Source organism: Cornus florida, unplaced genomic scaffold, assembly GCF_030987335.1.
Source record: "Cornus florida cultivar Cherokee Brave unplaced genomic scaffold, ASM3098733v1 CherokeeBrave_3.0.0_Hap2_Chr08, whole genome shotgun sequence".
NCBI classification, from domain to species: Eukaryota; Viridiplantae; Streptophyta; class Magnoliopsida; order Cornales; family Cornaceae; genus Cornus; species Cornus florida.
This window is the reverse complement of record NW_026775578.1, coordinates 32,807,898-32,879,986: the sequence shown is the minus strand read 5'-3', so window position 1 is coordinate 32,879,986 and position 72,089 is coordinate 32,807,898. Positions and strand designations below refer to the sequence as shown.

The window sequence follows — 72,089 nt, the reverse complement described above, 5'->3', positions numbered from 1 at the left end:
ATAATAGATCTAAGGTCCAGATCAGCGAGTGCACCATCTTCTCATGGTCTGCAATACACCAAATAATCCCATAGTTGACCAGACCACTTTTATGGTCCAGATACACATGCACACCAAAGTTTTATGCGCCGCGATGCACCATATCAATTCACATAAGTTTAATTAATCAAATGGCCCTAATTGGCGTATACACCCTATTATCCTACACCGCGCCGCACTGGATCAATTCTTTATTGTGCCGCCGCTCCACATGCGCCAGTTACCTAGTATATATATATATATATATATATATATATATATATATAATTATTTTCCTAACAAATAATAGGAAAATAAATCCTAATAAATTCCTAAAAATATCAGAAAAATTCCAGAAAATTACAGAACAATTCTAGAAAATAAAGAAACCATAATTAACTCTCTTGGGTCACAAATCCACCTATAGATTGATTTTAAAATATACATAACACCTATATATATCAATTAAAATCCAATAATCTAAAAATCAAATATAATAGTTTATACTTTTTAATTATTCCGATCTAACCATAATTTTTAAACAAATAAATTTAATTAAAGCCTTGATACTCAAGGTGAAATCCTCATGAGTTCTAAGAGGAAAGTTAGAGAAAACTCGCCTGAAGGTTTCGAAACGAAACCGACGCTTTAAGCTTTAATTATCTCTTCCAATTCCGACGTCCTCCTTTTCAGATCCGACCTCCTCCTTGTCAGCCCTTCTTCTTCCTCTCTCTCTATCTGTTTTATTTTTCTAACGTGTAAAACCTTTAACCCTAAAGCCTTATGTGTATTTTTATACACCTTAAATTCCAAATCATATTCCAACTAGTATTATGAATTAAAATAATAACCTTTAAATAATTTATATCTATAAACATATATTATATTACATATATATATATATATATATAAATACATATTCCTTCCATAATTAACCCATTAGTTAATTAAATCATATATACATATATATATATCAATAAATATATATATCTATACATATATCTTTCCATAACAATTATGAATTAATTATATTTATATATAATTATATATATATATATATTTATAATTAATACAAAAGTGATCATTTAAATAATTAAATAACCACCGGCCTTCATTAAGTAATCCAATAAGGTTTCATACAAACCCAAGACCACATCTTTTGATCCAACTTTCCTTAAACCCAATACAATTAATTTAAATAAATAAGATAATTAATTAAATACTAAAATTAAAATAACTAATTACATGAAGCACATAAACAAACAAGAATTTACAACTAAGTCACACAATACCAATAAAATCAACACACCAATAATTCAATCAATAATCAACCACACAAACAATCAATCATCATACATAATCACGAAATATAACTTAATTAAAATAAGATAATTAATCTAGCACTCAATAAAATAAAATAAATCATTGAAAAATAAAATAAAATAATTAATCCTAATTAATAAATCCTTTAAAAATATCGGGGTATTACAAGGTTCCATATCATTATCAGAGCCAGGTCATTATCAGAGCCAAGGTTTCATGTTCAGAGCTGAGACGATCCTGAAGGCTTGACGAAATTGATCCTAAAACGTTCAACATTTTGAGAAAAACATGTTTCTCCTTGATGATGATGAAGGGGGAAAAATGTATTTTCTTAGTAAGAAGATGATGTTCTCTAATTACAAGAGAATGAGAATCGTCATGACTTCATATCTCAAAGCATGTGATTTGTGGGATGTGGTTGGGTTAGAGCCAAAGATGGCATGTCCAATAGGATTCGTGTGAAGAAAGAAGAGAAGGAATTGGTAGTGTTGCAGAAAGCAATACATCAAGAAATTTGGGAGTATTTTAGAGAGTCCAAAACTCCAAGTTGTATTTGGAAGATGCTCGAGACCATCGTTTCGAATCATAGAGGTGAATCACTACCCATGGAGTATTGGGTACAATGCTTTGAGGATAATGAGTTTACGAAAGATGATTATGAAAGTCTTGATGACAAAGTTGTGGAGAATAAAGAGGTGCATCATGCAAATGAAGTTGAAGATTTTGGAGATTCAAAAGTTGATGGAGAATTTGAAATGGTGAATGAGGAAGAGGTAAGAAAAGGTGTTAAAGAAGAGATTGAAAAAGTGGAGGAGAATGAAGTGAAAATAGAAGATTTAGAAGAAGAATGTGCTAAAGAAGAGGCAAAAGTTCAACTTGGTAAGTTAACACTTTCAGGTATGGTTACAAATTCCACCTTGAAAGAAGTTATATTTGACTTATTTGATGAAATTATTATTTCTTCATATTCATCAAATAATGCTTATTTTGTAAAGAATGATGAACTTCTCTTAAAGAAAATTGTTCTAATTAATTATGAGATTGAAGCTAAAGGTGAGAAGAATTTTTCGAATTATTTTTTACAAGATAGTTTGGAGAATTTGGTAACTGACATAGGTTGGGTGAATATGGAGTTATTTTTTGATTTCAAAGAAGAAGCACATAAGAAGTTCAAGAAGTTTCAAGAATTCAAGAAGAGAGAAAATGAATGCTGCGCCCATGTGAAGAAGATAAATGTTGATCATAAGAGGGCATTATTCAAGCATTTGGAGAAGTTTTACAAGCCCTACACATTAATTGAAATGGCCAAGAAAAATGAAGCCATTGAAGGAGGTGGAACTGAAGATCAACCATCGAACCTTTGATCAAGCTCCAAGATTAATAAGAAGGGTTTTCAAGTTACAAAATCAAGTTTAAAGGGGGGTGTTGAAAAATAAACTTGATTTTAGTATTTAATTAATCATTTTAAGTATTTGTCTTACATAATGTACGTGGGCATTTAAAATGTTAGTGGGTAGTAAATTGTCTTAATGAGAATTAGTATATGAGAGTTAGTGTGATGATGAATGTTATGTAAAACCAAGGGTCATGGGAGTTAAGTCTAAATGGTTATGTTAGTGGGAATTAAACCTCCTAAATACCATGTTAGTGGGAGTAGTGGGAGTTAAGCCTAAAGTTATGTTAGTGTGAGTAATTGGGTACTTAAATGTAATTGTTACACCTATGTTCATGTGGCCTATATATTCATGTACTCTAGTCAAATAATAATAGAAGTGGAATAGAATAATTTTCTAAGTATTCCTCTATATCATTCTCTTCCAAAATATTATTGAGTGTTGTGTGTATTTAGGCCACTATTTCCAACAAAGTGGTATCAGAGCAAAGTCAGAAAGAGATATCAGAACAAAAGCCAACAAAGTGGTATCAGAGAAAAAGCCAACACACTGAAGCTGATAGGTGGTCTGTGGGATGCATATTTGATGTGTAAGCAGGCACCTCTCTTTGATACTTCACACAGATCGAAACTGATTGTTCGCATCTTAATACCTTGTGATGGTGCACTACTAACTACATCTTGGTTCTAATGAAGCTTATTGGGCATACCTAATGAACAAACCTGGCCTAAAGTGACTTCATTGTGTCAATTTTTACGTATTAATTGTTAAGAATAAGCCAAAGGTAGTACATGTTGTGGGTGTGGTTTTATTTTTCCTGCTTTAGAATCTTATAAATATATTTCCTTTTTCTTCCGCATGCAGAATCTGGCAAAAGTAGTTTCGGATATTCTGCATGATATATGTTCTGTGGGATGCATATATACCTGGCCTCAAGTGACTTATTTCTGTAAGTTTCTCGTATAATTAAGTGGAAATTAGAAGGCCACAGCTATGTCCTGAGGAACCAAGAATTCACTTGGCTGCAAATTATTGATTAGTATAGCAACTCAGATGAAGCTTACTACTCTTTCTTTTAACCAACATCCCATAGCCACATGGGATTGGTAGCTTTTAAGACAGATACCGGATTTTCTAATTTTGACAATTAGGTAAATACAGTTCCTTAAATATAATGAAGATGATTTTAAAGCATCTTTTGTTTAAAAAAATCGAAAAAGTTGCCCTTTACGAGTTTAGCTACAAAATTTAAACTCTTAAACTCATACCATGGCTTTTGATATGCATAAATGTTTCGCATCAAACCAAGAGAAAGAATTAATACAACTTATGATGCACTGGAGCACCCTTACTTTGCTGACATTGGGGGACCTTGATTCCTCTATAGACCTGCATTAAGCAATCTGTAGTTTAGAGTTCGACAAGAATTGTGTACTTTCATTAAGGTGGTCTGAACACCTGTAGATATATAGTGCTTGGAAAATACCTTGGTTTGCTACTTCTTGTAAATGGATCATTACTAACTTGTATGTGAATAATACGTCTATGGTGCATATTTCGTTTGTTCCCTGTTCAAATGAAGTATGAATTTTCAGGTTGTTTGTTGGTCTTGGCGGAACTTAGTGAGAGAAGAAATTCAAGATTAAGTCTTCTTAGTGTGAAAAACAAAGAGATGAGACCATTACGTTCCATTTTTACTTCATACCTAGTAGCGGAGTTGCAACATGCTGGAAATGAGCTTAATAAAACTTTTGCCACTCAATGAGCCAGAAAGTAATGCAGTCTGAAAGTTATCCGGTGTGGGCAAAGCGTATTTCTAATGCATCCTAAGAGCAGAAGGTGGAGGTGGCAGACTAACGTCGGATAAGAAAATAGATCGGATTAGAATAAAGTAATGGTGGTGATTTCGGAAGGAATGCACATCCTTGAAAACATTATGGAAGGAAAAAGACCACTTCCTCAATTCTTTAAGCTCTTACATTACCTGCTTTAGTTATTTGGCCAATACATTGTTGAGGGCATCATTTTTACACAAAGGTCAGGTTTTGTGCCTAGCTCATCTCTCCCAGCATTGTCAATTAATGGAATGGTCTATTAAAACAATTTAGACTATGAATTTTAAAATGTACATAAATGGAGAAAGAAAGGCTTTTGTTGACCATTACTTTATTACTCTTAGAAACAAGTGAGAGAGACAAAGAAATTGTACATGTATTTATGTGTATGATAATGAATACAAGATCGGTTTATATAGTAGGGGTTATGTGTGGTGAACAAGTAAACCTTATATGGTAACTCTATGCATGGTAACAAGGGTAGGTGAAGATGGCTAACCCTAACCCTAGTATACAATATATTCTAACAGCCCCTCAAAATCAATGTGGATTAAATGAAATCACCTTAAGTTTGGAAACGAGATCTTGAAAGCGGTATGGCGGAAGCGATTTGGTGAAAACATCTATTATCTGATCATGTGAATTGATGGACTGTAACTGTAAGGTCTTCTAAAGAAGATGATGATGAACAAAATGGCAATCGATCTCAATGTGTTTAGTTCGCTCGTGAAAGACATCATTGTGTGCAATTTGGATTGCACTCCTATTATCATATTAGATAGGAGTGGCAGTAGATGAAGAAATTCTTATGTCCTGAATGAGCTAACGCAACCACAGAAGCTCATAAGCAGTATCAGCAAGCGCCATGTACTTAACATCTGTGCTAAATCAAGCAACCATAGTTTGTTTCTTGCTACACCAAGAGATAAGTGAATCACCAAGAAAGAAACAATAGCCTATGGTGGAACGACGATCTGTAGGGTCTCCTGTCCGGTCGGCATCTGAATAGGCACGAAGAACAAGTGACGATTAAGATAAAAAATGAAGCCCGTGAAACATAGTGCCTTTGAGATAACGAAGGATGCGAAGAACTATAGCAAAATGAGTAGATCAAGGGGCAACCATGCATTGATTAACTATATGGAAGGCATGATAAAATGTCTAGATGGGTGACAGTGAGATAAACCAGACTACTTACCAATTGTCAATACAAAGTACCATCTCGAAGAGATTCTCTATCATGTACATGAAGTCTTGTGTTACGCTCAAGTGGTGTATCAACAATCTTGCTGTTAGTTAAACCAAATTTTGAAAGAAGATCATATATATATTTTGCCTGAGTGAGGTAGCAACCATCTGTAGATGTAGTGATCTCAAGACCAAGAAAATAACTGAGGGGTCTAAGATCCTTCATCTCGAACTGATAATTGAGAAACTGTTTGAGCTCCTGATTTCCTTTCAAATCATCTCCAATTATGATCATATCATCAACATAAATTAAAAGTAGAATGATACCCTGATCGGTGCGTCAGATAAATAAAGCTAAGTCATAAGAGCTAGCAGAGTATTCAAGATGAGAGATAGTCTGATTGAATTTGGAAAACTAAGCTCGAGGTGTTTGAGACCATACAAAGCACGTCTAAGTTGACACACCTTATTAAGAGGATGAGGATAACCTAGAGGAGGCTCCTCACCCTAATCAGACATAATATTGTTCGCTTTTGGCTCCCCCAAACTAAAGACTTACTAAGGGGTCACCCATCCTGATACTACTCCAGGTTGAGCACGCTTAAATTCAGAGTTTTGGTAGGTTCACGGCCATCACGGCTTTAAAACATTTTGTGCCATAGAAGGGTGTTGAATCTGCATGTGGGATTGTGCACCTGTAGCTCGCCCAGTGTGGTAGCCTACTGGTGCCACCTGCACACGCTCACACATACTAGCCCACAAGGTTACCACAATAACCCCTTTTGGGGCCCAACATCCTTATTGGCCACACTTCTGGCTGGGTTAAGCTCTGATACCAAACTTGTAACAACCTCACTCTAACCAGACACAATATGGTCCGCTTTTGGCTCCCCTGGACCAGAGACTTCCTAGGGGATTACCCATCCTGGCACTACGCCAGGATAAGCACGTTTAACTCCAGAGTTCTGGTAGGTTCATGTAATAACCCTAATTTTGGGGTATCATAGTTCAAGGCTATCACGGTTTTAAAACGCGTTCTGTCATAGAAGGGTGTTGAATCTATATATAGCACTTGCCCTTTACACACCCAGGTGATGTGGGATTATACACCTATAGCTCACCTAATGTGGTAGCTTACTGGTGCAACCTGCAAAAGCTCACACACACACCAACCCACAAGGTCGCCACATGCATTGTTAGGAACCTCGAATTGGGCAGATGAATGGGACTCAGCTGTTAGAGAGTGGACTATATCTGATGAACAGGACTCAGCTGGCAGAGGGTTGACTATATCTAATGATTCTGTAGAATAAAAAAGAGATATGCATAGGTGTCTAATGGAGGAATAGGAAAAACCTAATCATGAACACCACTAAACTATATGGGAAGAGCTCGTATCTTCCGTACAAGAGCCGTGCTCTAACCTTCAAAGGTCGACACCCCAAGTTTCCAAAATCAACAAGAAATGCATAACTTAAACACCTTAAGTAAAATGTATTTAAACACCTTCCATACACAACCATACATGGATTCACATAGGTCATACACTATAGTCTCCAACTACCATGGCATTCAAAATGTTGAATCTTCAATGTGCGATTCGTTACACACACAAGGCATATAAATATCGAATCTTCAATGTATGATTTGTTACACCAACAACAATATCACATATCAACTAAATCAAATTACTATAGTCGCTTAAATACTAAATCAACAACAATATAGTAATAAGCATGTAAGGTAATTAATAATAATCCACAAGAACCTCATATTACAACAACATGAATTCTAGAATTTATTAATCTACCAATTATAACATCTCTACACAAGATATATAATCTATACATGCTTTGAATCATTAAACCCTAAGTCATGCATATAGAATTTCCACTAATATACAATACAACAATTCAGTAGGCATGTAAACAATATATATTAAACTCCATAAACACTAAAACACTTAAAATACAAACATACAACAATCCCCTACCTCACTAGAGTAAACAAGCCCTATAAACCAAGGATAAACAAGTGAATGGAAATTCCAAGAACAAGGTAAGCAAGAGGAAGGTAAGGGGAAGCTTTTGTCTTCCAAGTGTCTAGCCAAAAGGTATGTGGAAGGTGTTTGAAATGGAGCTTACAAGCCTAGGGTTTCTAGGTCATCAATGGGGGCAAGGTGAACACTTAAAGAAGAAAGGAAAATATTCTCTAATTTCTCCACTAACTCACACACTTGATAGTCACATACATACACTCATACACTACCTCTCTCACACATAAATGCAAGACCAAATCTAGGCCCTCCACTTGTCACTATGTTAAGCCTCCTCACAAGATTAAATCTAGTCTTTAAATTTGTCAAAATCAAAGGCCAACAAGTGCTTCAATCAAGAGTTAACAAATAGATGAGTCTCCACCCTACACTTGTCAAGATCCTAGGCTTCCTCACAAGGTCACATCCTAAGCCTACACTTGTCATCATCTTAAGGCTTTCCTCTCAAGGCTTAATTTAAGTCCTACACTTGTCAACATCCTAAGCCAACAAGTGCACCAATCTTAGGCCACCAAGTGGGTGAATCCCCACCCTCCACTTATCATCATCCAAGGCTTCCAAGTGTCACCACTAAGATGCCTACAAATGGACCAATGAGAGTGTGACACTTGTCACACTTTTCTAAAAATTACAAAAAGGTCCCTTCCTAAAATATTTCACAAATTAAATTACAAATTGGTCCCTAAGGCAAATATCTAAGGAAAATTTAATTACAAAAAATACCCTAAGAAAAGAAAATATTATCGAAAAAACTATGCATCCATACCCCTACGGGAAAAGTAAACAAGTAGCATGCTTTTCTACAAAAGTAAAACTATGCATTTCATGAAAATCAAATGTAATGGATTCATGTGAAGTCAAAAATCAAATCCGAACTCGAAACCGAACTCAAAATCTCACCTTGGGTCTCAAAAACCCTAAGGTAATGCGAAAAAGAAAAATACCGAAAAAGAGAGAGAAGACGACACGGTCCTCACAAGGACAATATCAATCTCCAAAGGAAAGAGTGTTAGGAACTATTCCCGAGCACTTAAAACGACCCGAAGAGACAAAACCGAACTCAGAAAAGAAACATTAACGAAAAAAGAAAATTCGTAAAAATGGAAAAGAACCGGTCATTACAAAAATGCACCTTGATGGCGTGATAAAACCTGGTTGAGAATTGCCTCAAGGTCAGTTACAGAGAAAGCAGATGAGGCAGATGTATATTCACCAGAAGAGTTGTTGACTGGTGTTACAGTTGAAGGTGGTGGTGAAATATTTTCAGTGTTATCCATAGCTGTAGTAGAGAGTCGAGCACGAGTACGACAATAGTCAATGCTATGCCCCAGAATTCGACATATGGTATAGTAAAGAGATGAACGATCTTTTTTGGTGTTGGACTGCTAAGAGCTAGATCAATTGTTATTGTTGCACCCATTGGAGCCAAATTGATTATTATTGTTGTGTCTATTGGAATTAGACTAATTGTTATTGTTACGTCCATTGTGTCAGAAAAATGAGGTGGACCGATCTAGTGCTAACTGATGAGCAGAAGATGGTGTGGTTAAGACAGTGAGGTGGTTCTAGGAACGAAGAGTCTGAAAGCGTGTCTTTTCTCGAACAAGTTCATTAAGAGCCAAGTGAGGGAAGAGGTGAATGATGGAGAAGCTGACTGCATACGGGTTCAAAATCATCATGAAGGCTCATCAGAAATTGGTAAAGATAAATCTGATTACGATACTCTGGAAATTTACTTGCTTCAAAATAATGTTCCCATGATGGTTCTAAGAGAGCTAATTGATCTAACAGAAATTTCATTCAGGAGAAAAATTCATTAATGTGCTGACCTGATTCTTGTTTTAGGGTAGAAAGTTGAACCATTAATTAAAATTGTCGAGCTCCATCAGAACCAAAGTAGCAAGAGGCAAGCATATCCCAGACCTCATTGGTTCTGTCGTTGTACACACAAATTTTGTAAGTTTGCAAATAGAAACAAAATATGGAGCAAATAGTAATTTATTAATTTGGAAAATTTGAGTACAATCCTCTGTAATAATATTCTTTACAATAAGAATGGTCCTCTGATTCGATCTCCTTTTTGTTGTTAGTTGGATCCAAAGGCTGCACAAGCTTGTTCTTGAATCACCGTGGAATTTGATGAAGAACGGCACATCGTTGGATGTGCTTGTTGTTAATTACTGTGGAATTTGATAAAGAACGGTACGACTTTGGATGTGCTTGATGTTCTTCGCTTTTCGGTTTGGATTCTGAATTTGTATCTCTAACTTCTAAGTTTCTGGATTTTTGGACTTCTGAATTCTGAATTTGTGTCCTTTGTTTCTGGACTTCTGAATTCTGAATTTGTGTCTGAATTTCTGAACTTCTGAATTCTGAATTTGTGTCCTTTGTTGAATTTGATGAAGAACGACACGTCTTTGGATGTGCTTGTTGTTCTTTGTCTTCAGAGGAGAGAATTTGTTGAATTTGGTGAAGAACGACACGACTTTGGATGTACTTGGTGTTCTTCGCCTTCGGGTTTGCCCTTGGGATTTCTGGCCCTCTGGACTTCTGGACTTTGAATTTATCCCCCTTTCTTCTTCCTCTAGGCCTCTATTTATAGGTTTCTTGGATTAATAGGATGATGACATGTGTCATCTCCTTATAAGGATAAAACAAGAATTACTGGGCCGGGCCAGTTATATAATAATAATTATCTTTATATTTAACCATCTGGGCTGGACTAATTATATAATTTAAATGGACCAAACTTGGGCCAATTAAATAACTTAATTAAACATTAGGCCCATATTTAATGGGTCCATTTGTCAAAATTAAAGCCCACTAAATATTAGGGTCTACAGTCGTAACTCTTGAATTCCATCCCAATGGAAGGATTAGATGTGTTGCGTAACTATGTGATAATCTTGTGATTGTGACTATCCTAGTTTTCAACACGTGTTGCATAGGCATCTGATGACTCTTCTTTTGCTTGAGTATGTGTTATACAATCTCCAGTGACATAGGACTATAGCTTGCAACCTTTTTGAAAACTACGCATAGATTGACTCTAAAAGGAGTAATTATCACCATCAAGAATAACTGATATAGGGTGAGTAACCTCATTTTGTGCTATTTAAAAATTTTAAATGCAAAAATGGACTACAAATTCGTAATCAGTGCGAAAAACTAAGTTGGAATGGTGTTTTTAAAAGAAAATTTTTTTGACACTACTGATGTGGAGGCAGTGATGATGTGGTGGCAGTGATGATATGGCGTTAACGTGGCGGACAGTGAAAGTTCGATGTGGTAATATGCTGATGTGGAAGAATGGTCCCCGAATGCTTACGTGGCAACTAACTGTAGGATAACGTGGTAGATCCGATCTGATGTAGGTGCGTGTGAGCACGTGAGAAGGTCTTTTCAGCTCGTGGTAGTGCATGGAGGAGTGTGACGGGGCAGAAGTAGAATCAGAACTTTTGGCGGTGCATGGAGGCGTGTGCAGCGGCTTTTCAGGCTATTTTTGGTGGCATTAAAAAGGTCAAAGTCTAATCTTTTGGATGATATGATCAGAACTTCGAAAGGACTTATGAAGGGTCTGTTTCAGACACCAAAAAGAATTTATTTTCTTAATGGGCTTATTGAAAACACCACCAAGAAATTAAAAAACAAAAAATAAAGAAGAAAGAAGAATGGATGGCTCTGATACTGTAATGACCCTGTGGGCGGGTGTGCCGTGGGCGGGTGTGAGAGACACTGACAGGCTACCACACTGGCGAGCTACGGGTGCACAGTCCCATATCGCTTGGGTAGAGGAAAGGTGAAGTGCTTATATGTAAGTGTGTCATCTCCAATTGGTATGAGGCCTTTTGGGGTAAAGCCCAAGTGCAAAACCGTGCGGGCTCAGGCCCAAAGCGGACAATATCATACCATGTGGTGGAGTGGGTCGTTACAAATGGTATCAGAGCCTGACCCAGCCCGAAGTGTGCCGACGGGGACGTCGGGCCTCCAAGGGGGGTGGATTGTAATGACCTTGTGGGCGGGTGTGCCGTGGGCGGGTGCGAGAGACACTGACAGGCTACCACACTGGCGAGCTACGGGTGCACAGTCCCACATCGCCTGGGTAGAGGAAAGGTGAAGTGCTTATATGTAAGTGTGTCATCTCCAATTGGTATTAGGTCTTTTGGGGTAAAGCCCAAAAGCAACACTGTGTGGGCTCAAGCCCAAAGCGGACAATATCATACCATATGGTGGAGTAGGTCATTACAGATACCATGTTAGAAACAAGAGAGAGAGAAAGAAATTGTATATGTATTGATGTGTATGATAATGAATATATGACAGGTTTATATAGGAAAGGTTATATGTGGTGAACAAGTAAACCATATATGATGGTTTCAAGGGTAGGTGAAGACGGCTAACCCTAACCCTAGTATACAATATATTCTAACAATTACTTTATTACCAAAGCCCTTATGAGGATCGTTCAAAGACAACCTGGATTCTCTCCTTTACGGAGGGGATACTGTGCCCTGAAACTACGTCATTTTAGTACACAAGGCAGAACCCAACATAGAGTAATTTTTTTTTTTTTTTTTTCATGTTTTAAGGATTTGATGGTTATTTGTATATAAAGAACTCGAATAAAGGTTTTGAAATAAAATTGCATAAAGCCAATAGGTGTTTTTCGTTATTATTAGACTGTAACGACCTGTAATACCCCTAATTTTCAAAATGATAAAATTGGAATTTAAATTTTATTTTATGTGCATTTTATAAATTGATTTTGTGGCTATGTGCTTATGTGTCAAATTGTTTATTTGAGTAGTGTTTTATTTTAATTAATTATTTTATTTAATTATGTTTATTTGAATTAATTAATTATTTAATTGTATTTTGATTTTCTATAGTTACATTAACTGTATTTTTATTATATTCTTTCATGGACGTAATTGTTTTAATAAGCTAAATACGTTAATTGTAATTTAGGGTTGTTTAAATTCTTTTGTGATTCACGTTGGGCCGACTAGGGTTTAATTATGGTTTTTTGGTTCTCATTACAACTGGAATTAGGTTTTGGTTAAAGCCTATTTATATAGAACAGTATGTCTGCCTAGGGTTTGAGAACCCTATTCACGGTACAGTGAAGGCAGAGTGACATATTAGAGAAATAGAGAGAAACAGAGAGAGGTTGTGAGGAAGAAATAGAGAGTTTACAGTTGGGGTTTCGGCTGATGATTAAAGGACAGACTTAGGAGTGTTAGGATATGTGTGCCCTAACATAGCATATTCTAATTTTGGATTGTAAAAGTCATGGTTTCTTATCTGGATATTATTATTAAAGCATTATACAATTGGTGAATGAAATGTATTATTTTTCAATTCTTTATGGAATTGATGGTGTCTGCTTGATTACAAAATATATTTATATATGTATGTAATGGCAATTAATACTATGATATAAATTAGTAATCATAAATGGTTTAAAGTCGGTAATTATGGATGGACATTTAATTAGTTAAGACTTAAACCGAGTCCACGATAGATTGAGATATATTGCGAGAGCTGTCGTATGCAATTACTCTCTATCACAGTCATGGCTTTTGACTCTCAAGCATGAGAGAAGTATATACTCTTTTATTAATTAATAATTACTTTGATTTGTTCGGCGGATACCTCGGGATCCTTAGATCGACACTTTGGGTAGTTATGTAATTAATAATTAGAGGTTTATATTCTCAATATTTGCATCAGTGCTATTTGTATTTATTTTGTTTTGATTATGGTTGATCACAAATTAAATTCGAAGGCCTTCGTATGTTTTAGACAAATGTTTTCTATATATATTTATTTAATAAATTATTATTTTTTTTTGTCAAATAAATATTTTATTGTGATCGAGCCGGAAATAATCAAAGGTAACAAAATAATTATATTAATTATGTTGTCGGATTGATGGCTTTAATTATCCGATAAATAACTAAGCATAGAGGGGTCAAAGTGCAACATTGACTTAGAGATTATTTACTATTTAATTGGAGTGCAATTAATTTTTCTTAGTGGAGTAGAAATTAATTTATGAATTAATTGAATTGGGTCCATGGTTTAATGGACCGGACCAATTATTAATTTATAGGAGCCAAGAAAATAGTAAGCCCAAAAGGATTCTCACCAATAGCCCAAGTTGATATTGGAGTCATGTTAGGATTGAGAAAGTTGAATTAGAGATGGAGAACGATTTATTGTTTCCTTATTCTTATTTTATTTTGCCTATATATACATGAGTTCATGTATATTTTAGGTGAGACTTTGAGAACAAGAAAAATGAATACACTTTCTCTCTCTAGATTTTAGGGTTTTGTTTTCTCTTCTAAAGGAGGCTACCACCAGCCTAGATTCCAAGGTCATTCATCAAGGCATATTGGTGATTCCTAAAGGGAAGATAATAATCAAAAAGAAGGAGAAAGGATCTTGCTAAAGGGATCCACAATAAGTGAGAACATTCACTTTAGAGGAAAGTTCAAAAGGTTTACTCAGACCTTTGATGTAAGTATTCGATCAGTTTATTGAATTATACATCATCTTTTATTTATCTTTGCATAAAACTTGTCTCAATGTGATGAATCAAGATCCATGATTATAAATCCCTCAAAAAGTTTTAAAAACTTGTATGTTTCCCAACAGTGGTATCAGAGCACATGGTTTGATTCATTACTAGAGAACATGTGTTTATAAAAATCATATTCATGGATCCAAATTATATATACATATATAAAATTATTGATATATGTTGATGTATGATTTATTATGTTGATATATATTAATACATGATGATGTATGTATAATTGTGAATGGATGATGATGTATGTTTGGGCCATGGATGAAGCTTATAAGTATATAGAATGTAATTTTAATTTTGGATGAATGTAATTAAGGCTTTGTTTTAACCGTTTGAAAATTCAATGATGTAATTTAATTTTTTCCATTGTATTTCAAATTGTAAGTATTTATTAAAGCCATGTAATATTCATCAAAGGATGCTATGAAGCTTCAAAAGGGTCCGAAAGGGTTAAATTATGCTTCAGTAATTTTCTAAAAATTTTTCAAATTTTTCAGGAATTTTTTGAAGCTTAATTTAATTTTCTGGAATTTTTTCGGATTTTTTGGAATTTTTTCGGCGTTTTTCCGGTGGCCGGAGCTTCGCCGGCGGCGAGAAGGGGCGTCGGAGGTGGCCCGGATCAAGTGTGGCACATACAAGGTAAGCCTGGCGCGTGTTCCTCACGCGCCAGGAAGTGGCAAGGAGAGGACAAGCTGGTGCATGGATCTCACGCGCCAGCCAAGGGTGTGTCACCCTCCACGGGCGTGAAGGCGCGTCCCATGCGCCCCAGGCTCGTGGGAGCGCGTGAGGGCACATCCCACACGCCCCAAGTGCGTGCCAGCGCGTGGGAGCGTGTGCAGCCTGCCCTAGGCGCGTGCCAGTGCGTGTGGGGTCCTCCGGGCTCGTTCCTAGCGGCGTTTTGCTTCTCCTGACGCGTACAAGCTTCCTATGGGTGTTTATAGACAGTTGAAGGACGCCCGTATGGCAAGAATAGTTTTTAAATGTTAAAAGCTGAATCCATTGGCCATTTATATTGTTTCTGTCTATTATTTGATGCATGGAATAATTTAATACTTATTATAATTGTTCATGCATTGGATCCATGATTTTTAATTAAATGGCTTGATTTATATTAATTAAATTATGAAGATAAATTGGATTAGATTGCTAATTAATTTGATGGCATTTATTGGGAAACAGAAAAATTATTTTTTGTAAATTATTTTTTGCCTCAAATTAAAGATTAGTGAATCATTTAAAATCCATATATTTTCTAAATTTAATTGGATTAAAATCAAGGCGTTTTGCATGCATTAAATCATGAATTGAAAACCCTAGTTTTATATTATTAAAAATTAAGTGGGAGCGGGGATTTTTTTATACATTACCCCATGGCCTTCGTAATTATAACCATTATGATTAGATCTTTAAAAATAAGGCTCCACGCATGATTTAAAGAGTCTAGATTACAAGAATGGTTGTCTCACGAAAATATATTTATTAAATAACCATTATAGTTAGATCTTTAAAAATAAGGCCCTACGCATGATTTAAAGAGTCTAAGCTATTAATGGCAATATATTTAATATTTGTTTTTCCGTTAGAGTATTAATTATGTTATACACTCAATCTAAAATCAATAGTATTAGCTCCCCAACGGAGTGGTCTATACTAGGTGATTTAGAAAGGCTAAATCTAATCGGGAATTATTTCATATATAGATAAGGTATTGTCTAAAGAGATATGGAAATAATGAGTTGTTCTCGTCAATAAGCAATAATGAATTCCGTCAACCGGATAAGTTATTGGCATATTGATTGTCCAATTTTTCATGCAATGTGGTTAAGGGATCCACAATTAATTATTTATTTTATACTTGCATGATTATTATTATTCACTTTATTTATTGTATGAATGCTTTTATTTTCAGATTTATCAGATGAGTCCATTCAGTCCACTTGCAAACATACTAAAAGAAAATCGATTAACTGGACCTAATTATATCGATTGGAAAAGGCAACTAGATATTATACTCAAATATGAGGGGTTGAATTATATGCTTACTACTCCTAGACCTTCTCCACCTTTGCCTGAGGATCCTCCTGAGGAGCATGAAGTATTTAAGAAATGGAATAAAGCAGATGAGATGACTAGGTGCTACATTCTTGCTTCAATTTCGAATGTACTCCAAAGTCAACATCTTCAATATCTCACTTCTGCAGACATCATGCTTAACCTTAAGGAAATGTTTGGGCAAATTGGTAAGAGTGCACGCTAAAATGCTATGACAAATTTGATGACCATTAAGATGGTCCAAGGTACTTCAGTTCGGGAACATGCTTTAAAAATGATTGGTTTTTTAAATGAACTGGAGATCTTTGGATGCAACTTGGATGGTGAACTTCAGGTTGACATGATTATCGCTTCATTGCCAGACTCATTTAACTCTTTTAGGGTTAATTATTATATGAATAAGCTTGAGTACACACTCGCTGAACTATTAAATGAGTTGGTAACCTTTGAAGGGATAAACAAAAGTAAGGGTGCATCTATTAACTACACTCAGTCTGCTGGACCATCCACTTCTAGGCCCAAGAGGAGGGGTAAGAAAAAGAAGAAGGATGGTGCCAAAACTATGGTTGTGCCAAACAAAGTAATCCAAAAGGATAAGGAAAAGAAAAAAGTGCGGGTTGAAGGCGAAGGAAACTGCTTCCATTGCGGTCAACCGGGTCATTGGAAACCTAACTGCCCAATACTTCGCACACAAGGCAAAGGAAAAGGTATATTCATTGTTGAGGCATGTAATGTGGTTGAATCTATAGATTCCTGGTGCATAGATTCTGGAGCCACTAATCATGTTTGCAATTCATTGCAAGGATTCCAGGAGTCCAGAAGCCTCAATGAAGGAGAGATATAGTTGCATATGGGATCTAATGCCAAGGTGGAAGCTAAAGCAGTGGGAGTGGTTCATATGCAGTTTGATAGTAGGAGGAGTCTTATTTTAGAAGATTGTTTTTATGCGCCAAATGTTAGGCGCAATTTAATTTCAGTTTCTTCGTTGGTTTGCAAAAATTATATTTTTACTTTTGGAAAAAATGTTTTAATTAAATTAAATGGTTGTGTTATAACTTCTGGTGCATTGAAAGATAATCTATATGTTTTAACTCCTAGCTCATATCAAATGCAAAATTATGAATTGAATGCAACTTCATCTAGATTGAATGTTAAAAGAAAAGCAGTTTCTCCAAACTCATTGTATCATTGGCATCTACGATTGGGTCACATCAATCAAAATAGGATTTAAAGGTTGGTTAAAGAAGGTTTATTACCTTGTGAGGCAGAGGAGCCTATGCCAACTTGTGAATCCTGTATTGAAGGAAAGATGACTCGAAGGGCTTACTCAGCCAAAGGATATAGAGCCAAAGAACAATTAGAGTTGGTGCACACAGACGTGTGTGGTCCCATGAACACCCAAGCGAGAGGAGGGTTTGAGTACTTCATCACTTTCATTGATGATTATTCACGTTTTGGATATATTTACCTATTGCGACACAAGTCAGAAGCTTATGGAAAATTCCGTGAGTTTCAGGCGGAAGTGGAGCGTAGATTAGGTAAACTTATCAAAACACTTCGATCTGATCGAGGAGGTGAATACCTCTTGGGGGAGTTCAAGGATCATATGGTCAATGAGGGTATTGTGCACCAGTTATCCGCACCTGACTGCCCTCAACAGAATGGAGTGGCAGAAAGGAGAAACAGAACTTTACTTAACATGGTTAAATCTATGATGAGTTTTGCTACATTACCTCTATTATTTTGGGGATTAGCCTTAGAATCAGTGATGTATATTTTGAACTGTGTTCCATCCAAGTCTGTTTCAGGAACGCCATATGAGCTGTGGTTTGGACATAAACCTAGTTTAAATCACATGCATATATGGGGGTGTCCAGCACACGTGCGAAAGAAACAGGCAGACAAGTTGGAAGCAAGATCAGATGCATGCTTGTTTGTTGGCTATCCTAAGGGCACTAGAGGTGGATTATTTTATGATCCCAGGGACAATAAGGTTATTGTCAGCACTCATGCTGTTTACCTGGAGGAGGATTATATTATGAACTACAGACCTAGTAGCCAGATAGTGTTAGAGGAGATGGTTGGCACGTCAGATATACCCCCTGTGGACACACCTAATATAAATACTGAGAATGATGAAACACAAAAAAGTCCCTGTTGCATTACCATCATCTAGTACATCGATTCCTGCACCGGTCCTTCGGCATAGTGGGAGGACTATCATCCAACCCGAAAAACTCACATTTTTGGGTGAGGTTTATAAGGCCGTCCCCGATAAGCATGAGTCGGACCCAGTAAGCTATGCGGAAGCGTTGACTGATATAGATGCGAATCGTTGGAAAGATGCCATGAAATCAGAATTGGAATCGATGTATTCTAATAAAGTCTGAGATATTGTAGAACTTCCTAGTGGGGTTCAGCCCATTGGTTGTAAGTGGATCTACAAACGAAAGAGAGGAATGGATGAAAATGTTGAGACATTCAAAGCTAGACTGGTTGCCAAAGGCTTCACTCAACGTGGAGGTATTGATTATGAGGATACATTTTCACCAGTTGCAATGCTTAAATCTATTCGCATTCTTTTGGCCATTAGTGCTTATTATGACTATGAGATATGGCAGATGGATGTTAAGACGGCATTTTTAAATGGCCATCTTGAACAAGACATCTACATGAGGCAACCAGACGATTTCGTGGTTAAAGGTCGTGAGGACTGTGTATATAAGTTGAATAGGTCTATTTATGGACTTAAGCAAGCTTCACGCACATGGAACATTTGTTTTGATCAGGCAGTCAAATTATTTGGCTTTGAACAAAACGTGTTTAAACCTTGCGTTTACAAGAAAAAACAGGGTAATGTCATCATGATTCTCGTTTTATATGTTGATGACATCTTGCTCATTGGTAATGATGTAAAAGCATTGTCATCAGTTAAAATGTGGTTGTTCAATAAATTTGAGATGAAAGATCTTGGAGAAGCAAGTTATATTCTTGGGATCAAGCTTATGCGAGATCGGGTTAAAAAGAAAATAGGCTTGTCTCAAGAGTCTTACATTAACAAAGTTCTGATCAGGTTTGGAATGAAAAACTCTAAGAAAGGGTTTTTGCCATTTAGACATGGGTTGGCTCTTTCTAATGATCAGTCTCCCAAAACAGATAAGGAAATTGAGCAAATGAGGCGGGTACCATATGCTTCGGCAGTTGGTAGTCTCATGTATGCCATGGTCTGTACCAGACCGGACATCTGCTACTCTGTAGGGATTGTCAGTAGATATCAGTCCAATCCTGGACTTGATCATTGGTCAACTGTGAAGAATATCTTAAAATACCTTAGAAGAACTAAGAATCTAATGCTCATTTATGGAGGTGATGATCTGGTTCCAGTCGGATATACGGATTCTGATTTTCAATCAGATCTTGATGCCAGGAGATCTACATCTGGATATGTGTTCAAGTTCAATAGAGGGGCAGTTAGTTGGAAGAGTGTCAAGCAGGGTTGTACTGCTGACTCAACCATGGAAGCAGAATATATTGCAGCCTCTGAGGCAGCAAAAGAAACTGTTTGGTTGAGAAACTTTCTAATTGAACTGGAGGTTGTGGAGCACCTAGATCGGCCTATGACGCTTCATTGCGACAATAGCGCAGCTATAGCCCAAACCAAGGACCCAAAATTTCATAAGGGAATAAGACACATTCAGAGGAAACATCATGTGGTTCGTGATATAGTAAAACGAGGAGATATACTTGTGGCCAAGATTTCATCGGAACATAACCTTGCTGATCCATTCACAAAGGCTTTACCGATCAAGATGTTTGATCGTCATATGGAGAACATGGGAGTTAGATGTGATTTGAATTGGCTATAAGTGCAAGTGGGAGCTGTTAGGATATGTGTACCCTAGCATAGCAAATTCTAATTTTGGATTGTAAAAGTCATGGTTTCTTATCTGGATATTATTATTAAAGCATTATACAATTAGTGAATGGAATGTATTATTTTTCGATTCTTTATGGAATTGATGGTGTCTGCTTGACTACAAAATATATTTATATATGTATGTAATGGCAATTAATACTATGATATAAATTAGTAATCATAAATGGTTTAAAGTCGGTAATTATGGATGGACATTTAATTAGTTAAAACTTAAACCGTGTCCATGATAGATTGAGATATATTGCGAGAGCTGTCGTATGCAATTACTCTCTATCACAGTCATGGCTTTTGACTCTCAAGTATGAGAGAAGTATAAACTCTTTTATTAATTAATAATTACTTTGATTTGTTCGGCGGATACCTCGGAATCCTTAGATCGACACTTTGGGTAGTTATATAATTAATAATTAGAGGTCTATATTCTCAATATTTGCATCAGTGCTATTTGTATTTATTTTGTTTTAATTATGGTTGATCACAAATTAAATTCGAAGGCCTTCGTATGTTTTAGACAAATGTTTTCTATATATATTTATTTAATAAATTATTATTATTTTTTGTCAAATAAATATTTTATTGTGATCGAGCCGGAAATAATCAAAGGTAACAAAATAATTATATTAATTATGTTGTCGGATTGATGGCTTTAATTATCCGATAAATAACTAAGCATAGAGGGGTCAAAGTGCAACATTGACTTAGAGGTTATTTACTATTTAATTGGAGTGCAATTAATTTCTTTTAGTGGAGTAGAAATTAATTTATGAATTAATTGAATTGGGTCCATGGTTTAATGGACCGGACCAATTATTAATTTATAGGAGCCAAGAAAATAGTAAGCCTAAAAGGATTCTCACCAATAGCCCAAGTTGATATTGGAGTCATGTTAGGATTGAGAAAGTTGAATTAGAGATGGAGAATGATTTATTGTTTCCTTATTCTTATTTTATTTTGCCTATATATACATGAGTTCATGTATATTTTAGGTGAGACTTTGAGAACAAGAAAAATGAATACACTTTCTCTCTCTAGATTTTAGGGTTTTGTTTTCTCTTCTAAAGGAGGCTACTACCATCCTAGATTTCAAGGTCATTCATCAAGGCATATTGGTGATTCCTAAAGGGAAGATAATAATCAAAAAGAAGGAGAAAGGATCTTGCTAAAGGGATCCACAATAAGTGAGAACATTCACTTTAGAGGAAAGTTCAAAAGGTTTACTCAGACCTTTGATATAAGTATTCGATCAGTTTATTGAATTATACATCATCTTTTATTTATCTTTGCATAAAACTTGTCTCTATGTGATGAATCAAGATCCATGATTGCAAATCCCTCAAAAAGTTTTAAAAACTTGCATGTTTCCCAACAAGGAGAAGGGAAGGTTGAGCAATAGGAGATTGAAAGTGAATCGGACGTCGTTGGAAAATCTAGGAAGACGGTGATAAGGTTTTGATTCCAAAACCACACAGGCAAGTTCTTTTCTTTCTCTCTCCTGTTGGCTTGTGTTCTATGCATACCTAGATGATCTCTAGGACTTTAATTGGACATTAAATAAATCTTACATGTTTAATATATGATAGATTATTAGCCTGTATGTGTTTAGTTTTGACTGGAACTATTGTTGTAAAATTGTATCTCAGTGTTTAATCGTAAAAGCATGTTAAGTCGGTAGTTGTTTTTGTTGTTGTTTTTAATTCCTACTATTGTAAACATATGATAGGGATGCTACTTGGTATACATGAGACTCTTAGGTTCAATATTAAAGAGGAATAGAAGAGTTGGAATGGCTGAAAACGAAGCAGAAGGCCACAGAACGGATTAGGGCTCTCAGAGAAAGAGAGAGCCGGCTCCATAGAAGAGGGAGCCGGCTCCCCCCAAGTGTAGAGCCAGCTCTAGGAGGTGTAGAGCCAACTCTACCCATCTAGAGGCAGCTCCAAGAAGTTTTAGAGCCTGCTCCACTTTTGTTTGGAGCCTGCTCTACAGGTTTAAGAGCCGGCTCCCTTATTTTCGTAAAATCTGGACTTTTGGGCACTGTTTGGGACGATTTTGGTATTCTGAAATGTTTGTGGGAATGTAATGAGGGTTTTAAATGTAGTTTCATGGATTATTAAAACCTCATATGGCATAAGTTATACCTGTAGACTGATGGATGGAATAGTACAAAATTATACAGTTTTGCATGCAGTTATCGGATGGAAGGAATTTAATTATCTAATTTAATTTTAGCAATTAAACGGAATAAAGTACGATTATAAATCTTATTTTGGATGCATTATATGGGCATTTATTTATCAGTCTTGGTTTATGCTTACTCTGGTTTTAATTACTAAAATAATAAATTTCATTTTGCAATTACATGGATTATTTGGTTTGGTTTTTAATTGCTGAACTACTAAATTAGGTTCTGTCAATTAAGTGGATTATTGTTGGGTTTTAATTGATGAATTCTTATGTTAAATTCTGTCAATTATTTGGATGTTGTGGATAGTATGCATTGGTATGGGACGGTGGCATATTAGGGATGGTTTAGCTCAAAATGCTAAGACCTACCTTATTGGATTAAAGGAAAAGATTGTAAGATATTGAATCCTAATTTTATTTAAGTTATATTGACTGAGTAAGTTGAGTGACTATCTGGATTAATTGTTGTTTGTGGTTAAGTCAGATTGACTGAGTAAGTTGAATGACTACCTGGATTTATTATTATTCGCTGTTAAGTCAGCTCGACTGAGTAAGTTGAGCGACTAACCGGATTATAAGTCTTATGTCAGATCCACAAAGAATTGAATGATATACTCTGGTTTTGTACGGACTTTAAATATATGATTATGGTACCACGATATGAGCTTGAGTCTCAGAGTTGATAGTTAGGGTGCGTATATGCAGTGGATGCGTAGCTGGCTATGATAGGTTGAGGTATACCCTGTTAAGCTTAGGTACTCATGCCCACTCAGTTGTGTTTTGCATGTTGCCTTCTATTTAGGTTGAGACCCTCTATGTAGTCTAGTGAATGTCACGAGGTGTGGATATATATATATATATATATATTTGTATGGACTAGATAGTTATTGTTAAGATATCTACGATGTATCTACGTATCGGGTCTCTGTTTGGATTGTAGCTAGAATAGAACTTGTTCATGGGCCTGACCCACTATTATTTTTCAAGTAACAGACAGTTCCAGACTTAGAGCTTGTTCGTGCTGAGCAGAGACGGTCACTTGCTCTTCCAATTGCGTAGGACTACTGTTTATATTTAGTTTTAGAGTTTTTCCTTATTTAGTTTAGTTTCACTTCAGTTGGGTTTTGTATAGGGGTCCACTAGATGGATTCCCAAGTTGTATTCATGGAGGACCAGATGTATCAGAGGAGTTTATTTATTAATGGAATTTTATTATGAGGTTTCAGTTTCTAGATTATCATTTTAGTTTCTTTTCAGCAATTTTATTTATTCATGTTTATCTTAATTGTATTCTGTGTTCGTTTATTGCTAATTGGTTTGATATCCTCGGGTAATCGGGCGTGGGCCTGGCCAACCCGCATCCGGAGGTCCGGGGGTATCGTACGACCCAAATCCAATGGTTTCGAATCATCAACGGGCGATGATTTGATCTCAGATCTTTATCCGAACACGAGAACGTACTAGGGGTAAAACTATCATTTCACACCAAGGATGGAGGATGAGTTGACTCTAAATGAGACAAATGAAGGTAATTCTAATCACATTAACCAACAAAACCCATTCCATGAGGTTTCGATGGCTTTGGTCGTGGTTTCCCATAATTAGGCCCATTCAGTTTAGGAGATTTTCGGAATAGTTTACACTAAATTGGCCATAACTCCCTCTATAATTGGATTTTTGGAATCATATTGGTATCATTGGAAAGATTACTTCAAGCTGGTCAGTTTGGACTCAAGAGTGACCTAATTTGGATTTAAAATGAATGAGTTATGATTATTTCAGGTTCAGAGGCAATTTTAAAAAAAAATTGAAAAATAGAGGATCGAGCGCCCACGCCATGGTAGAGTGCGCATTCTATTTTGGAAGGGGGGGGGGATCGAGCGCCCACCAAAAATTTTGAAAAAAAATGAGGGTTTGGACCCCTTTTTGACCTTTTTTTCCTTGAACTAAAGATTGGGGTCACTTAAACCTCATAGAAACCTGTCCCAACTTATATGCATAAATAATGAAATATCAATATACATCCATATCCATGAAGTTACCAAAATAAATCCATTAGCTTACATAATATTCCCCCAAATTTATCCATTAACTTTGTTTATACGAAAGGGATGTAATATGATTATAAACATGCGCAAGTATATAAGCTGCCCAAAAGAATACAATTATGTATAGATGACCATCTTAGTCACACACACAAGGTTTACACATCAAGTTACATGATAAAGTCATCAATGCCAGCCTTGATACAAATGAAGTCAAAATGGTCATTAATCCATGTCTAAACTTGTGGAGGTGTATCATCCACCACTTCCTTGCGGGTTTCTGAAAATGTTGAAATATTGGGGTGAGCATGAGTGCTCAGTAAAGAGTGCCTAAAACACATCTCCTGTAATGTTTCTGAATTTCGTAATTTTCTAATTTTGGGTCTTTCTGTTTTTGAAAGGGCATTTTCGTCTTTTCTGGTTTTGTATGTCACGTTGGTGCCGAAGGGCGTTTTAGTCATTTTCTTGAGTCGAGAGTTCTAGAGTTATTATTTTTTAGTCATTTTAAGTCATTTAGAGGTCATGGTGTCATTCTAAAAAAATTTCGAGGTTAGAATGATTTTCGAGTTCAGGAACTTCTCCCGATTTTCTCATTTTAAGTGAGGGGCATTATTGACATTTCACTCATATGTTTATATTCATATATCTACATAATTGGGAAGATATTTTGGAGGATAGAGGAGGCATTAAATAGAATGAGCAAGGGCAAGATTGAAATTTTACCAAAAATAGGGACCATTTTTTGCTTGACAAGTGGCACCCTAAGGGCCAAGACTTCAATTATAAGACCAAACCCTCCTTTTCTTTCCCCTCATTTTCATGCATCTCTCTAGCTTCCTTCCCCCCTTCTCTCATTACATCTATACATCACATATATGCTTAGGAGAGTTCAAAATTTAGCTTAGCCTTAGGCCTTGTTAATCACTTTGAGGTAGGGGTGTTCTAATCCACCCAATCTTTGATTTTTGTAACCTATCTTCTTATATTTGATGTATAACTTGCTAAATTGGGTAGTTCCTTGAGTAATTGCTATAATATTTTATGTAAACTTTGTGTATCCATATGTACTTTCATGCAAAAGTGATTCATGAGTTGTGGTTGTTGGATTTAATTGAAAATCATACTTAAATGGTTGTGTTTTCAATTTCATTTGCCTAGTTGCCGAACTTTGAGTGTTAGTAAGCATGTTTTATTCTATTAGAAATTTCCTTGTTAAGCATGCTATATTGTGAGGTTGAATTGTATGGAATTTCTATATTGTTATCGCATTGAAGGATTTGCATAATTTATACATTATCATTGGGAAAGAAAAAGGGGAAAAGTGTTTTGAAAGCAAATAAAATCGATTTGGGAAAAATGTTTTGATAGAATTTTGCGAAAACCCGGACGCCTAGCAGGAAAGACCCTAGTGTGGTTAAGCTACCTAGGCCTAGACGATGCCATGGAGGTGCCATGTGGTCAGGGATAGCGGGCCAACCCCTCCCTCGTGATGCCATAAAGGCGTTATGGGTCAGGTTGCATTAATGGTTGGAAACAATGATAGATAATAGTTTTGAAACGGGAAGTGACATTACATACCATTACATCGCATAGCATGGCATGGCTTGAGGAGGATATTGATGTGTTGTTGGAATTGTTGTTATGTTTTCCCTTCCGAATAAGCATGACCCCTTTCCTTTTTTTCTATGCTTTGTATGGGTTCACGGGGTCACAAGAAGTGTGTCTTAGACACTTCCTACTGAGCGTTTACCTCACCCCATTATTTAACATTTCTCAGGTTCGGGAAAAGAATTGGCAGACGACAATCCTCCAAAACTCTAGATTGTATTGGTACCACCATTTTGTTGCCCTTGTATAGAATTATGATCTAGGCTCTTTTGTAAAGATCAAGTGTAATGGTATAAAGTTATAGCAACAAATATAAACTATGGACTGTAATTATATGAAATTTTTTCTCTTTTGTAAAATACTATGAAGAACTATGTATGATTATATTGCTATCGTTCTTAAATGGAGATCGAAATTTGTATTTCAATGGTTTTGCATGATTTGGGACAGGTTTAGACTCGAATAAGATCACCAAGGGACCAAAGGAGGTTCCCATGTATAGGTGCACAGTTTTTAGACCTTCTGGACAAATTTTTTATGTTCTGGGCATGTTGAACTGATTCAGCCCATCTTGAACCGGTTCAAGGGAGCATTGTGGTTCACGTATGGGCTCACTGCCCATCTTGAACCGTTTCAAGTCCTCCAGTATGCACAAATTTGCCTTGGCAGCTTATCAGCTTTGATCACTCAACTTCGGATGATCCTAACTTCTTCGTTCTAAACCCAAATAGGGTCACTCTTGAGCCCATTTTCAAGTATTTTGAGTTAAATTTTCAATGGTACAAACCTCATCTCCAAATTCCACTCATGTTGAGAGTTGTGGTCATTTTAGTGGGACAATGTCGGGATTCTCTTTAAACCGGGAAAAGGGTACTTTGGGAATTCTTATCCGATGACCGTAGAACCTCACCATGCATCATGGAATGACTAGAATAATTTTTTTAGGCCTCATTAGGCTAGTTTGAGGTTTTATTACCCACTTATAAGGTAAAATGACCATTTTACCCCTGGTGTGTCCTCGGGTTTAGTTAAGGACCCGGTTAGCGATCCGAGCCCCCGGTTCGGGTCGTTACAAATTTGGTATCAGGGCAATGGTTCAAATACCATTAGGACGATGGGTAGAGGCCTACTTAGGATTGTATGGGGAAGTTGAACTGCATAATTATGTGTGCTACGTGTTAAAGTGTTTAAGTGGTTGAGAAGTATGCTTACTTATTTACTTGCTTATATGCTTATGTGATTATGTGATAAGTGTTTAAAATTGATGTACATTGCTAGCATGATCGTGCTCATTATTGGTTGGGTATTACGGGAGTATAGAAAGTGTTTAAATGTTATTATTTCTTGTTGAGTCATTCGTATGAGGACTTCGTTCTCGTATGTATTTTAGTGTCATTCTTTTGAATCCATTCTTTTGTTTCATAGCGTCATGCCACCATGAAAGGACATTAGAGAGAGTTCTAGCTCTAATCCCACGGAGAGGGATCATGAGCAGGTTGAAGATGATATCTTGTTGCGTGATTTGGTCCCACTAAGGGGGGGACAAACCGGGGGGGGGGGGGGGGAGGGGACTGTTGATCCACCTCTTCAAATAAATGAGGAACAATTGAAATTAGCCGTTCATGCAGCTCTGTAAATGCATTTCGGCCGGCAGGAGTGTCATCGTCACAGGTTGTGCTGCCACCGGCACCACCACCACCACCACCTCCGAAGACAAGTGAGACAAATGATACCCTCTACCACATCACTAAGTTCGTGAAGTTGATGCTGACTTTGTTTGAGTGTGGTCCAGATCCGCTTGATGCGGATAGTTTCATGGATAGGGTGGAAAAGCATCTCAATGCTATGAATTTGGCGACGGATAAGTCGAAAATCACATTGGCGACCTATAATTTTGTTGGGGATGCTGAGATATGGTGGAAGACCGCTTCTCACACCCACAATTTGGTTACGATGACCTATGATACATTCAAGAAGTTGTATTACGAGAAGTATTTTTCGGCACCTAAGCAGAAATAGCTAAAGAAAGAGTTTGATGGGTTAAAGTAAGGACGCATGACTGTCACAGAGTATGAAAACAAGTTCACCTCGCTTTTGAGATTTGCACCGTGGATTGCCAATGATGAGGAAGGGAAAATAGAGAAGTTTGTCGATGGCCTCGATCTTACCATCAGGCCAATTGTAGCTGCCTCCGAACCGACAAAGTATGCAAAAGCAATGCGAAAAGCCTTAGTCGTTGAGGCTGAGAGCAAGGACAACAAGGCTATCAGGGAGTCCTATAAGCACAACAGGAGTATAAGTGCCTTCGTTGAGGGTCAATCAAGTAAGAAGCAGAAGCATGAGCAGTCAGGGTTCAGGGGATAGCAGCCAGCCAGATCCGCACCCGCAGCTTCAGTGTCCATTGGGTCTTCCAGACAGATTGTTACTTGTTTCAGATGCAAGCAGCCGGGACATTACAAGTCCCAATGTACTCAAGCTCAGGTAGTTTGCTTCAAGTGTGGGCAGTCAGGGCACCACAGGTCCCAGTGCACTCAGATTCAAGCCGCATCAGGTGGGTGTTTTAGGTATGGCCAGCAGGGCCATAAGGTGAAGGATTGTCCACAGCAAGGTAGAGGATCAGGTAGGGGTGGAGGTCCATAGCAGAGGTAGACGCAGTCCACCACGATTCAGTCAGGGTTTCGATCGCCACCACCACCTCAGCCAGCTATGACAGCTCAGAGTTCTCGACCTGGCAAAGGGGTTTCTTCTAGTACACCCACTCAGCAGTCTTGTTATCAGACAGGTGGTCCTCAGGGGCAGAGGACTCAAGGCCGTGTGTTTGCACTCACTCCAGCCGAGCCATCATTCAGTCCTTCAGTTGTCAGGGGTATATTTCTTGTGTCCCAATCTTGGGCTCGAGTGTTATTTGATTCCAGTGCTTCTTACTCTTTTATTGCTTTTATCATTTGCACGGGTATTGGGGTTGGAGGTCAGTCAGTTAGACAGACTGCTTTGTGTTGACACGCCTATCGGGGGTTCAGTTGCTCTCAGTAGAGTTTGTAGGAGTTGTTCCATTACGATTGCTGGACGTATTCTTGAGTTCGATCTCATCCTTCTCGAGATGACAGGGTTTGATGTCACTCTTGGGATGGACTAGTTGTCATCCTTCAGAGCCGTTATTGATTGTTTCAGGGGCAGAGTATCAATGTGTAACTCAGAAGGGGATTATTTTTGTTTTATGGGAGATCGATGTGATCCTCTCACTCCTTCATTCTATGGTGTTAAATGTCGGGATCGGCAGACATTCTTTTTGGCTAGTCCGTGAAACTCCTCGATTCTAGAGCCCCGGGTGATCAAGTCCGAGCATAAATCCAAGGAATACCAAACAATTAATATTTAAATAAGCACAGAATACAAATATCAAATAAGAATAAAATAATAATACGCTGAAAGAATTCTAAATTAAAAATCCTCAAAATTTAAATAATAAATTCCCAACATCCCAATAACTGTACAACTCAGGAATCCATCTAGTGGACTCCTAATCTAATCCCAAACTGAAAAGTAAAACAACTAAAATAAAAATACAAAGCTAAACATGGAAAGCAGTCCTACCTAGTCGGAGGAATGAGTGTCTGTATCCGCTCGGCACGATCAAGCTCTAAGCCTGGAACTTGCGAACACCTGAAAAAATAAGAGTGGGTCAGGCCCACATGCAAGTTCTATCCTGCTACAATTCATACAAAAACCCGATACGCAGATATGTCCTAGGTAGCTCAACAATATCTATATAGTCCGTAAATATATATATCCACACTACATGACTCTCACTGGACTAAAATGGGGGTCTCAATCTGAATAGAAAGCAATATGCAAAAACGCACCCAAAGGTGGGCATGAGTACCTAGACCTAACAGGGTATACCTTAACCATCACAACCAGTTACGCATCCCAATGCATATACGCTCCCTAACCAATGGTCCTGAGACACAAGCTCATATCGCGATACCATAAATTATATATATACATTTCCATCCAAAACCAATGTAGTGCCGCTCAACTGTTCGTTGCCAAGACACGACATAAAATTAGGATTTAAATGTTTTAATTAAATCCATTACCTTCTTAATACAGAAATATAAACAAACATCCAATACGTCGTTCAACTCTTTTAGTTGACAGGATATGAAACCATGTAGGATTTAACTGTTTTAGTTAATCCATTCCGTTTCTATGAATAGGTAGGAATTAGAGTTTTGAACTAATCCATCCCTAGAATAGATAGGTCTTAGTTTTTTGAACTAAGCCGTCCCTAATATGCTACCGTCCCATACCGGTGTATACACACATATATAAGTAGGACTTAACTTTTATAGTTAATCCAACTTATTTCCAAATAAGTAGGACTTAGTATTTTTAACTAATCTGTCCCTAGTATGCCACTGTCCCGTACCGGTGCATACACACACAACCAATCCAACAATTGAGAAAACAGTACAAGCAGTTCATCAATTATAATGGAAAACAATATAATAATAATCAGAATCTTACTGAACACATTATAGTGAAATTCTAAAACGTAAATTTCATAACAATCCATAAATCCAACAGTTGTTGCAATCTAAACCGTTAAAATATCAATTAACTCCATATAAACAAACTACAATTTCAGTTAATCAACTATGCTCATTTCAATGTTTAAACATGATTAATACTGTGTAATCATATATACACAAAATGCTAGAATTATAGTAAACAATTAAATCCTCCAAACAGCCAAGAAATTGATACCGTTTTTAATAAATTAAATATCAAGTTAATCCAAACCAAACCTAGTTAATTGTAGGTATTCTATCACCCTTATACACTGTTGAAATTTGATTAAATATTATTAAATCATATGCAAAAGATTTGATAAGTTTCAGTAAGTAAACAACTTAACAAAACAGTGCTCAACATGTAGGCTTTTCTTTATCTTCATGTTGCTTCATTCTTTAATACACTAATGTGATAATGCTTCCTAATATTTTCATAGGTCCATTACAATTAATTACATCATTCGGTGCAATTTAAACAGATTAAAAATACTCCGGACGGCCCAAACAACCCCTAAAAAGACCAAAACTGTGCGCTTCGAGCGAGAGCAGGCTCTCATAAGTTGAGAGCCTGCTCCATTAACTTGGGAGCTTGCTCTTAAATGAAATGTTTCAAAACTTAATTAAATATTCTGGACTTAATATATGTGAAAGTACATGGCATGCATATCAAGAATATCAAGTCAGAAATCTAATGGAGTGAATAGTACACTTGGAGCAATTTAATTAATCAAATTAATTAATAATTCTCTAGATTTTAAAACATCTTCAATTATTCTCAAATTCACTTATGTTGAAGAGCATGCTAGGGCCTAATATAAAATGCTAACACATATTGATTTCAAGCTAGTTAAGGCCACATGAATTAAATATTTACTCAAGATAAATATTAAACAAAATCTTCGATACTTGTTCAAAAGCTCTCAATTTAATATATGTCAATGACCATGTCAAGGGGTAATATAATACCATGCCACAAGTTTGAAACATGCTATAACCCACAGGGAAATTCAAATCTCACACATAAAAATTAAATAAATAAAAATTCTAGATTTGATATTCAAGCCTATAAATGAGTTGTATAAGCATCAATAGCGTGCAATATAACAAGAATATAAACTATAACACCCCCTACCTCAATTTGAGATGAAAATCTTAATTCCCCACCGAAAGAAAAGTGCTCCAAATTCGACTATATCGCGAGATTTTGTCGGGACAACACGGTGAACAAAAATCCGAAGGAAGCCCCATGAAAATCACAACTTGACTTCAAACCCGAACTCAAGAAATGGTCAGAAACGATTTCTAATAAGGGGGAAAGGTAGAGCACGTCAATGCCTACGATAAATGTTAAGGCCGAAGACTTTCTACCAAGGAAATCAAGTGGAAGAAAATAAAGAATGAAGGCAGCCCCTTGGGCTCCCATGGCTACCGGCCAAGAGGGGGAAGAAGATGAAGAAATTTGACTTTTTTGACTTAAGACTTCCCTATTTATAGAAAATCTCAAAAAGTGCCCCGAAAGGGTCCCGCCGGGTCCGGAAAAGTTGATTTTGAGCAAACGCTCTCAAACGGCAAAACTCTGTGAACAAAAAAGATTCAAAATGAGAAAATATGAACAACAGAAGAAACGGCGTTGAAAACCGAGTCCCGAGCAGAAGATATGCCCCGAACAAGTTCGGCGCAAACCGGGTTCAGAAACTCTGAAACTGGAGAAAAACGATCAGAAGGAAATTCTAAGAGTTCACGAGTCGATGTAAAGTGAAAATGAATCTCGTACGAGGATCTAGGCTCAAAACGAGGTATTTTTGTAATAACTTTCATTAATTGCACAATAGTCTCTCCAAAAAGTGAATACTGCACAACTGCCCCATAATGAAAATATCTTCCAAAAATATTTTCTTAAAAACCCCTGAAATAAAATATCTTCAAAAGAATTTTTCTGAAAAAACCCCAAGAAAAGAAAAAGATTCTGAAGAACTGTGTATCCATGCCCCTATGGACACCGGGAGCAACCAGAATACTTTCTTACAAAAGTAAAGATACGTATTTCGTGGAAACCACTTCGAATGAAGACATGTGAAGTCGAAACTCCGAGCACGAAAAGTGAGGTTTTGCCAACAAAGTGACAAACGGGGAAAAGACAGAATAGGGAAAAAGATGAAATGGGAAAAATGACAAAAAGTGAATAGTGTCCGAAAAGTGAAAATGTGGAAATGACTCGGTCCTTGAAGGAAGTTGTCAATCCAAACAAAAGAGTCTCAGAAACCATTTCCGAGCACTCAAGACGACACTATAAGACGAGAAACTAAACTCTATTAAGAAAATTAAACGGGAAAAAAAAAAAAAAAAAAAAAAAAAAAAAAAAAAAAAAACCTTATCCGTAAAATTTGAGAAAAGGGAAAGAGAGGCAAATGACCGGGTCATTACACATGTGCTACCCAATGCATGAGTGATGAATGCTCCAATGTATGCTCAATTTTCTATTTAGCAATGACTAACCTCCTAGCAATCATCATGAATTAAGAATACCACCAAGTACTTACATAACCACATTACAAAAGCATACTTTTATAATATAAAATTTAACAATTTACCTCACATTGTCAATTTATCAAACACCAAGTATGCTTATAATCAATAGAACTTATTAATAGTCATCATACCTATAGGCTTCCAAATGTCATGTTACAACTCATGCAACTTTTAAGTAATCATACAATTTGGCACAACCTCAACATACAAAACATGCTAGCAAGTTCTCCACATAGATAGTGTGTAATTTACACAATTACACATTTAAGAAACAAGATAATAGCATTTACTTTCACACAGTGATATCTATACATGTTATGACGTACAATCATCATAAAGAAGCTCACAAAATTAAATGACTCTATGAATTAGACATCTTTATCTCTTGAAAGGCAAAACCCTAAGCTTGGCTCCATATGAAACTGCACCAAAATGAAGAGGAATATGAGGTGAACAATCTTTCCTCTTGAAGCCACCCCAAAAGCTTGAATCCTTGCCTAGGTCGAAATCTCAAAGTGCTCCAATGGTCCAAAAAATGACATCAACATGTAGATCAAAACATGCTATCCACCTTCTCTAATTAGCTCCTTCTCCAAATCCAACTCCTAAGAAATTCAAAATTCCAAAATGCTTTAAATCACAAATATTTTACCATGGTTGTGAAGAGAAGACGAAGTGGAAGAACTTTCTCTTCTTGAGCACCCTCAAAATCAAAGGTTAAAGCCCTCAAAGTGAAGCTTTTCCAAGCTTATACATGGAGTGTGATATATGTATAGATATAGAGAAAATATGAGGAATAAGATGAATAGTCATTCAAATTTGCCAAACTTCTCATATATATAATCCCTCTCTCAAATTCTCACTAGTTGCATTATTTAACCCCAATGTCTATAACTAATTACTTCATTCCTTCAAGTAATTTTAATGAAATACTTATAGGTAACAATCCACCGGAAATGTTACAATGATGCCCTCCAATGATCTTTCACTTAAGCCCTCACCATTCCCGTGCACTTGGGTCACCCCGTACCCACACGGAACCTCCCGGTTCAAAACTTGAAAGCATCCGAAATGAATCAATTTCTAAGGATTCTAAAAAATACAAAAAATTAAAGAATACCGTAAAAATATAAGACGGGACCGAACCTTTCATAACCACCACACAAAAAGTCAAGGGTGGGTCCCACCAACACTCAAAATCACACTACAGAGTAGAGTTCCCAATGTGAAAATAAACGCACACAAGTGTAAAATGAACCCTCAAGAGGACATGAATGATGAATGCGGCCTCAATGAAATAAAAGAATAGTACAAAAAAAAAAAATTCATGAGCACTTAACCCTGCCTACGCCCATACGGCCCGAGCACGAAAATAAATAGAAAAAGAAAATTAGATTAAAAAAAAAAAAAATACCAGTCCTCACACAAACCATGCTAAAAAATCTATAAAGGAAGGGTTGTTTAGCTGAGCATTCTGGAGCCTCTGAATGAGCTTCTAGGCCTCAAAAGGCATTCCTAAAAAAATATGGATGTTTGGCGTCACGTAAGGAACGGGCTTTTAAAGAAAGTGAAAGTCCTTATCAGTCCGTTGGATCAAAGCTTAAAGTACATGCTTTAGAATTTACTTCTCGGCAAATGCGCAGTGTGGGTAAATGGAATATAATAGGCTTACTATTTTGTCCCTATATACTGGTTACTTTGCCTATACTACCCATCGTTTTTTATTTTATTACAAGCAGTCTTTTCTCTTTCTCGTTACATAGGCCTCCTTCTCCTTCCCCATCTCTCTTAGATCCCAGGTTCTGCTTGCCGACGTCGAAGTTGATGGCGGATGAGACAACAGAGCAGACGGCATCCCTGGCACACCACCTCTGTGCTTCGCTGCAATATGAGGAATATGGGTCCGCCATGGATTCCGAAGACCGGAAAAGGACTCTGTGATCGACGTTGAACATTTAATGTTAGACATTTATCTATTTATTTATTTTGTGTCCTGCTTGGTTTTCCCCTTCTACAATCTCTCTGATATTAGAAAAAATATATATATGAGTTGAAAAGAGGGGAGTCAAGATGGATGTATATATATATATATATATATATATATATATATATACATGTGAAAAAAAATAATCATCAAATTGGATGGTTTGGGTGGTTGTTGTGAGGTGCTAATGCAGCATCTTTGAAAATGCTATTTGAGATGGACTTGCTGCAAATTAGGGTGATTTCAGCTTAGTTTTATTAGAGGGCCATTTTTGGGTAATTGATTATATACACCAAGAGAGAGAGAGGAGTTGAACCTGTTGATGAATGGTCATGAAAGTATTCAAATCTAAGTGAGTTGAACCTGTTGATGAATGGTCATGAAGATATTCAAATCTAAGTGATGAACGATGAACCTGCTGCTGAAGAATGGATATTTACAAAAACACACACATGTATATATCTATACTATTATTAAATGTGCAAAGTGTTTCACTGTTTCAGTATTTCAGTATTTATTTATTAATTGATATAAATTCTATAACACTCAAAATTACCTAATAAAATTAAAATTAATTCAAATTAACAAAATGTAAAAAGAGTTTAATTCAAATTACAAAGTCCCACATTAATTTTAAGTAAAAAGGTTTACATGAAAGCCTTTTATAAAACTATAGAGTTAAAGAAATAACAATCACACCTTCTCGGCCTTTTGGCTAAGATCAAGTGTAGTACTAAATTTTTTTGGGTCGGCCTTTTGGCCAACCTTTCTTGGTCTTTTGGCTAAGATCAAGTGTAGTAGCCTTTGTGCAAAGAGTTTCAGTATTTATTTATTAATTGATATAAATTCTATAAAACTCAAAATTACCTAATAAAATTCAAATTAATTCAAATTAACAAAATATAAAAAGAGTTTAATTCACAATAAAGAGCTCTCATTAATTATTATATCCCACAATATAAATTCTATAAAACTCAAAATTACCTAATAAAATTAAAATTCAATGTATAATCAATTGTGCTCGACCAAATAGTCCATAAATTAACCTATTTATCTATTTATTATTATGAATTTTTTAATAAAAGAAAATCTAATTAGACAAGAATTATTAATATAAAAATATTTATTAATTGATATATAAAACAAAATAATTTTTCTAAAACTCTACCATAAATTAACTTTTATTATGAGTTTCTTAGCAAAATTAAATCTAATTAGACAAGGATATAATTAAAGAAAATAAAATAATTTCTATAAAACTCTATCACAAATTACCTATTTTATTTTCAATAAAACTATATCACACTAAACAAATATATATTTTTAGAGTTTCTATAAAACTTTAACACAAATTACCTATTTATATATTTATTATGAGTTTTTTAATAAAAGAAAATCTAATTAGACAAGTATTGTTAATATAAAAAATTATTTATTAATTGATATAAAAAGAGGTTTTAAAAGAGTTTCTATAAAACTATAACACAAATTACCTATTTATCTATTTATTATGAGTTTCTTAATAAAAGTAAATCTAATTAGACAAGAATTATTAAAATCAAAAATATTTATTAATTGAAAATTACCTAATAAAATCATGTAAAGTGTTTCAGTATTTATTTATTTATATAAAAAAAAATTTATTAATTGACATAAAAATAGTTTTTGTAAAAATAGATTCTATAAAACTCTAAAAATTACCTGATAAAATCAATCACATTATATAGAAAACTATAATTTTTAGTTCAATATAAAAAGAATAGTTATTTTTTATGGATAATTATCACAATATAACAGATCCGACCTAGTTATGATTATGTAATTATCAAAAAAGGATACATGTCATCATCCTATTAATCCAAGAAGCCTATAAATAGAGGTATGGAGGAAGGAGGAAGAGGTACAGAAATTGAGAATTCTACAAATCCAAAATTTCAAAGTAAAATATAGAAACTCTGCCAAAGAGTTTCAGTATTTATTTATTTATTTAAATAAAAAATATTTATTAATTGATATAAAAAGAGTTTTTATCTATACTATTATTAGATGTGCAAAGAGTTTCAGTATTTAAGTATTTATTTATTTACAAAAAAAATATTTAAAACACTAAAATCTACATAATAAAATTTAAATTAACCTATTTATCTATTTATTATTATGAATTTTTTAATAAAAGGAAATCTAATTAGACAAGTATTATTAATATAAAAAATTATTTATTAATTGATATAAAAAGAGGTTTTAAAAGAGTTTCTATAAAACTCTAACACAAATTACTTATTTATCTATTTATTATGAGTTTTTTTAATAAAAGTAAATCTAATTAGACAAGAATTATTAAAATAAAAAATATTTATTAATTAAAAATTACATAATAAAATAATGCAACGTGTTTCGTATTTCAGTATTTATTTATTTATATAAAAAAAATATTTATTAATTGATATAAAAATAGTTTTTGTAAAAATAGTTTCTATAAACTCTAAAAATTACCTAATAAAATCAATTACATTTTATATAAAACTCTTATTTTTAGTTCAATGTAAAAAGAATAGTAATTTTTTATGGATAATTATCACAATATAACTGGCCCGGCCAATTATGATTATGTAATTATCAGAAAAGGACACATATCATCATCCTACCAATCCAAGAAGCCTATAAATAAAGGCATGGAGGAAGGAGGAAGGGGTATAGAAATTGAAAATTCTAGAAATTCATAATTCTAAAGTAAAATACAGAAACTCTGTCAAAGAACTCTATACTATTATTAGATGTACAAAGAGTTTTAGTATTTAAATATTTATTTATTTATACAAAAAAAATATTTAAAAAACTAAAATTTAAATTAACCTATTTATCTATTTATTATTATGAATTTTTTAATAAAATAAAATCTAATTAGACAATAATTATTAATATAAAAAATATTTATTAATTGATATATAAAAAATAATAATTTTTCTAAAACTCTACCACAAATTAGCTTTTATTATGAGTTTCTTAATAAAATTAAATCTAATTAGACAAAGATATATTTAAAGAAAATAAAATAATTTCTATAAAACTCTATCACAAATTACCTATTGTATTTTCAAATTTTATTTTCAATAAAACTCTATCACACTAGACAAAGATATATTTAAGGAGTTTCTATAAAACTCTAACACAAATTACATATTTATTTATTTATTATGAGTTTTTTAATAAAAGGAAATCTAATTAGACAAGTATTATTAATATTAAAAATTATTTATTAATTGATATAAAAAGAAGTTTTAAAAGAGTTTCTATAAAACTCTAACACAAATTATCTATTTATCTATTTATTATGAGTTTTTTTAGTAAAAGTAAATCTAATTAGACAAGAATTATTAAAATAAAAAATATTTATTAATTACAAAATTACCTAATAATATCAATCATATTTTATATAAAACTCTTATTTTTAGTTCAATATAAAAAGAATAGTTATTTTTTATGGATAATTATTACAATACAACCAGCCTGCCCAGTTATGATTATGTCATTATCAGAAAATGACATATGTCATAATCATATTAATCCAGAAAGCCTATAAATAGAGGCATGGAGGAATGGGTACATAAATTGAGAAATCTAAAAATCTAGAGTTACAGAGTAAAATACAGAAGCTCTACTAAAGAGTTTCAGTATTTTAAAAAAGAGTTTTTATCTATAGTATTATTAGATGTGTAAAAAGTTTCAGTATTTATTTATTTATATAAAAAAAAATATAGACACTAAAATCTACATAATAAAGAGTTTCTATAAAATTCTAACACAAATTATCTATTTATTGTAAGTTTTTTAATAAAAGGAAATCTAATTATAGACAAGTATTACTAATATAAAAATTATTTATTAATTGATATAAAAAGAGGTTCAAAAAAGTTTATATGAAAAACTCTAATACAAATTACCAATTTATCTATTTATTATGAATTTTTTAATAAAAGTAAATCTAACTAGACAAGAATTATTAAAATAAAAATATTTATTAATTGATATAAAAAGAATTTTTAAAAGAGTTGATATTAAACTCTAACACAAATTACCTATTTATTTGTTTATTATAAGTTTTTTAATAAAAGAAATTCTAATTAGACAAGAATTATTAATATAAAAAGTATTTTTTAATTGATATAAAAAATAAAATAATTTTTCTAAAACTCTATCACAAACTATCTTCTATTATGAGTTTTTTTTTTTTTTTTTTTTTTTAAATAAAAGAGAAGGAGATTGATGAAATTCCTCTGCAAAAGAAAGTGAGGTTGACTTCTTCTTCAACCACAAAATCCAAGAGTGCTTCCAATCCAAAAAGTAAAGGAAAGAAGGCTGAAGAGACTGATCCTGAAGAGGAGGTCAGAGCTTACGTCCTGGCTGAGGCTGGGGCACCTTGGACTCCTTCTTTCTCGAGGGCTGACAAATCAGTCCTCCATACCGGTGATTCTATGATTACCGACCCATCTGCGGCGCTGGCAGTTGCTCGAGGAATGTGGCTCCCCAAAGACGAAGAGATTATTGGTAGAATGGGGTTGGAACAGCTACTCCCATCTGCCTTTGTTCGAGTTATAGAGGTTTACTCCTCCCTTTTCTTCTATTTTCGTAATCATCTTGCCATTTTACTTATATCGTTATTGTTACTATCTGATGATGCAGGGCCTGTATCACACCATGGCCCTTTGTGCCACTGTTGAGGCTCAGTCTCTCTCCCTTCAGAAGCTGGAGAAGGATCTCAGCAATTCTAAGAAGAAGGCTTCTCATGCCATTACGAATGCATTTGACAAGAATTATTAAAATTTAAAAATAGATATAAAAAGAGTTTTTAAAAGAGTTTCTATTAAACTCTAACACAAATTACCTATTTATTTATTTATTATAAGTTTTTTAATAAAAGAAAATCTAATTAGACTATAAAAATTCTACCATAAATTACCTATTTTATTTTCAATAAAATTATAATACATTAGACAATGATATATTTTAAGATTTTTTTATAAAAACTCTAATACAATTATCTATTTATCTATTTATTTTGGGTTTTTTTAATAAAAGAAAATCTAATTAGACAACTATTGTTAATATAAAAAATTATTTATTAATCGATATAAAAAGAGGTTTTAAAAGAGTTTCTATAAAATTTTAACACAAATTACCCATTTATTTATTTATTGAAATCTAATTAGACAAGAATTATTAATATAAAAAATATTTATTAATTGATATAAAAAGAGTTTCTATAAAATTCTAACACATATTACTTATTTATTTATTTGTTATGAGTTTTTTTAATAAAAAAATATATAATTAAACAATAATATATTTAAAGAAAATAAAATAATTTTTATAAAATCTACCACAAATTGGTTGTTTTATTTTCTATAAAACTCTATCACATTATCTATAAAACATTCAACACGTACATGGCAAGTACTTTTTCCTGGTGTATATATATACACACACACTACATAAATAATTGTCTTGTGAACTATGGCACTGGTTCTTTAATGGAAGGTGGTGCTGTTCAAACTTCAATGGATGTGGGGTAACATTGTCACATTAAAAATGTTGAATTACGTAAGTAAATTAATTTTTATTTGTAAAGGATTTAAAAAAATAAATTTACCAAACATCTTTTTTATTTTTATTTAAATTCCTTTCATACAAAAGTTCTTCTCAAGTGGCCTTCTGGGGGAAAGAAGCTCACCCAAACACTACCTAAATCTATGTAGTGTAAACGACCTGGGGGTCTACGTTTTATAGTTGGACTGGATTGAAACTTACCATTAAAAAAGAAAGGGCAATATTGTAAGTTCACAATTTCCTTTTTGTTTTTTTTTTTTCGCGGACCAAACCCCTAAAATGTTAAACAAAAATTCTATTTCCATTCTTTCTTGCTTTATCGATATAACCAAACGACGCTATGCGATAGTTTGCTTAGAAATCATAGGAATCTAGTATTAGTTCATTTAATTTAGGAGTCTATTGGTACATGAACTTCAATACAACCATTAGTAATTGATATAAGAGTATTTGAAACACTGCATGTACTATATATATATATATATTCTAACCCTTTTGTCTCTCTACAACTCTTTCTCTCTGTACTGAAATTTGAACCTGATCTTCAAGAGTTTGGCTATTAGAGAATTTTCAGCGAATCAGAGACTTCTTTCTGTAAGTCATCAATCACCTGTTTTCTTTTCTTCGTTATTTTAATTTGTATTCAAGATTTTGAGGGTTTAAAATTCTGAATGACCTTTTTTTAAATGAGTTTTCAGAAAACGGTCCAAACTTTCGACCATACAGATTCATTTTTGCACAATTTTCTCATAAAACGAAACTGTTATCAGAAAACTGAACCAAGCAAGCCCTAGATTTTTTTATTTTTAATTTTTAATTTTTATTTTTGAAGGCAATGAAGCTTGATATGTCCAAATATAAAACTGAATTCTTGTTCTAATTTTATTTTTACTTTTTGCATTCTTGTTTATTTGTTGTTGTTTGCATTTTATAAACTCTGTTTGTTGTCTTTAAAGTTATACATTCTCATGAGTCAATTTTTTGGTGTCAGTCTTCCACTTGGTAATGATCGGATAAATGAGAGATTTTCTTTGCTAAATATTCATTTCTGGATAGTTACTCATGAATTGAAGCTCCAAAACAAGCCGTTAATGGGATAATTGGCAAATTTTATCTTGTAGTATGCAGGTTTAAAGTTCAATTTGAGTGTAAAACCAATCTGCAAGTTGAAACAGTTTTGCTAAGATGTTTATGGAAAGACATAAATTTTCTTAAAATTATAGAGAGATCAATTTAATCTTCAATCCCCGAAATGAAACATTCAAAAATGGCTTATGTTCATGCTAACGAGCGTATCATCTGCATTTCACTACACCTTTGTTTACAGATAAGGGCAAAATTTCAGGTCTGAAGAGGCAATATGTTGCCCATAAACTTGAATAGAGGTTACCTTTGACTCTTAGTTTCATTACGAATGGCTCTTAAAATACGGGGGTCTACTTTAATTGTGAATTTAATTCGAAGTTCATTAAACAAATATGTGTTCTGTCATCAATATGGCCTATGTTCCACAGAAATAAGGATCTGTTGAATTGAGTAGGGTAGAAGGCATGGAGTATGCTGCAATTGAATGCAGTTGAATAAATCTATGACATTTTGGACCGGGATGGTGTCTTTCTCCCATGGCTTGAGATAATGTGTGTGTGTGGGTGTTTATGTGTGTGTGTTCTTGCTATGGTTACCACTGACAGGAAGCTGACTTCCATATACAATTTAAACCATGGGTTTATAAGAATATTATTATTCTACAGATCTTGCTAAATCTAAATCTTTGTCTGTGTATTTTCTTTTTATGCCAGGGAAGTGAGACCTGATGATATGGAGAAGGTAAAGATATGATATGGTTTGTGTTAAATTTAAAATTGTTCTGTTACTTTTTTTCCTCTAAAGTCTTGTCGTTATGATGAATTGACAGTATGTGATATCGAATAATAGTGTTGTACATGGAAGCTTTGGGCGGGTTTATACAGGCTACAACCGTGAGACCAATGAACCCGTTGCTTTCAAAGATATTCGTTTTTTTGATCACGTAGAAAGTGTCCCGAGTTCAGTAATCAGACATCTTTCTTTGTGGAGAGAGATGGAGCATAGCAATATTATCAGGTAGTTTCTTTCGTAATATTTCTGTTGCTTTACAGAGTAACAAAAGAAACTGGATACCAAACTTGAGGAAATAATAAAACCTCAGTTTAACCTCCTTTAGATTTTGTGTGAGGTATAACACTTGCTTCCGTCCATATTTCTACTGAATGTGATGAATCTACAATATTTTCTGAAACCATTTAAAGATTATTTCTTACTTGTTCATAGTAAATCTAGTAGTCATTATTGTATACAGTGAAGGGAAAAGTGAAACAATTGGCATAATGTACACCTAATGGATATGATGAATATGTCTGTTGCGTCATGTTTCTGTGATGTAAAATTTTTATTTGAAAAGTAGGTTTTCTTATAACCATAATGATGTCATCAACAAGGTTTTGAGTTTTGATTTTGGTGGTTATTTCTGGTTCTTATGATGATATTTAAAAATAAACAAAATTTCATCCCAAAATTATAACCTGCATCTGCATGTGCGCGCGCCAAAATAATATCAGATGTTAAAATTTCGTCAATGAGCAAAAGCTAGATAAAACTATAGAATGATCTCACAATGTAAAAAATAATGTCCATGAAACAACAATTGAGATATATATGCTCATGATGATCCCTCAGGGGAAAAAAATCATCTCTTTAACATTTTGCACTCCTTATTACTTTTCTATTCAAGACTTCTAATGCTTGCACTAAGACTGGTACTAAAATGGACACATCCATTAAGAATTCCATTCCAGTTCATTTGACAAATGGATGGCTAAGCAACTTCATGGCTGAATGGATAGGGTTCATTTTTCATATGAGACCGAGGTTCTTGTTTATTACAAACCTTCGTTTGAGTATACTAGTTTTGTGGATTTGTACATTGGCTCTTGAATTTGAGCCATCTTCTGTGTTTAGCTGTTAATACTACGTACTTCTTGAATTCAGCCTTACAAATAAATTGATTTCTGGCTAACAGGTTATTAGATATATTGAACGTTGTACAGCACGGAACGATTAGAGTGCGTCTTGTTTTTGACTATTTGGATATAAATCTGAAGAAGTTCATGGATACTCATTCAGAGACTGCCAAGAATCCACACGTGATAAAAGTGGGTGAAATTTTCCTTATTAATATTATATAAATGATTTAAAAAGGTTTATTATGTAATGACCTGGATTTTTCGGATAAATTTTTTCCGTTGTCTTTTCCCTTCTGAGTTTGGTTTCTTATCGATTAGTGTTGTCTCGAGTGCTCTGGAGTGATTTCTGAGACTTTTTCTGGTGAATTGACAACTTCCTTTGAGGACCGAGTCAGTTCCGCACTTTTCGTTTTTCGACACTATTCACTTTTTGTCTTTTCCCTATTTTGTCTTTTTCCCTATTTCGTCTTTTCCTTGTTTGTCACTCTGTTCACACTTCTTGTATTCGGAGTTGGTTTCTGACTTCGCGTATCTTCATTCTCAATGATTTCTATGAGATACGTATCTTTACTTTTGAGAAAGTATTCTGGTTGCTCCCGGTGTCCATAAGGGCATAAATGCAAAGTTCTTTGGAAACTTTTTCTTTTCTTGGGGTGTTTTTCATAAATATCTTTTGAAGATATTTTATTTTAGGAGTATCTAAGAAAATATCTTTTGGAAGATATTTTCATTCTGGGGCAGTTTCGCAGTTTTCACTTTTTGGAAGGGTCATTGTGCAATTAATGAAAGTTATTGCTCAATGCCTTGTTTTGAGCCTGGATCCTCGTACGGGATTCATTTTCACATTTCGTCGAGTCGTGGACTCTTAGAATTTCCTCTTAGACGATATTTTCTAGTTTCAGGATTTCTGGCCCCGGTTTGCGCCAAACTTGTTTTGGGCATAACTCTCTGCTCGGGACTCGTTTTTCAATGCCGTTTCTTCCGTTATTCATATTTTTTCATTTGGAATATTTTTCGTTCATGGAGTTTTGCCATTTGAGCGCGTCTGCGTGAATTCCACTTTTCCGGACCCGGCGGGGCCCGTTCGGAGCACTTTTTGAGTTTTTCTATAAATAGGAGGTCTTAGAAAGAAAAATCAGATTTTTCTCTCTCTCTCCTCTCTCATGGCCGGTCCAAGCTCCATCCATGGCTGCCATCTTCTCTATCCTCTTTTGGATTTCTTCCCTTTATTAAAAAGTGGTGATGCCTTTGTGTTTATTGTTCCCTTCGGCAAGGCCTTCGATTCCAACCGATTGGAATCTCGTTTTGGCCATTTCTTGAGTTCGAGTTTAAAGTCAAGTTGTGTTTTTGATGGGGCTTCCTTGGGATTCATGTTCGTGGTGTTGTCCCCGACAAAACCTAGGAGTTTCGTCGGATTCGGAGCCGATTTATTTTGGTGGGGATTTGAGATTTCATCTCAAATGGAGGTAGGGAATGTTTTAAGCTTTTGTGTGTGTTGTATTGAGTGTTTAATATGATTATATAATTTATATATGTGCCTTGTATCAAATCTAGAAAGTTAGTAATTTTTATTTCTTTATATAAGATTTAAAATTCATGATGATATATTACTTTGATTTGAATTGTAGTATGGTAGAAACTCTTGTTTTAATATATTGGTTAATATATATTAATTTGGGATTAATTAAATAAAAATTGCTCTTTTTAATTAATATTTATCTTTTGTGAAAGGTTTAAGTTCATGGCCATACCTTGCATGGAATTGAGTTGTGTTATGCTTCTAAATTAAGTTTTGGCATGTTTGTTAACATACTTTAATTTGAGAGCATTTGGTTGAGTTTGGAAATCTAAAGACTTTAATTAAGGGTATTAATTAAAATTTATTTTTTTGAGGTTTTATGGGCCTAATTAAGCTTGTGTGTGAATATATGTAATGACCATGATATGTCTATTAACATATATTAAATTAGAGCCAATTGGAAATGATTTGAAATCTAGAGAGTTTAATTATTTTGATGTAATTAAATTCTATCTTGTTTATCCATGGATCTAATCATGTTTTAGAAGTTGTTTTTATTTTAAGAGCATGGATTTAGACTTGTGATGTATTCACTAGATTGTGTTATATGCATTGAAGAGCATTGTTGTTAAGTTTATGTTCATGAGAGTATATTTCTAATATAAATATATTATTGGCTTGTGATTTCGTAGCATTATGGATATGAAATGCTTATTATGCACAATTGAGAGTTATATTGCTAACTTGTTACTATGTAGTAGTAATATATATAAGTTATGAACTTATTTGGCTTATTTTGGAATCTTGGAACATCGTTCAGTTGAGATGGCTAGGGTTTGGCTCTAGTACGGGGACGTGAGTCCTCTAAGTCATTGAGATAGTGAGCACTTAGGGTGGTCTTCCCTGCGGGTTAGTGCCCGGAATAACCATTGAGGTCTCGGCAGAATTCCGAGCGTGATGTCCAAGTATTCCACTGTTTGTTTTCGCATTCAATTCCAAGTTGACAATCATGTTTACCTTGTTAACTTGTGGTTTTGGCTATTGGCGATTTTGATATTGTTAAGTACATCCATACTTTTAGTTGATTTCACACTTTTAGATTTCTAGTTGATAACCTAGAGAATTTATGTCTTGATGTGTGATATTATATATTCTAATTATGCTAAATTGTTATATTTAGTTGATGTTGCATTTTAGACTTCAAGTTGATAACCTTGAGAATCTATATGTTGTTGCTTTGTGTAAGTATGCTCCTATGTTGTTGCTTTGTGTAAGCATGCTCCTATGTTGTTGCTTTGTGTAATCATGAACCTATGTTGCTAAAATTGCATGAATGAGGTGATTGATGCTAGAAATGATCTTAGGTAGCTAGGATGCTCCTTGAGTCTCACATTTGACATAGACGTTAGGTGGAATGAGCCACAATGATTAAATCATGCAACTTGTAAAACGTAGGTCGATGCATGCTCATTTTCTACGAGTAGCTTTATGTTACTCACCCCTACGATACTGGGGCATATTTCAGGTACAAAAATCAAAATTGAGGTCTTCATTATGCTTGGATGGTTTGTGGACTTGGAGACTTCCATTTTTGGTGAAGGTTGGCTTGGAATGCCAATTGTAGTCTTATATATCAACATGTGTACATTTGATTCCATATATGTAATGTGTATATGAGTACACTCTTTACAATGTATTTGACATGTATGAGATGAGGCCGGAGGCCAATGCCATGTAATTTGTATCCTATGTAATTTTTGACTTCATGGAGTATTATGAAAGTATTGAAAAATATTGAGTTTTTCTTCACCATGTTTGCATTAGGTGTGGGAATTCCATTTTGATTCTTCCATTAGTATTCATTAATCATGTATGAAGTGTGGCCAAGGGCCAAATGGTATTTTGAAACCATCTCATGATTTTAAATTCCAAGTTTTCGTTTCAAACTTCATTTTTGGCATTTTGACCGTTGAGGGGTCATATTTTGCATCGGCCATATTTTTGGGCCATGGACCATTGTAGCACATCTTATTAGGTAAGTTATGTTTGCGTGCATGGTCGTTTCCGGGCAAAGCTTCTTCTTTGGTGAAATGAGCCTCCTACGGACTCATTTTACACTTTTGTTGCATTTTCTGACCTAAGGGTATTTTGAGAATTTTCTTTGGGAAATAAATTCTGTTCTTCACATGGTTGAATAGAAAATATGATTTTAGGGGGGGTTTCTTTTTCGTGTTTTTTCAGAAAATGCCATCTTGGCATCGGAAATCGCATCCGAAGTTCAGCTCTCAGTTTTTAAATTTAGCAGCTTTTTGGACCCTCTGGACCAGTTTTCTTGGAAGGGCATTTTGGGCATTTCACATTGCGTATTTTTTGATTGTGCATGGGCAGTGTTTTGGTCAAATTTTTTTTGCCTCCTAACTGGTTAGGAAGGTCTCCTAACCGGTTAGATGTTCATGGGTTGCCTATTTTGGACCGTTTTGCCCCTTTTTCTTCCGTAAGCCATATCTTCTTCATCCGGACTCCAAATCAAGCGATTTTTGAGGCTAAGTTCATTGATTTTTCGTTGTCTTTCCAATGGTGTGCTTGGTGGCACCCACTTTTAGGCTAGAAATGACGATTTTGCCCCCAGGTGCATTCTTGTCCGTTTTTGAAATGTTGTTTCCGCATTTGATTCCTTTGTGTCCCGTGACCTCGTTGAGGGTCACAATGGTGTCTTAGAGTCATGTTGTATCTCTAGAGACCATTGTTTGTCTTTTGCTTCCGCATTTCGGATTCGTTATCGGGTCATCTTTCGGTTCATCACTGACGCACCGGGTTGAAAAACTTGGGCCGTCACATATTACTTTTAAACTCTGTAGCTTTTTGCATGTTGACTCATATTAACTTAATTATTATGTCAATTGTATGTAAGCTCATGTAATTAGACATATTTATGAAATGTAGGTAACTTTTCCTTATTTTATTCTTTCAATTTAATTTTAGGGTAGGTAAAATCTGAGTAATTTATATACTAGCAATTTTTTTTAGGTTGTTTACTTGGATGTACTCAATCAAGGAGTCGACTACAACGCATGTGGAATAAGAACTGTTACTGAAATTCTAACATAACTAAAATGTAACTGATAGATGTGTTCAAAAGTACAAAAAGCAAACGAAAATCTCAGATGCCACATATACGACATATGATATGATTTAATTTTCATATAACATCCTAATGGCCTGTCAACAATTATCTAGTTTTTCATTTGTAGGTGATAACGGTGATGCTAAAGGACTTCTACAGTTAATAATTTGATGATTAATTTTCTGACGTTCTTCTTTCCTGGCAGAGGTTTCTGCATCAGATACTAAGCGCTCTCGCTTACTGTCATTCTCACAATATTCTACACCAAAATCTGAAGCCACAGTATTTGTTCATAGATAGCAGTAAACGCATCCTGAAGCTTGCATTTCGCCTTTTTCCCACAGAGTTTCAATCAGCCGGAGTAGTTGCTGTTCCTTCTAATCCTCAAGGGTTTGAGGTACTAATGTTCACCTTTTACATCTCAACCTTCTCTTGGCTTTAACCTTTTTCCTTCAGAGTTGATAATTTGATCTATAAGTCTGAGCTCGCCACTATGAGCTTTATGGGTTAGAAACTAGAAGTCCTTTGTAGATTGCACTGTCTTGGATTCATTCTTATTTTCTTGTATAACTTGTTTTATTAGAAATTATCATCTGATATATATATATATATATTTTTGATAAAAGTTGCATTAATCCTATTTTGTTTTGTTGACAAGACAAATTGGTGAAACATGGTGTGAATGCTGTCTTTTAACTCTGTACTTGCAAACGAACTCATGCCACTTGCTGCTTTTAGAAATGGGGAAACAGGAACAGGTTTACTTCTTGGAATAGGGCTAGTTTGGTTGTCTCTTGAATTTTAATATGACATATTACATTTTACCTAACATTTCATAATTTGAATTTGTTTTCCTTTTGTCTTTGGCGCGCACACACTATTCCCATATAGGAAATTGAACCCTCACCCTCCCATGCAGGAAGAGGAGGTGATAATGCTTTAGCTAAAGGTTCGGTGTAATTTCTTTATGTAACCATTTGCGATAATGGATTACACTGTTTGTCAATATTATCCGTTCAAGATGATGATAAGTTTCTGAAAGAAGGGGAATCCACTAACGAAATTTTGACTGACATAATTTTTCCTAACATACTGGTTTTTGCACTTGTAGTTGCTGTCTATGTTCTCATATGGTTGGTAGTTTACTTCAGGTAGGACCAGGTGTATTATGGTACCATCCACTTGAAGTCTTACTTGGTAACTCCGAAAAAAACTCCAATCCAGCTGCTGATGTATGGTCTGCTGGTTGCATATTTGCTGAGATGTTGCACCCTCTACTTGATGATTCACACGAAATCGAACTAGCAGAAATCAATAATAATTACACCTTGCTTCCAGAAGACGTTGGGTAATATCTAATTCGGACACACTCACACAGCCAGTGATTGTTCACATCTTAATGTCCTGTGATGGCAGCGCAATACTTACTAACTACATCTATCTGAATTGTTTCCAATGAAGAACGCTGGACGAGCCAAATGACATCTCTCTTGCTATTATTTTATTAAGTGGAATTTTTCATGACGAGAACAATCCTAAGGTAGTACATAATTTGGGTGTGGTTAATTGTTTCCCGCTTTAGAGCCTTAGAAAAGTATTTATGATGTTTCTTCTTATCTTGCCATGCAGAATCTGACAGACGCAGTCCCCAATCTTGAATCAGCTGGACTCGATCTTCTTTCTGTAAGTTCCTCTTCATTATACAAGTGGATATTATAAGGCCTCGGCTTGGTCTTAAGGAACCAGGAATTCACTATAGCAAAGGCCAATGTCCCAAAACCACACGGGATTCCTTAAAGCTTGCATTTTGCATTGCACACGGCTTTCCCTATGTATACATCTAAACCTCAGTAGACAATAAATTGAACACTCAGTTGATTTAACCCTTACTACAAGCTACATGAACATTTCAAAATAGAAATAAATGGATTTTTTGATCTCTTCATCATTCAGATTATTTAGGAATACAAAATTGTGATCTTAAAACTTATTTTATTTAAGAAAATCGAAAAAGCAGTTTTACTGAGTTCAACTACTGATTTTTGGTGTTTAACACCCTTAACCTTGCTTATTATATACAGAAAATGCTCTGCACGGTTCCAGAACAAAGAATTACAGCATGCGATGCACTGAAGCACCCGTACTTCGATGATGTAGACTGACTTCGATTTCTCTGTATTTTTTGTGCTTAATACTGTCTAGATGAGGCCAATGTTGCGAAGAAATGCGTATTTTAATTGATAATTTGATATTGTATTTTTCTGTTTGAAGGTGGTCTCATCACCTATAGGCTACAACTTTCTGTCTGTCTTTCTCTCTGAAGTAGTTCTTCATCAGCTACAGAATCTTCTAACTTGATCACTACTTGTAAATGGATGATTACTTTGGTTTGTTTTCTATTCATCTTCAGTGCATCTTTTGTTTGTTTTCTATTCAAATTTATGAGCAAATTTTGAGGAAGTTATCTATGATGAGCGTGTGGAAGTTATTTATGATGACTCAGTGAGTCCGGATTTTGATGTATATATTCTCTTAATCTCTCCATTGGGTGAATAATGTGAAGTACTATCTTGTGTATTGACGTGTATAATTGTTATCCCCATATATGCTTGTATGTTGATGTGATGATGATGCTTAAACGCTGTGTGATGAAGTGTCTGTTTGGGATATATATGCTTGTGTGTTGATACGATGATAATGCTTGGCTGTGTTTGATGAAGTGAAAAAATTGATGGTGATGATGATGCTTCAGCGGTGTGTGATTAAGTGCCCGTTTGGTATATATATGTTTCAGCGGTGTGTGATGAAGTGCCCGTTTGGGATATATATGTTTCAGCGGTGATGTGATGATAATGCTTGGCTGAAGTGAAAAATTTGCGTTAGGGTTATATGTTTTTGGTTACTATAAAAAGTCTGCGTAGTTAACTTTAATTTTTTTTACAATTTAATCTTTTTTTATTTTTTAGAAATACAATTTTTTTTCCCTGATGTGCATTACTGCCACTATTTTCATCGTATACACAAATTTTCAATTGTAATGGTGTATTTAAATTATGTATTGCTGCATTACCAAATACGTAACTTTTTTTTTACCAACATCAAATATCTTTGAGCTTTCATCATTCTAACAACAATTCCAAAAATTCGAACATAAATATAAAATTTGTACAAAAATTTTCGGATGATTTTTTATGATACCGTAAGTTTTTAGATATATTTTCTTACAAGTTTAGTTTGTTTGGACTTAAAAAAAAAATGCTTTATATAGAATAAAACTACAGAACACAACTTTATATAAAATGAAACGACAAACTATGCTACACCCAAAAAAAAAAAAATTCTAAATTAGGAATGCAATTAGTTGTCAGATTCACATGAAAGAAGAAAATAAATACAGTTAATAGAGTTGTAAATATATATATTTCTCTACGATAGTAAATCTAATTTTTTTCGCAATTAAAGAGGGGAAGAGTTCGAGCCAGAATATATATACTTGAAATAATAATAATACAACTTCATCATGGCTGGGTCCAGGGCCGACTCTGGCCCAAGGCGGTCGCCTAGGGCCTCAAAATTTCTAATCCCATTAGTGATAGGTTAAAAATAAAAATAAATAACAAAAACAAACTTAAACTTAAGCTCCTTACCATGAGTGATATGCCCAAATAAAAAGAAAAAAAACTTAGGCCCCTTTCCATGAGTGATAGGCTCAAATAAAAAAAATAAAAAATAAAACTTAGAGCCCTTCCATTAAACGAATTCACATCCATTCAAAATTAGAGTGTTTAAAAACTTGGTGATTAAATTAGAAGTTAAATATGACCCTTCACTACTTTATGTGTAAGTGCGTATTTCAGTAATTAAATGATCTCACATTTAATTTCGCTTAGGTCCTCTCAAGATTTTGTCAATCTCAGGCCGCCTCTGACTGGCTGGGTGAAAGATTGAATCAAGTGGTGCTGCTAGGAATACTTCTTTCCGTGGGTCAAAGGTTGTGTTTCTATTTAGTTTTATTTTCGAGAACTATTTTTAATTTATTCAAAATAAAAGGATAAATGAAATGATCGGTACTAGATCAAAGGTCTTGTTTGTCTACTTGGTTTTATTTCCGAAAACTATTTTTTATTCTTCAAAATAAAAGGAAAAATGACTCATTTTCATTTAAAAATGATGAATACCATTGATTAAATCTAATTTAAAAAAGATTTATAAATATTAAAAACTTAAAAACATACCGTCTATTTTCAACTTCACTTACAAAAATAAATTCTTGATATATTTTAATGTTGAATTATTGTCTAGGTTTGAAGATTCATGAAACCACTCCATTGAGATTTTCGTAGAGCCATTTGGAATTTTTGTGGTTGAGTCATGTAATTGACTTAATGAATACATGAAATGTAAAAATAGTGAAGAAATAAAAAGCACAAATTATTGAAAAGAATTTGTTTGATTCAATTTTTAAAAACTATTCTTAAGAAAATAGAATATTATTTTTACAAAATTACAAAAAATTTAACTAAGTTTTTAGAATATAATAATTTTTAGAAACCATCAACTAAACCCATTTTAGAAGGAAAAAAAGACAATCAAATCGATTTTATTTAATTTTATAATTTTCTTTTTTAAAAAAAAAAAAAAAAAAAACTGAACCGAATAGAAATCCCAAGGCGTTTATTAGAATTAGAAAAAACAAAAAACAAAAAATAAACATTTTCCATTATTGTAACCTTTCACTAAGACAGCTGGAGAAGAGGTTCCGGCGCGCGAGGCCGTTTCAGTCCGTTTGCCGCCAATTCTCTTATATCTATCTTCATGTACTGTTGTACACATATACGACCGTATTATCTCACTCTTTCTCTCTCTACAACTCTCTCTCTCTCTCTTACTCTCTCTCTGTGATATTAGAAATTGATCTTCAAGAGAATTGCCAACATACCATCTGCGAATCAGAGACTTCTCTTTCTGTAAGATATCATCACTTTTAAGAGTTAATTTGTAATTCAAGTTTTTTAGGGTTTAAAAATCGGATGATTTCACTGACCATATCGCGATGATTTCTTGCTCTTAAAATTTCAGTTGTTGTTCACTGATCTGATTTCAGTTTTTAGTGTTAGATTCGATATTCAATATTGTCAAAATTAGTAATTCTCTTCGTGTTTTAAGATGTCATTTCACAGTGTGTGTGTGTGTGTGTGTGTGAGGGAGTTAATTGAAGGATCTAACTTTCAATTTATGTCTGACTGTGACATGTTTGATTTCTTTGAAGTTTCTTGATATCTCTTTGATATGCATCTTAAAGCCCCAAATGTGCCTTGTGTTGCATTTGGGAGCACGAATCGGCGCCTTGTCGGTGCTCCCAAACATAGCCTTCTGTTCATGCTAACCATGCAATATAGGATATAGTATAGAAAACTGTATTTCACATTAGAGCAACATGGTTCTTAACCTGTGTTTATATCTAGACCTTTTTTCACAATTTACAATGAAGGGGCAAAATAATCTTTAAAGTAGTTTTAATTCACAAGGTTACTTTGATTCTTAGTTCCAGTATTCAGTAAAAATTTCTCTTACAATACATGGTATACTTTAATTAAGAATTTAACTTAAACCACATTACGATCTTTTATTAGTTTCATCTTTATAATTAAAATATGGAGGACTAGATGGTCTCTATTGCGGGTCCTTGATGGAACAGAAACATGATCCATGTAGGCTGAAAACAAGCTAAGAGTCATAAGGATCTGTCGAATTGTGTCCTGTAGAAGTCATGGAGTAGGGCCATGATATTTATGTCAATACCCCTGATCCCCTGCAGCATTGTTGATCTACAGATTGTCGAATAGATAGCAAACTTTTACCCATAAATGTCCATCTTTTTGTGGTGCTACTGAAATGATTTTTACCATACAGAGTCCAGATTGTACTTTATACAGTGTAACTTGAGCGTTCAAAGTTCAGCTCATTGAGCAGGAAAACTGTTATATGTTCTCACTAGTTGACTAAAAGATCGTGAAGTCATTTGTCCTCTAATAGTTTCTCATACTTAAGCTCTTTAAATTTCATTTATTTTGTGCCATTGACCATATCTGTGTGTGTTGCTATATTTACATAGAATGCATCAACTTGTTTCTTTGTGTTGCAATATTTACAGCCTTAATTCTGGGTTTCTTATAGATAGCAAAAATCTCCCTCTAATTAATGCAATTGAACAAAGCATTGCTTGTGATATATGTATGTTCTTGCTTTGGTTACGGTTGCCAAGAAACTGACCTCCATAAACAATTCAAATATGGTTATAAGACATTTTTACAGATTATGATTTTTACTTATTTTTTAAATGTGTTTTATCTAAATTATTGTCTTTGTATTTTATTTCTATGACAGGGCAGTGAGACCTGATAAGTATGGAGAAGGTAAAAGATAGTATGATTTGGTTTGTATTATAGGAAATTGTTCTATTAGTTTTTGCTTCTAAAATCTCAAAATGATGATGAATTGACAGTATGAGAAACTTGAGGAAATTGGAGTTGGAAACTTTGCATCGGTTTACAAGGGCTACAACAGTGAGACAAATGAAACTGTTGCTTTAAAATGGATTAATATTTCTGACGAATCTGAAGGTGTCCCGAGTTCAATAATCAGAGAAATCTCTTTTTTGAGAGAGATGGAGCATAGCAATATTGTCAGGTATTAACTCCCCCAATATTTATGTTGGTTTTCAGAGCAACAAATTACACATTATAAGATGAAATTATGAAATATAATAACTGAAGATTAAACTTGGGAAAATAATAAAACCTCTCAAGAGGTATCCAATCATAACACTCCTCACATTTTCCAAATTAAAGTTAACCTAGGAAAAAACAATTAAATTTAATCTCATTCAGATTGTGTATGAAGTAACGCTGGCCTCCCTTATATGCAAACAGAAAAGAAAAGAAAGAAAAACACCGACCTCCATTAATTTCTACTGAATGCAGAGATGAATGTACAATATATTTTTTTGAAACCATTTTAATTAAGATTGTTTCTTCCTTGTTAATAGTAAACTCAGTAGTTATTATTGTGTAAAGTGAAGGGAGAAGAGGAACAAATGGGATAATGTACACCAAACGGGTATGATGAATATGGTCTGCTACTTTGCGGCTTAAAGAACATTTTTAATGTTCACCTACCTCCATTCATTTCTGCTGAATGCAGAGATGAATGTACAATATCTTTTTTTGAAACCATTTTGAGATTGTTTCTTCCTTGTTAGTATACTCAGATGTCATTATTGTGTAGAGTGAAGGGAGCAGAGGAACAAATGGTATGATTGATGAGACATGGCATTGATTGTGTTTTATTTTTTTATTTTTTTTTGTTGGTGACTAGAGGGGTGCCTCCATCATTTGGGTGAGACTAGTGTCCTCAGAATGCTTGGCAGGCTCCAATGCTATGTGTTAATTTTAATCTTGTATGTGACAAATTTACTTGCCTATATCTCAGGTTTGGTTAGAATAGGTTCAGTCATCTCCACCTTATATCTGCCAATTCTAACTATTGAGCTTGGAATCCATTCTCTTTTAAGTTATAAACAATAAGTAATATATATTCAGAGTGAAATTCTTGACTCAGAATATGGGATACAAAACTCAGATTATGGTAGTGGTTTTACGGATGTGTAAGTTGACTCTTGACGAGTCACTGCCTGTGTTGTGCTGTTAAATTTATGTACATCTTGGTTTAGCCTAACAAATCAATTGATGGACTTCTGGCTAACAGGTTGTTAGATGTAGTGGACACTGTAGAGCATGGAAGGAATAAAGTGTATCTTGTTCTTGAGTATATGGATGTTGATCTGAAGAAGTTCATAAAAACTCATTCAGAGACTGCCAAGAATCCACATGTGATAAAAGTGGGTGAGACTTGCTTTTGCTCTGTAGAAAAAGATAAAATTTATCAAAGATAGTATTACTTTTTTACTCTGTAGAAAAAGATAAAATTTATCAACTGTCTGGATTATTTTACCAAATGATTCCTGGGTTAAGTGTAATGATGATTGAATCTTGACTTATACTGACCAGTCAGACCTCATAATTTGTAATTATTGTTTACTATGAATGCATATGTAGTAGTTAGACATATTTCTGAAATCTAAGTTATTGGTTTTTGGTTTTTGTTGGTTGGTGAAATCTAGGCAACTTACTAGCATTTTTCCTTCTTCTTCTTCTTTATTTTTTTTATTTTTTATGTTGTTTAGATGTACTCTGTTGACGTTTATATCCAAAGCATTTTAACACATATTAGTCATGGGAAACGGAAATGACTACAATGTATGTGGAACAAGAACAGTTGGTGAAATTCTAACCTGACTAATATGTGAACAAGTACTGATAGACTCGTTAATCAGTAACAAAAGGAAAAGAATATTTCATATGCCATATAAAGCATATGAGATTATTTCATTTTCATGTAGAATCTTGATGCCTTATTAAGTACACCAACATTTACCAAGTTTTCCTACCTGTGACGGTGATAATGATGATAGACATCAACAATTAATTTCGTGATTAATTTTCTCTTGTTCTTTTTTCCCTGCAGAGTTTTCTGCATCAGATACTCAGTGGTCTTGCCTATTGTCATTCTCACAAAATTCTCCACCGAGATCTGAAACCACAGAATTTGCTGATAGACTCCATTGAAAGAATCCTGAAGCTTGCAGACTTTGGATCAGCCAGGGCAGTAGCATATACTAGAGGGGAACAGGTACTATTATTCACCTTTCACTGCCTCGGCATTCTCTTGGATTTTTTTGAGTTATTAGTCTGAGTTTACCACTATGAGCTTTGTGGGATAGAAACTTAATCATTTGTAGGTTGCACCTCAGATGATGTTTGAGTATTTTTTTTGCATAACATATTATATTAGAAGCTGTCATCAGATAAATTTCAATAAAAAATGCATTAATTCTATTTTCTTTTTGTTGAATACAAGAAATTTAGTGACACTTGGTGTGCATATTACTTGCTGGTTTTAGAATTGGGGAAACAAGAATAGGTTTTAGTGGGTTACATTTTTTTTTTCTCTCACAAATTGTGGGGTTACTTGAAATAGGGCTTGTCTGAAAGTCTATTGAATTTTAATCAGACCTATTAGATTTTATATAACATTTTGTTGTGAGAAGAGGAGGTGATTACACTTAAGCCAAAGGATGGGTGTTATTTTTAGTGCAACTATACTTAATCTCCATAGCCTTTTCTAGGTTTCCTTTGAAGCAGAAAAATTCATGATTTTATACATTATTTCTCAATTTTATCCATTCAAGACAATGAACTTCTGAACTAAAATACTATATAAAATGTGAATGGAGCCATTCAATTCAAGAAGGGGCATCGAAAGAGGTCCACACCTTACCAAATTTCAACACACAATTTCTTAATATACCCTGTTCTGATGTAATGGCAAGGACTATGTCTAAGCAAGTTTTAACATCACATTCGGGAACTTTATTCTCATATTGTTGGTGTTTGTTTTCAGGTAGCAACTCTATTGTACGTGGCACCTGAACTCATGAATGGCGGCATAACCTCCGCAGAAGCTGATTTGTGGTCTGTGGGATGCATATTTGCTGAGATGTGTAACCAGAAGCCTCTTTTTTATTCTTCAGATCATATGAATATTGTACGCAAAATTTTCAGGTGGTATATTAAAGTGACACTCCCACGCATGCAGTCACTGATTGTTTGCATCTTAATGCCTTGCTATGGTGCAATACTAACTACATCTTGGTTCTAATGAAGCTTATTGGGCATACCAGATGAAGAAACCTGGCCTACGGTGAGGGCATATTGTCAATATTTCGGTATCCCCGAGAATAATCCTCCTAAGGTACAGGTTCTGGTTGAATTGTGGTTTTATTTTTTCTGCTTTAGAATCTTAGAAATATATTTACTTTTTTTCTTTTTTCTTCCGCATGCAGAATCTGGCAGAAGTAGTTCCCGATCTTGAACCAGCTGGAGTCGATCTTCTTTCTGTAAGTTCATCCTCGTTATATTTAAGTGGAAATTATAAAGCCTCGGTTATGTTCTTGGGAACCAAGAATTCACTTGGCTGCAAATTATTAATTAGTATAGCAACTCAGAGGAAGCTTAACATTCTTTCTTTTAAGATGGATACCAGCTTCCTTAAATATACAGAAGATAGATTTTGAAGCATCTTCTGTCTAAAAAAATCGAAGAAGCAGCTTTACGAGTTCAGCTATAAAATTTGTACTCTTAATACTCACACCATGGCTTTTGATACGCAGAAAATGCTTCGCTACAAACCAGAAGAAAGAATTACAGCTTACGATGCACTGAAGCACCCGTACTTTGATGACATTGAGAGACCTTGATTCCTCTACAGACTTGCATCTTTCTGTTATACGTACCGACGTTACAGCAATCTGTAGTTTCGCGTTGGAAAAGAATTGTGCACTTCTATTGATTGTGTGCTTTCTCATTAAGGTGGTGTGAACACCTATAAAGCCATTTAGTGCATGGTGAAAGATAGATTCATTGAACCATATATGAATTTTAAGACGTGCATGAAGGGAGAAAAAAAAAATGGGCTTTTGTTGGCTCTTACAGGTTGATTATTAAAGCCCTTCTCGGGATTGTTCAAAGGTAAATGAGAGCTAAACCGTACCAGTAGTCTTGTTAGGAAAACTTCTTTGGTGGGTCAAAGGTTATTGGAAAAAGGGCAATATTGTAAGTTCATAAAACTTTCTCAAGAAGTCAAAAATTAATATTGTAACTTAATAAAACTTTCTTAAGAAGTCAAAATTTTCTTGTGTATTTTAGAAGAAAATTTTATGGAAAGTGATTTTCCTTTTCTTGCTATCCAAACTTTCAAAATGTTAAACAAAAATAAAATCAAAAAATAAAATCAAAATCATTTTCATTCTTTTCTATCTAATAAAGGGAAACCTTAAAAAAATATGACATTCTATTTAATATAAAGCTTTGATGGTTATATATAAACAACTACACACAAAGTTTTGAAAGAAAATTTGCATAGGGCCATCAAGTGTTTTTCTCTTATAGTTATTTGGGCCGTACAAATGAATACAGGAAATGTAAAATAATAGACCTAAAATGTATAAATGTTTGAAATGAGTTTGTTTAGTTCAGATTTCAAAAAATTATTTAAAAAATATATAAAAAATTATTTACAGATAACTGTAGCGGTTTAATTTATCACTCCAAAAGCAATTCTCAAAAACTTAAAAAATATGAAATTATTTTGAGAGAGAGCTACCTCCAAATTAAAAAAATTCTAAAAGGAGTTTTTAGAATTTTCAAACTGAGTTTTTAAAAATTATATGAAATTATTTCCTAACTGAGTTTTTAGAAAAAACAATTTTCAAAAACCCTCTATTATGTCTAATTTTTTATTTTAAAAAAAAAAAAAAAACAAAACCAAACATAAATCCAACATTTTCCATTATTGATATATTTAACCCAAACCCAAACCTTGACGGCTTGGAGAAGAGGTTTTGGCGCGCGAGGCCGTTCCAGATCAGTTACCGCCCAACTGAAATATGAGATCACGGAAATTCTCTCTACATCCATCTTCATATCATACACACATAGATATACGAACTTTTAATCTCATTCTTTCTCTCTCTACAACTCTCTCTCTTTCTCTCTATAAGAAATCGTCTTCAAGAAAATTTTCAACATACCATCTGCGAATCAGATAATTCTCTTTCTGTAAGTCATCATCACTTTAGAAATTGATTTTCTATTCTTCTGTTTTCTTTACTTCGTTGTTTTAATTTGTAATTCAAGATTTTTAGGGTTTGAAATCTGATGATTTCACTGACCGCATACGACGATGATTTCTCGCCCTACAATTTCAGATATTGTTTACTGATTCTGATTTCAGAGTTTTGGGTGTCAAAATTAGTAACTCTCTTCGTGTTTTAAGATGTCATTTTCAGAGTGTGTGATATTTAGTGTGTGCGCGCGCGCGCGAGGGAGTTAATTGAAGGATCTAACAATCAATTTATTTGTGACTGTGACATGTTTGATTTCTTTGCAGTTTCTTGATATCTCTTTGATATGCGTCTTAAAGCCCCAAATGTGCCTTGTGTTGCATTTGGGAGCACGAATCGGCGCCTTGTTGGTACTCCCAAACATAGCTTTTTGTTCATGCTAGGATATAGTGTAGAAAACTGAATTTCACATTAGATCAACATGGTTCTTAACCTGAGTTTATATCTAGACCTTTCTTTACAGTTTACAATGAAGGGGCAAAATAATCTTTACAATTTACTTTGATTCTTAGATCCAGTATTCGTTGAAAATGGCTCTTACAATACATGGTATACCTTCATTAAGAATTTATCATAAACAACATTAAACACAAATGTGTTTGTTCATCACCTATACAATCTTTTATTAGTTTAATCTTTATAATTAGAATATAGAGGACTAGATGGTCTCTGCTGCTGGTCCTTGATGGAACAAAAACATGATCCAATTAGGCCGTAGCTTTGCCGAAGAGGCATAAGGATCTGTCGAATTGAGTCAGGTAGAAGTCATGGAGTAGAGGGAAATTAATTGCAGTTGAACAAAGCATTGCTTGAGATGTATGTATGTTCTTGCCAATAAACTGACCTCCATAAACAATTCAAACATAGTCCTAAGACAATTACTCTACAGATTATGATTTTTAATTTTTTTAAATATGTTTTCATATTTGTAAAATCTAAATCACTGTCTTTGTATTTATTTCTATGACAGGGCAGTGAGACCTGATAAGTATGGAGAAGGTAAAAGATATGATTTAGTGTGTATTATCTGAAATTGCTCCATTAGTTTTTGCTTCTAAAATCTCACAATGATGATGAATTGACAGTACGAGAAACTTGAGAATATTGGAGTCGGAACCTTTGCGTCGGTTTACAAGGCCTACAACCGTGAGACAAATGAAACTGTTGCTTTAAAAGGGCTTCATGTTTTTGACAATTTTGAAGGCGTGGCGGGTTCAATAATCAGAGAAATCTCTTTGCTGAGAGAGATGAAGCATAGCAACATTGTCAGGTAGTAATTGCCCCAATATTTATGTTGGTTTACAGTTACAAATTACAAATTATAAGATGAAAATATGAAATATAATAACTGGATATTAAACTTTGAAAAATAATAAAACCTGCCATGAGGTATCTGATCACAACTCTCACTGCTCTCATTTTCCGAATTAACTTTAACCTAGGAAAAGAAAATTAAATTTAGTCTCATTCAGATTGTGTATGAGGTAACCCTGACCTCTCTTCTTATGTGGCTTAAAGAACATTTTAATGTTGGCAACTTATAGTTTTCCAAAAGTTAAATCATGATAGAGATCCATTCAAAAGAACAGTTTAGAAAAGTATATTATACTGTTAAATATTGCTGAAATATATATCAACAAGATATGATTAGGAGGAAGCAACCAATTTTCGTGGTACGATTGATGAAACATGAATGTGTATTGATGGTGAAGTTTCTTTTATTTCTTTCATTTTTGGTGACTAGAGTGGGGTGTCTCACCATTTGGGTGAGACTAGCCCCCTACGGACGCATGGCAAGCTCCAATACCATGTGTTAATTTTAATCTAGAAATTTTTTTTGTGACATATATTGATGGTGGACTTAATCTCTTGTATGAAGGCCTTGTCAACAAATTTAAGAATTTAATATTGTAGGTGACAAATTTACTTGCCTATCTCTCAGGTTCAGTTAGAATAGTTTCAGTCATCTCCACCTCACTTCTGCCAACTCTAAATATTGAGCTTGGGTATCCATTCTCTTTTGAGTTAAAGACAGGAAGCCATCATAAATTGATAATAGGCCCACTTGGTGAACTGCTTGCTCATATGTATACCAACACGATGAATAACACTGCTCAGGCTTATGTTTTGTGATATAAAATTTCGTTTGAAAATGATGATTTCCTATAACTATAAATATTTCGTCCACTAGGTTTTGTGTTTTGATTTTGGTTGTTAAATTTTGTTCATATGATGATGTTTTGAAATAATTTCCTACATATGTTTTACTTTCAGCAGGAAACACCTTACGCACTTGCAAAATCATAACCTGCACCTCCATGTTTGCACACTGAAAAAATATTAGCAATTTTACGAAACAATAAGTAATACATATTGAGAGAAAAATCCTTCAAACTCATATTATGATACTGGTTTTACGGATTTTTAAGTTGACAATTGACTTTGAGTCACTGGCTGTGTTTACCTATTAAGTTTATGTACATCTTGGTTTAGCCTAAGAAATCAATTGATGGACTTATTGCTTACAGGTTGTTAGATGTAGTTGTAGAGAGTGGAACGAATAAAGTGTTTCTTGTTTTCGAGTATATGGATATTGATCTGAAGGAGTTCATGTATACTCATTCAGAGACTGCCGAGGATCCACATTTGATAAAAGTGAGTGACATTTTCCTTGTTGATACTATGTAAATGATTTCAAAGTTATTACTACTCTTCTACTCTGTAGCTTATAAGCTTCGTTGCTCCAATGAACAAGATAAAATTTATCAACCATCTGAATTATTTTAGCTAATGTTTCCTGGGCAAGTGTAATGTTGTTTGTATCTTGACTAATACTGACCTCACTATTTGTAGTTATTGTGAATTATGTAAGCACATGTACTTAGCATTTTTCCTTTTCTTAGGGTGTTTGGATGTACTTAATTGATGTTTATTTACAAAGCATTTTAACACATATTAGTGATGGGAAACAGAAACGAGTACAACGTATGTGGAACAAGAACTGTTGGTGAAATTCTAACCTGACTAAAATGTAAACCCGCCCCCTCCCAAAAAAAAAAAAGTAAATAAAAAGTATAACAAGTACTGATAGACTAGTTCAACAGTAACAACAAAAGGAAAAGAATATTTCATATGCCATGCATAACATATGAGATGATATAATTTTTCATGTAGCATCTTAATGCCCTATTAAATACTAAAATTTACCTGGTTTTCCCTGTGAAGGTGATAAAGATGATAATAAGGGATACCAACAGTTACTTATCAAAAAAAAAAGAAGGGATACCAACAGTTAATTTTATGATTTACTTTCTCATGTTCTTTTTCCCTGCAGAGGTTTCTGCATCAGATACTCAGTGGTCTTGCCTATTGTCATTCTTACAAAATTGTGCACCGAGATCTTAAACCACAGAATTTGCTTATAAACTCCAGTGAAAAAATCCTGAAGCTTGCAGACTTTGGATCAGCCAGGCCTGTTGGTGTTCCTCTCAATAAATATACTGAAGGCGACGGGGTACCAATATTCACCTTTCACTGTCTCAGACTTTTTGGATCATGATTTTATACATTATTTCTCAATTTTATACATTCGGGGTGATGGACTTCTGACCTAAAATACTACTAGTAATATAAAATGTAAATGGAACCATTCAATTCAAGAAGGGTCATCCAAAGAGGCCTACACCTTACCAAAATTTCAAAACAATTTCTTAATATACCCTGTTCTGATTTAATGGCAAGATCAATGTCTAAGCAGGTTTTAACACCACATTCAGTACCTTTATTTTCATTTCATTCTGAATCTTCCACTAGCAATTGCTGTCTATGTTCTCATATTGTTGGTGTTTCACTTCAGATAGCAACTCCAGCTTACATGGCACCTGAACTCTTCAATCGCTTGAAATATTCCACTGAAGTTGATATGTGGTCTGTGGGATGCATATTTGCTGAGATGTGTAACCAGGAGCCTCTCTTTTGTGCTTCAGATGAATTTGGACTTATATACAAAATTTTCAGGTGGCGTATTATTTTGGACACTCCATAGAGACACTGGTTGTTCGTATCTTAATGTCTTGTGATGGTGCTATACTAACTACATCTTTGTTCTAATGAAGGTTATTGGGCATACCAGATAAACAAACCTGGCCTGAAGTGACTGAACATTGTCAATTTTTGGGTATTGCTGAGAATACTCCTCCTAAGGTAGTACAGGTTCTGGTTGAATTGTGGTTTTATTTTTCCTGCTTTAGAATCTTGGAAATATATTTACTTTTTTTCTTTTTCTTCTGGATGCAGAATCTAGCAGAAGTAGTTCCTGATCTTGAACCAGCTGGAGTCGATCTTCTTTCTGTAAGTTTCTCCTCATTATAATTAAGTGGAAATTAGAAGGCCTCGGTTCTGTCATGAGGAGCCAAGAATTCATTTGGCTGCAAATTATCGACTAGTAATTTAGTATAGCAACTCAGAGGAAGCTTAACACTCTTTCTTTTAACCACTTGGGATTAGCAGCTCTTAAGATGGATACCGGCTTATCTAATTATGACAATCGGGTAAATAGTTTCTTAACTATAAAAAAGATGATTTTAAAGCATGTTTTGTCCAAGGAAATAAAAATAATAATAATAAAAAAAAATAAAAGAAGTAGCTTTACGGGTTCAGCTACAAAATTTTAACTCTTAATACTCATACCATGGCTTTTGATACGCAGAAAATGCTTCGCTACAACCCAAGAGAAAGAATTACAGCTTTTGATGCACTGAAGCACCCGTACTTTGCTGGTGTTGGGGAACCTTGATTGATCTACAGACCTGCACCTTTCTGTTATATACCAACGCAATTTGTAGTTTAGTGTTCGAGAAGAATTGTGTGCTTCCATTGATTGTGTGTTTTTTCAATTAAGGTGGGCCTAAACACCATGGTTTGTGACTCTCTCTCTCTGAAGAACTTACTCATATGTTACATGAACTTTTGGTTAGCTAACTGCTTGTGAATGGATCATTACTTTTTTTTTCGAATGGTATGGATCATTACTTTGTATGTAAATAATATATCTGTAGTGCGTCTTTTGTTTGTTTACTGTTTCAATGAAAGAATTAGGAACTTTCAGGTTGTATAACTAACCATTTGTTGGTGGTGTTTGATATCAAGTTAGTGACGCAGGGAAGCAATTCAATTACACAATGTCTCTTAGGTTTCCCTCTCAGCATACCAATAGGCGGTTAGCCCAATGGAATAACCTCCTTATACTTAAAGAGGAGGGAGGGGTTCGAGTCCAGGTGTGGGCAATGTGTGCGTGAGTACTTATCTGATCTTTAAAAAAAATAAAATAAAATAAAATAAAAGTAGACAATGAGTACAACTAACCATTTGTTGGTGTCAATTTAGTCTTCTAAATGACAAAAACAAAGAGATCAGACCATTACATTACCTTCTTTATTTGATCTATTACATGCCAAGTGATTTATTTATTTATTTTTGGTTATATGCTTACCAAGGATTTAGTTTTCTGGCATTTAGTTGCGGGAAAGATTGATTAGGGGCAAAAAGGTATATATTTCAGGTTTGAGAGCTTGGCATTGCATAAATTTTTATTTTGTTTAGTTGATTAATAGGGAGTCCTTTTTCTTGATAATTTTTCAGAATAGAAATGCAAGGAGGCATCATGAAACCCCCTTTTTTTTTTCTATGTTAGAGATATTTCTGGGAATTCTTTTGACATCATTTACACACACTCCTATACTAGGATTTAGGTCTCGCCCAGTCTAACATGATGTAAACTGGAACACATTCATTGATGAAATTGAATCACTCCAATTAATTATTAAAGTTTAATAGTTGTCTGTGTAATGGACCTCACTTTACCCTGTACAGCTTTCGATTCTGCAAAAAAAATAAAATAAAAAATAAAATAAGAAGGAATATCCTACACCTACAAACTTTTCAATGTTCTACACTCTTTTAATTTTCAACACAAATATGTAACACTATAAAAGTTAAATTTCTTGTACTACGTAATAGGGGTGTAACTTGGGCCGGCTAACCCAGTCCAATCCGAATTCAGCCTAGAAGTTTTAGAACTTGGGCATTTAAATTTAGAAATTGGTCTCAAATCGGATTGTGTTTTATCAAAACCCAAGCTTGTTTGGATTGGATTGGATTGGGTTTAATCCGAACCCAACCCAAAATTCCAAGGTAAACAATTTTACAATCCAACCCTAACTTGTCCATGCTTCTCAAATGAAAGTTTGAACGTTTGTTTGGTTTTAAATTTTCAAATCATATCTCAATAACACAATATATATGCATATATATATTATACTGTAATATGGTAATTAGAATGACTTTTGCTTAATTGAGGCTCCGTAAATGTAAAATATTTTTCAAAAAATATTTTTTTGGTGTTCAGTTGTTGTAAAATATTTACGAATAAAAAAATATTAAAATTTAACAAAAATAACTTATCCATGGCAAATTATTTTACATGCTCCGCCCGATGTACTCGACCTCAACCTCGACGTAAATATTTGCCAAACATCGACAAAGTAAAAATAGAAGAATATTTTACCTATATATATATATATATATATATTTTCAAAAAAAATATTTTACGTCGAAACAAACAAATTTTTGTAATTTTTTTTTCAATTTTTAGTTGAATTAAATTAATTAAACGAGCCCTCTAACATTGCTGTTGTTTTGTTGAAGCCTTTTCCCAATTATTCCGGTTATTTTTAGAAAAAAAATAAGTAAAAAAAAAGAAATAAATTCTTGTTAATTGACTGGAAAAATAAAAAAACAAATCAGAAAATCTTGTTAATATTTTTTTTAAAAAAATAATAGATAAACATTCATTTCCTTTAACTTTGGATTGTAGTTAAATATGGTATAGTAAATGATTGTAGTTAAATATGGTATAGTAAACAAAGCTGCGTGATGCAAGTTACAAAAACACGCATATATATGCATATGGATATAATATGAATGTTAATGAAAATTCGTGGTATAAAATATGATAGCAGTTATATATAATTTATTTAATATATTACAATAATTATTAGTTTTAAACTATATTTTTTTTTTATTTTAATGGTATTCCAATATCAAATGAAGTTAAAAGAGTTCCAAAAATAATATAAAAAAATTATAAAGTTGCATATTATTGCATATATATATTTTTAATTACCCAAAAGAAACAATTCTTGTATTCTTTCAATTGTAATAGACGGAAAAATGGTATGCTTAGGAATGTTCTACATTTTCTTAAAAATTTTGATGTTTACAAACATGAAAAAAAGAAAAATGTAATTTGCATATTTGTAAAAATAAATAAATAAATAAAATGACCCACGAAACCCGACCGACCCGTCCAAATATTTGGGTTCGAGTTATATGTGAGATATATTTTTGTAAATTGACATATTTCGTTAACAAAACAGTCCTAGTCGAGTTGTAATTTCAGTTATCATATCAGACTTGACATCGACTGCGAAATTCAGAGATTGAATAGAAGAGGAAAGTATGTTGCTCATTGAAAAGGAAAGACCAACACATTAGGATATCGTTTCCCACTTAGGACACAATTACCTACATGGTATATGTTTAGACTTTCCCAGATACAAAAATTCCAAGTTTAAGTTGGGTTTTGTCAAGTGGGAACCGGTACCAAGATTTGGGAACCGGTTCCAGAAGCTTAACTTCAAGAATACTCACTATCCTTTGGGAACCGGTATCAAATGTGGGAACCGGTTCCAAGTGTCCTGATTGTAAAAGAAGTCCAGTTTCCTTGTTCTATCTAATTCATTTTTTATCCAACTTTCCTTCCAAGTCCTATGTACAAAATTTCCTTTATTTTCAGAAGGAATAGGACTTTGTAAACCTCTGTATAAACCATGTCATATACATTGGTTTATTTACGGCTTTTATTCTACACATTCATTATTCTTAAAAAGCCTTAGGAATATTATTTTTGCAGAAAATCAGAGTTGATTTTTTTGTCATCTTTCTAGAACACATACACATAAACACATATTGAGTTTAGAGTTGTGGTGTTCAAATACTGATCGTGATCATACAGTTGCATCTACATCGATCAGACGAAAACAAATTTTCTTCTATATCAATTTCAGACGATTGAAGAATAGAAGTAAAAGCAATCACACTTTGAAAGGGTTGGAGCATTCGAGGAGTGTTGTCTGATCTACCTGCTACTCCTCTACAAATATCAAGCATAAGCCTGAGGTCAAGTTGCTGATGGACGGGGAGTCGCAAAGCCAAAAGATTGTCAGCAGTTGGTGCTTGGTAGAACGATAGGGTGTGAGCCAGAGTCAAAGTTCAGTATACTTTGTTTCGAGCATAGTGGATTGATTTATTTTGGACTGCACAGTCCACGAGATTTTTCCCATAACAGTTGACGTATTTTATTAACTGGGGTTTCCTCGCTAAAATCCTTGTATCATCACTAACTTTATACTTTGCTTTATTTTATCTGCATGTGATTAATTATTTAATTGTTAAAATAAGTAAAGTCGGTAAATACACAGATCTGTTTTAAAACAAACAAAGCTTTCTAAAGTATATTCCGCTGCGTACGACTCACAATTTGGTATTAAAGCCAATCTCGATACATTGAGTTGATCCTTGTTGGAAACTTTAGTTTTGTTGACAAAAATTGTTTTAATCATGTCTTATGCGTTGAAAGAAGACGATTCTAATCAACGTGGTCCTTTATTTGAAGGAGATAATTACAATTTTTGGAAATCAAAGATAAAAGCTTATTTGCAAAATTCTGGTGGTAAAACTTGGGCAATAGTTGAAACTGGCTATACACCTCCTACAATAGATACAACTGTGGATGGTAAAATAGTCAAAGAGTTAAAAAATACTTTTGCTTTTACTGCTATTGAAACTGAGCATAATGATGCTAATGCCAAAGCTTTATATTCAATTATTAATTATGTTATTCCATCTGAATATGATAGAATTTTTTATTGTAAAACTGTTAAAGAAGCTTGGGATATTTTGCAGATTACTCATGAAGGAACTTCTAAAGTGAAGTTGTCCAAAATTCAGTCACTCTCTCATAAATTTGGCAACATTGTGATGAAAGAAGATGAATCCTTTTCTGATTTTTATTCTAGTCTTCTTGAAATAATTTTCGAACTGCGTCACTTAGGAAAAAAAGTTAGTGATAAAAAAATCTGTGAGAAAATTTTAAGGTCTTTACATAAAAGATTCTAGATTAGGGTTGAAACCATCTCTGAACATTGGGATTTGACTACTTGTCAAGTTGATAAGATGGTAGATTCATTAAAAAAATTTGAGATGCAGAATTTTGATTTAAGTCAGAAGGAGAAAAATCTTACTTTAAAATCTACACAGGTTGAGAATTCTGTGGATGGCAACTCTAATGATGATCTTGCATTCTTCTCAATGCAATACAATCAGATTTTGTGAAGGCAATAGAGGAGTAGGAATAGCAACATGGTTAATCCTAAAAAATTTGACAAAACATCAAAGTTTAGGTTTGATGAAAAGAAAATAGAAGAATCAAAAGAAACTGAATTCATTTGCTGGAATTGTGGTGGCAAAAGTCATGCATATAATGTTTGTCCTAGTCCTAGGAAATAACAAATGGATAGGAATAAAAGAAAAGTAATGAAAGTTTCGATGTTTGAAAATTCTACTTTGAGTGATAGTGATTCACCTCTGAATGATACTAATGATTTTTCTTATTTCGCTTTTCTTGATAGAGGTTCTCATGTCATGTCTTTATCTGACTCTGATATTTCAGATAACGAAGACAAAGAGGTTCATGATGAACAGGTGCAAGAGGCTGAAAAGGACGATGAAAGGTTGAAGAAGATGGTCAAAGAAACCATTGAAGTCAAACAGGTAATCAATAAGCTAGCAAAAGAGCTTATCCAAGCAAAAAGAGAGAATGATGATCTAAAGAAATAGATTAATGAAGGAAAAAATAAAGCTTTTGAAAGCAATTCTGTCATCACTGAGCTTGAGAAGAAGATCATCATCATTTAGGATAAGGTAAGTATTGCTAACTCATTGAAGGAATGTCTTACTTTGAAAAATGATTATCTTGAAATTGAATTGAAATCTGAAAAAGATAAACTGAAAGGGTTCAATATGAGTCAAAACAGTTTGAATAAAATAATCAACATGGGTAAGGATGTGAATGATAAAACATGGTTAGGATTTGTTAAAGGTTCTTCTAGTAATCAAGGTAAAACAATTTTTGTTAAACCTGCTTTTATGCCTAAGCCATGTTTGCCTAATGCATCACATTCTGATATGTCTTATATGTCTAAATTGTTGCATTGCACTTTTTGTAGAAAGAATGGACATAAATATAACTCATGCCTTCATAGGAAAAAGAAAGATTTTTCTAAAATTCATTCTCAAAATTCATATGCTAAGAAAAAAGTGCATTCCAGGAAGAAAAAGAATGTGACACCTAAGATTTCTAGAGCTGAAAATTTGCCTAAGAAAAAGGTAAAGAAAGAAAAAAAAAAATTCAGCAAATGAAAGTAAGAATTGTTTGGATCAAAAAGTCTGATTTGATCAATTATGTGCCTGTTGAGTCCATGGAACAAGTTTCCAACAGGACTTCACCTACAAACTGAATCCTATGAAATTCGGTGATCATGGCTTGTGTTTAAAATAAAATTTTGTTGCCATTGGATCACTTGTTAGGATTTGGTTAGGGTTTTGAGTTTTTGATCATAGTCTTCATGATATATTTGAGGAAATTCTTCCATTGAATTTATGATCTATCTTTGAATGCAAATGTAGACACATGATTTTTCATTCAAAATAGATTCTTGGCTTGTAATCTATACAATGAAAGTTCATTTGCATTGATTAAAAGATGTTTAGATTTAAATGTCTTAAGTTCATAACATTTTGTGCACTAGTCCAAATCTGAAAATTTTGATTGAAAATCTTTGAATTGTTGAATAGGGTATATTGATCATAAAAGCTATAAAGGTTATTGTCTGATAAAAATAGGAGCTTAAAAAAATTGAATAAATTCAGCTTCAAAAAAAAAAAAAAGAAAAAAATATGAAAACTGCTGAATTCTTTGTTTAGGAAAAGGCTACCTACTGAAATGTGTTCAAAAGCTCCCATTAGACTTTGAAGATGAGCTAAATGAGTAAAAAAAAAAAGGTAAAGATAAGTTGAATTGGGGAATTGCTGTCTGCTCTTTAGAGTGAAAGCCACCTTACTTAGAAAAATTGTTCAAAGACAATTTTATCTTGATGTTTTTCGATCAATATGGTTTAGACAATGATTTATTGATAATTGATTAAAAATTGATGAGATAAATTGCACACACACACACTTGAACTTGCTAGATTGATTTCTAACTGTTTCTTTAATATTTGCAAGTTAAAATACATGTAGTGATTATTTCCTGAGAATTGAAATTGGTTAATATTATGTAAAGTCGAAATTTTCATTCATAGATATCTCTTCAAATTTTCTGAAAATTTGAATCAAGTGTGGACTTGAAAGACTCTGAATGACTGCTCAATGATTTATTCTTAATTTTGTTTTGTTTTAAAATTAAAGATAAAGAAAAATGACAAACTGGAAAAATTCAAAAAGATTTGTTGTTTTTAGTTTTTAAGTTGTTTTATATTGGTTTAATCATTGAGTTAATTACAGAGTTACATGAACATTTTCTGAAAAAATTTC

General features: G+C 34.0%; 4 protein-coding genes and 1 pseudogene across 8 annotated transcripts; all 5 read left to right on the top strand.

The window, feature by feature from the left end:
* The first annotated feature begins 9,455 nt into the window (after positions 1-9,455).
* On the top strand, positions 9,456-16,669 carry LOC132270012 (uncharacterized). The gene is made up of 2 exons (XM_059771236.1): positions 9,456-9,512; positions 16,322-16,669. The coding sequence occupies exons 1-2, from the start codon at positions 9,456-9,458 to the stop codon at positions 16,667-16,669; spliced, it is 405 nt and encodes a 134-aa protein (XP_059627219.1).
* A 19,351-nt stretch (positions 16,670-36,020) lies between these two features.
* LOC132272303 (U2 spliceosomal RNA) lies at positions 36,021-36,159 on the top strand (annotated as a pseudogene).
* A 5,063-nt stretch (positions 36,160-41,222) lies between these two features.
* Positions 41,223-51,042, top strand: LOC132271187 (cell division control protein 2 homolog). 5 transcript variants are annotated; one of them, XM_059772486.1, is made up of 10 exons: positions 41,227-41,523; positions 42,729-42,756; positions 42,845-43,032; positions 43,988-44,120; positions 48,780-48,971; positions 49,726-49,922; positions 50,036-50,114; positions 50,204-50,257; positions 50,656-50,727; positions 50,846-51,042. In XM_059772486.1, the coding sequence occupies exons 2-10, from the start codon at positions 42,748-42,750 to the stop codon at positions 50,930-50,932; spliced, it is 1,011 nt and encodes a 336-aa protein (XP_059628469.1). In that variant the 5' UTR covers positions 41,227-41,523; positions 42,729-42,747; the 3' UTR covers positions 50,933-51,042. The 5 variants fall into 5 exon arrangements, with proteins under 5 accessions (XP_059628472.1, XP_059628473.1, XP_059628470.1 ...); XM_059772489.1 differs by lacking the exon at positions 48,780-48,971 and having other exon boundaries at positions 41,223-41,523; XM_059772487.1 differs by lacking the exon at positions 42,845-43,032 and having other exon boundaries at positions 41,225-41,523.
* Positions 51,043-53,255: 2,213 nt separating this feature from the next.
* On the top strand, positions 53,256-59,203 carry LOC132271186 (cell division control protein 2 homolog). Its single transcript, XM_059772485.1, has 9 exons — positions 53,256-53,541; positions 54,962-54,990; positions 55,080-55,264; positions 56,342-56,474; positions 57,161-57,325; positions 58,097-58,257; positions 58,360-58,447; positions 58,539-58,592; positions 58,866-59,203. The coding sequence occupies exons 2-9, from the start codon at positions 54,982-54,984 to the stop codon at positions 58,950-58,952; spliced, it is 882 nt and encodes a 293-aa protein (XP_059628468.1). The 5' UTR covers positions 53,256-53,541; positions 54,962-54,981; the 3' UTR covers positions 58,953-59,203.
* An 846-nt stretch (positions 59,204-60,049) lies between these two features.
* On the top strand, positions 60,050-65,448 carry LOC132271185 (cell division control protein 2 homolog A-like). The gene is made up of 9 exons (XM_059772484.1): positions 60,050-60,312; positions 61,348-61,376; positions 61,463-61,647; positions 62,906-63,032; positions 63,712-63,891; positions 64,234-64,394; positions 64,493-64,580; positions 64,674-64,727; positions 65,086-65,448. Exons 2-9 carry the CDS (start codon positions 61,368-61,370, stop codon positions 65,170-65,172), a joined length of 891 nt encoding a protein of 296 aa, XP_059628467.1. The 5' UTR covers positions 60,050-60,312; positions 61,348-61,367; the 3' UTR covers positions 65,173-65,448.
* Positions 65,449-72,089: the final 6,641 nt, after the last annotated feature.

Coding starts and splice junctions, on each gene's coding strand:
- LOC132270012 (XM_059771236.1), top strand. CDS start 9,456: ATGGAGAAGCTGACTGCATACGGGTTCAAAATCATCATGAAGGCTCAT. Junction 9,513..16,321: donor TGAAGGCTCATCAGAAATTG/GTAAAGATAAAT, acceptor TTTTATTTTCAG/ATTTATCAGATGAGTCCATT.
- LOC132271187 (XM_059772486.1), top strand. Junction 48,972..49,725: donor CTAATCCTCAAGGGTTTGAG/GTACTAATGTTC, acceptor AGTTTACTTCAG/GTAGGACCAGGTGTATTATG. Junction 50,115..50,203: donor ATGACGAGAACAATCCTAAG/GTAGTACATAAT, acceptor CTTGCCATGCAG/AATCTGACAGACGCAGTCCC.
- LOC132271186 (XM_059772485.1), top strand. Junction 58,258..58,359: donor ATTGTACGCAAAATTTTCAG/GTGGTATATTAA, acceptor GTTCTAATGAAG/CTTATTGGGCATACCAGATG. Junction 58,593..58,865: donor CTGGAGTCGATCTTCTTTCT/GTAAGTTCATCC, acceptor TTTGATACGCAG/AAAATGCTTCGCTACAAACC.
- LOC132271185 (XM_059772484.1), top strand. Junction 63,892..64,233: donor AATATACTGAAGGCGACGGG/GTACCAATATTC, acceptor GTTTCACTTCAG/ATAGCAACTCCAGCTTACAT. Junction 64,728..65,085: donor CTGGAGTCGATCTTCTTTCT/GTAAGTTTCTCC, acceptor TTTGATACGCAG/AAAATGCTTCGCTACAACCC.